Genomic DNA, 71691 nt, shown 5'->3' on the forward strand with positions numbered 1-71691 from the left:
TGCCAAGAGATTCTGGTGAAGACTTGTGATTCAGGATACAGGAAGGTACCCCAGTTCTGGAATGACGGATCATTTCTTTGGTTTACATTAGTAATATGTCTATTCGTTTCTGGTATTTTCCCATGGAAAAAAGAGGGGAGGGAGGAGATGGTTAACATGTGTTATGAAACAACAGGGGAAGGAAAAGAAGAACCCATCACAGCAGAATCAGCCATCAGATAAACATACCCCTGTAAGGGAGTCACCCAGGCCCAAGGGAGCTGCAAGTCAGGGAGGAAGGGAAGGGATGGATCCAAACAGGTGCACACTTCCCCACCCTCCTTCCTTCTATACTCAACATTCACACAAAGCTTTGGTTCCTGTCAATAAACATTACACACATGTGTACCATCTTTGGCTTAACAAGCCTCAGCTTCTGCGATATGTTTCTCACATCCACAGAACAGTTCCAATGCGAATGCCCCTTCCCTTTCTCAGTCTCCCACTCACTCCCTGTTTTTTTTTGTGGAAGGCTCCCTACTGCTTCTTTCCATCGTAGGAATAGAGTGGAGTGGAATGCCAGATTGTTAACCCAGTGGCGTGTGAGCAAGCAGAAGAGAACCAACAGTCATTAGGATCCGGTCGTGTCCTGCCTTTAAGGCTGTGAATGCCACCTGTTGGGACTGTGCTTAGGAGACAATGCGTCAGGAGGAGTCTGCAGATGTGGACGCAGAATCAGATTTCAGAGGAGCTACAAAGTCATGCCTGCTAAAACAAAGCACCTCAAATGTGAAGATTGAGGCAAGAATAGAACAAGTGGGTCAGGTTACGGAGCATAGAGAAATTGAGGTTCACTCCAAATGACTGACTTGTGTGGAGAGGGCAGACAAGGTCATTCTGGTCGAGACAAGAGACTCATTTCATATGATCACTGAACTGGTAGGTAAGGATTTCCAGCAGACTCGTGATCACCTCAGAGGTCATCAAGATATAGCTGTCTTCTCTTATTTCTAGCTAGGAGAAAGGAGAAGGACCCCCCCACCCCCTTTTTTTTAGATGGAGTTTCACTCTGTTGCCCAGACTGGTGTGATCTCGGCTCACTGCAAACTTTGCCTCCCAGGTTCAAGTGATTCTCCTGCCTCAGCCTCCCAAGTAGCTGGGATTAGGCACGTGTCACCACACCCAGCTAATTTTTGTATTTTTAGTAGAGACTGGATTTCACTATGTTGGCCAGGCTGGTCTTGAACTTCTGAGCTCAAGTGATCCGCCCACCTTGACCTCCCAAAGTGCTAGGATTACAGGTGTAAGCCACCGTGCCCGGCCATCTAGCTAGGAGAAGGACCTTGGTATCTGATATAGTATGATACACCAGACTTGACCCACCATGTTTAAAGTTTTATCAACTTAGGCAAAAGTGTAAAAAACAAGTTTAAAAGCTAGATCAATTGCCCAAAATACCTAAGAGCAAAGCAAACATGGATGAGCATGTCATTAATTTTTAAAACTTCAGTGTCCAACATAGAATGAAAATGAGACAAATAAATAGTTCAAATAAGAAAAAGCTTGAGATTGTAGCTGACCCCAGGGTATTAGTTTCCTAGAGCTTCTGTAATAAACTACCACAAATTGGGTGGTTTAAAACAATGGAAATGGCCGGGCCAGTGGCTCATGCCTGTAATCCCAACACTTTGGGAGGCCGAGGTGGGCAGATCACCTGAGGTCGGGAGTTCGAGACCAGCCTGGCCAACACGGTGAAATCCATCTCTACTAAAATAATACCAAAATTATCTGGGTGTGGTGGTGCATGCCTGCAATCCCAGCCACTTGGGAGGCTGAGGCAGGAGAATCGCTTGAACCCAGGAGACAGAGATTGCAGTGAGCCAAGATTGTGCCACTGCACTCCAGCCTGGATGACAGAGTGAGATTCTGTCTTAAAAAAAAAAGAAAAAAAGAAACGTGCTCTGTCACAGTTCTGGAGGCTACAGGTCCAGCATCAAGGTACCTGCAGGCACATTTCTTCTGAAGACTCGAGAAGAATCTCCCTTGCCTCTTTTAGTTTTTGGTGGTTGCTGGCAATCTTTGGCATTCCTTTGTTCATGGCAGTTGAATTCCAGTCTCTGCCTCTGTCTTCACGTGGCTGTCTTTCCTGTGTGTGTATGTCTCTGTATCCAAATTTCAGTCTTATTATAAGGCCTGGTCATTGGATTCGGGCTCCCTATAATCTAGTATGACCTCGTTTTAATTTGATCACAACAGCAAAGACCCTATTTCCGAACAGGGTCACATTCACAGGTACTGGGGGTAAGGACTTGAACATAACTTTGGGAGACACAGTTCAACCCACAACACCCAGTGTGGTCAACAACACAGTGCAGCTGCCACTACAGGATCAGCAATAGTGGTGAGGCTGCGTCACAACAGATGATCTTGGAGAAGGAGGAGGATCCTCCTAAGCCGCCTGGACCAGCTCCAGGGCTCCAGCAGGACTTGGCTCCTCCAGCTTCCCTTGGCTCCATGACCTCACACTCCCATCTTCCCTTTCTTTTCTTTTTTTTTTTTTTCTTCCCTTTCATCTTTCTGGCTGTTCCCCCTTGGTTTCCATTGCTGAGACCTCTTGCTCAACTCAACCATTAAATAATTGCGTTCCTCAGTGGCTTAAACTTCCTCTTCTCATTCTACATTTTTTTTTTTGAGTTGATAGCCTCTCCCATGGCTGTAGGTATTTATATACTGATGACTCCAGAATCTTGTGGAGACATCTCCTGAAATCCATTTAGACATCTCTACTTAGGTATCTTAGAGTAGCTCAGCTGAATACATTCCAAATTGGTTTTGTTCTTTTTCTGAGACGGAGCCTCGCTCTGTTGCCTAGGCTGGAATGCAATGGTGCAATCTCAGCTCACTGCAACCTCTGTCTTCTGGGTTCAAGCAAGCCTCCTGCCTCAGCCTCCCTAGTAACTGGGATTATAGGCAACCGTCACCACGCCTGGCTAACTTTTGTATTTTTAGTACAGACAGGGTTTCATCATGTTGGCTAGGCTGGTCTCAAACCCCTGACCTCAAGCAATCTACCTGCCTCGGCCTTCCAAAGTGCTGGGATTACAGGCATGAGGCACCGCACCTGGCCCAATTTTTGTTTTTAAAGACTAGTCAAGTGCAGTAGTGAGAAGCAGGGCAAGAGGAGAACAAGGAGTTTGTTCTGTACCTGACTGTGAACAATCAATCGAGATAGCGCACTGCCTTTGGGTCAGCCGATTCTCACCCCCTCTGCCCTCACACTTTTTTTATTTTTTAAACCTAAGTTTCTTTCAAGATTTCCAGCCTCAGTAGGTGGCACCACCATCTGTCCATTTGCCTGTGAAATCCTTGATTTCTTCCTTTCCTTCACTCCTCACATCCAACCAGTCACCCAGTCTAATTGACTTTACATTTGAACTAGCTCACAAATATGTCTACGTAAAGTCCAAGTTATTTTGACTACCACTACCTTGGTTTCTGGACACCGTCTGTTTTTTTCTTTTTTTTTTTTGGCTTGGATTACTGTGACAGGTTTTGAATTGGTTTCCCAGCTTCTGGTTTTATTCTCCTCAAATCCACTTTCCATACAGCAGGCCGAATGCAAATATGATCATATTATTTTCCTGCTTGAATCTCTCCAGTGGAATCCCACCCTCTTTAGGATATGAGTCAACCTCCCTAACATGGCCTGCTAGATGCTGCAAGCTCTGGTCCCTACTTACTTCCCGAGCCCCATTTCTCTTTTTTCCTTCGTCTGTCACTTCCCCTGCCCTCGGCTTTCTCCCCTACATTTTTCACATGCTGTTCCTTTAGCCCAGCACACTGTTCCTCCCTTGCTTTATGTAATTAACTGACACTCATAGTTCAGGTCCCAGCTTAAATGTCCTTTCTTCTAGGGAGGCCTTTCCTCATCCACAGTCGGCTTGCACCAAGTTGCACAACTCCAAGGGGTGAAGTTGCATTGTGTTCTGTGTGAACGGTGCCCCTGAAATGGTGCAATGCAGTGAGCCAGGACACTGTGTTCCTCACTGTCACCGTTTAATTGTCTTCCCCCTGGACTGCAAGCTCCAAGTCGGATTCTCTGATGTAAGTCTTGCATAAAGTCAGAACTCAATCAATATTTGTTGAATTGATAAATGAGATCTTAACAGAGAAATGGCTAATTAGAATGGGTACAAGAAATATGAAACAAATTTCTGGAACCCTCCTCTCTTACAGAATAGTTTAAGTAATTGAAGATATTTAGTTCGGATAAATGAAGATTTAGAACAGATATAACAGCTGCTTTCAGACGGAGTCTCACTCAGCCATCCAGGCTGGAGTGCAATGGCACATTTTTGGCTCACTGCAACCTCCGCCTCTCAGGTTCAAGTCATTCTCCGGCTTCAGCCTCCGGAGTAGCTGGGATTACAGGCGTGCGGCACCAAGTCTGGCTAATTTTTTTGTATTTTTAGTAGAGATGGGGTTTCACCCTGTTGGCCAGGGTGGTCTCAAACTCCTGACCTCAGATGATCTGTCCGCCTTAGCCTCCCAAAGTGATGGGATTACAGGCACAAGCCACTGGGCCCGGCCCATTTATTCTTTTTTTTTAATCCCAGAAAGATAAATAAAAGAGCTGAAGACTGGTTATAGGAAAGCAAATTGGGGCCTGAAAATAAAATTGAAATAAATCCCCAATCCTGAGGGTTGTCCAGAAATGAAACAGATGGCACCCAAAGTAATGAATTCTGTTTCACTGCAGAGATTGAAGTCTGTAGGATTGAAGCCCATCTGTAGGCCACTGAGGGCAGCGGGTGGACGAGAGAGCTTTTGAGACTCTAACTCAAAATGTCTGTGATTGTACGGCTGTGGGGAAAGTTTACTTTTTACTTGAACTCAAGCATGTATGTAATGGCTCTGTGTGCTTGGTGCCACTGGAAACACACAAAGGTCTGCACTCATTCCTGCACTCAAAGGTGTACAGTCAGGTTGGAGGGACAGTGTCAAGTTCACAATCTGAAGGCAGAACCTTGCAGAATATCAGTGTCTAAATGTTCAGTACAGAGGGTGGTCTGGAGTTATGCTGAAAGGCGTCCCAGAAGAGGAGGGGCTTGAAAAAGGTCCCAGCGGATGGGGAAGAGCTGGAGAGGAGGGTCCACTTCAGGAGGAAGGGGCCGATGGTGGAGCCTGTGAGAGAAGCAGACGTGGTCAGTGCACAGCCGACACTCCTCACACCTTTCATTTACAGCCTTGGAGTCTTCAGTGGGCTTCGTAGTGCTCTGGTTTCCTTAGCTGAAACCAATGAGGAAGGTGGGATGGGGCTGGCCTGAGACTTTGCTAAAATGCAGGAGTCATGTCCTGTGGTGAAAGGGAATGAACTCCTTGTCTATCTTGAACTCCTTTAAATATTTGGGGTTCACCGGGTGAGTCAGAGATGACTTACTGCTCAGAAGGAGGAAGGGAATAGGGGAAGCCCCTGGATCAAAGGTGCCCAACTGTTTATAGCCTCAGATTTCACGTCTATTTCGTACATATTTTGGCTGCAAGTAACTGAAAACCCAATTACCAGTGACTTAAAAGAAAAATTGTTATCTTATATATTGAAAATGCTGAGGTAGTTCTGATCTTAATTGGTTAATTCATGGGTTTAGCAAAAACATCAATGTCCTACTTCTTTCTGTTATTTTGTTTGCCGTTTTCTACATGTTGGTTTATCGTCTTTGGCTGAGTCTCCTTATGGTTCCCAGAAGACTTCGGCAATTCCAGGCTTCAAATGTGACATTTAGAGGCAGAAAAAAGGCCTAGTTTCCTTGCTTTTGAGAGTAAGAAAATATGCCCAGGCATGGTGGCTCACACCTGTAATCCCAGCACTTTGCGAGGCTGAGGTGAGTGGATCACCTAAGGTCAGGAGTTCGAGACTAGTCTGGCTAATATGGTGAAACCCTGTCTCTACTAAAAATACAAAAATTAGCCATGCGTGGTGGTGCCTGCCTGTAATGCCGGCTACTTGGGAGGCTGAGGCAGGAGAATCGCTTGAACCCAGGAGGCGGAGGTTGCAGTGAGCTGAGATCGCACCATTGCACTAAGAAAAAAAGTAAGAAAATATTTCCTGATCCTCCTTTGGTTCTGGAGAGACTCCGACCTCTCTCCCTGTTTTATTATCCAGGTTATATCACAAACCCATTCCTAAATCAGTCACTGGACAGGCGAATTACCATGGAGGGAGCCCATTTCCCCTGAAGCACGTAGATGCATGATACTTGAACAAAATCAGGGCTCGTTGTCATGAGAGAGAAGGAGGCCATGTTTTCTCCTTAGGATGCTAAGTTCTTCAGGTATAATGGAGAGATGACCTGGCCAGTACTGTTTGCCTTACCTTATCTGGGGGCCCTGGTCAGGATATGCTGGATGTGCTGGGGTAGCTGCAGTTGGTTCCATGGTGGGGACTGAGATTCTCACTGGAATAGCAGGTTGTGGGTTCAACCAGATACCCTTTAAGGCAACTTAACAATCCTTACCATGAGCCTGGTATTGTGCGAGGCCTATAGCACAGTATTTCTTCCAATCTTCATCTCAAATCTGCGAGTGAAGAATTATTATTCCTATCTTCAGGTAAAGGATTGAAATTATGTAATTTACCCGAGGTCAAAAGTGAGAGTGGGAACATGAAATCCGGTTAGACTGTGTATAACATAAGTGTTTGTCCAGTGTATGTCTCACTATGTCTTTCTCCCAACTTAAAGCTTCCATGTGTCTGGAACAAGCCTGGGAGTATGACTTGGACCTGTACTTATCAAACTGTCTTTGGCTAAGAGCCAGAAATTAAAAAATTGTAATCCATTATGGATCAATGGTTTTTTTTTTGTAAAATATAAAGAAAAGAAGTACCAGGGAAATTATAATAAAGATATACAAAAAACAAGCCCTGTTTTAAATTATTCAGTATAACACACACACGCGTGAGCATGCGTGCGTGCACAAATAATCTGTCAAATTGCTATAAGGTTTCCTAAACTCTTAATTTCTGTACTTACCTTGACACAAACTGGCAACAAACAGATCATGGAGCAGCACTGGTCTTCAGCCCACACTGAGCAGCACTGATTCAGACAGCTTTCTGCCTCTGTCCTCTTCCCTGGACTGCAACTAAGGGTATTCAATGATTGGATACCTCTGCTGAGGCGGCAGTGGGACAATTACTGGTTGCAATGTTAAGGCAAACATCGGAGGGAGAGATTCGATTTTGCACTGTTGTTAACAAGCCTATCCAATCCTTTCCATACATGTTCTCAAGGTAAACAATGACTAGTCCTCAAGTAGGAGGACTTGACTGCACCATTTGCGACACATCCTAGATTCACCCGGTAGCTGGGGTGACCATCTGTGTTTGCTAATTGGATTTATCCAAAGGAAAAATAATAAATTTTTCATATCTTTGTCATAAGAGGTAGTTTTGGAGAGAGGGACCTGCCCAAGTTATGCTCCTACTTTCTGAAAGACACGGGAAGTAGGGACCCTATCTTCCTTCATAACTGCATTTCAAAGAGATGGCTCCCAGGTACTTGAGGAAGACGTTCCTGAAGGGAAGAAAGCTGGCAAGAGGCTTATTTGCCTTTTTAAAAGATTTACATGATTTCAAACAGGTAGAGAAAGAACTTAAAACTTACAAGTTTTCTAAAGTAAATGCTCACAGGGAAAATTAACCCTCTTTTTTGAACTTTTAAGTTCGGAGGTACAAGTGCAGGTATGTTACATAGGTAAACCTGTGTCATGGGGGTCTGCTGTGCAGATTAGTTCATCACCCAGATGTGAAGCCTAGTGCCCATTGATTATTTTTCCTGATCCTCTCCCTCCTCCCAGCCTCCACTCTCCACCCTCCAGGACGTCTATTTTTATCAAGAGATTTATATTAGACCCGAGGAAACAATTTCCTTTTCTTATAGTTTTCCTTTCTTCCTTTTTTCTTTCCTTTTCCCTCCCTCCCTCCCTCCCTCCCTTCCTCTCTCTCTCTCCCTTCCTTCCTTCTTTTCCTTTTCCTTCTTTTTTTTAAGATTCATGAGATAAATATATTAAAGATAAAAATTAATTCAAGAGCACAGATACAATATGCATATTACCGAAATAAATACAATGTGATTTATAAATGAGAACAAGTTAACAATGAACAGCATTTCCCAAGTTGAAAAGGTGACACTAACAGTGCTAAATACACAGCCCTTTATTTTCTTCAGATTCAGTTTTTTTGTGAATTTAATATAAAGATGAGGAGTCCATTCTGCAACCTAAAAATTTTCCTTATTAAAACTATATCAATACTTTAATAAACTATACAAAAAGGTAGTGAGACAAACATGTGCATTTTTGGAACTGCACGTCAGTTAGGCCAGTTCCCTGCAAAGGGAATTCCCAGCATGATCTCATTCATCTGTGCGGACACACAGCAGTCCTTATTTAGACACACGCATTTATCTACTGCTCAGCACGGTCAGCCTTCCACTTCTGATGGTTTCCTTCTGCTATGAATGTGCATGTCCAGTTGTCTGCTTCTTAGAGCAGACATTTACCGTCCTCATCCACCAGCGTTGGAGGAGGACTGGGGCCTCGCAGATGATTGATTCTACCCGTTCTTCAGGGCGGTTTCCCTGTGGCTCTCTTCCATCAGCATATGGGGAATCAGATGGTTTCCATAGCTTCTTTTTTTTCACATCTTGCTGAAGCAGAGTTTTGAAAAACGAAACCACAAACTCAGCTATTCCCCAAAAGAAGTTTGTTATCAAAGATAATCTCCATGGAGACTGACTCCGGCTGTCCAACACTAGTCAGTGGGAGATGGAGACCATCTTGCCCCACTTCCCCACTTCGGAGCGGCGCCTGGCCCCTCTCGACTTCCGTATCTCCTTCCCTTTTTCTTTCCTTTTTTTCCAGGTCTGGGCTCTGTCACTCAGGCTGGAGTGCAGTGACATGATCACGACTCACTGCGATCTCAAACTCCTGGGCTCAAGACATCCTCCCGCTCTCAAGCAGTTGGGATTATAGGCATGCACCACCAGGCCTAGCTAATTTTTTTTTATTTTTTGGTAGAGATGGGGTTTTGCTATGTTGCTTGGGCTGGTCTCAAACTCCTGAACTCAAGCGATCCACCTGCCTTGGCCTCCCAAAGTGCTGGGACTACAGGCGTGAACCACCGTGCCCGGCCCCCTAGGAAACAGTTTCTTGATGGTGATTTTTCATCTTTTTGCTGTGTAGGAAAGAGATTGAGCTCCAAGGTAATATGTGAGACAGAAGAGACTCAAGGAACTGAGAACCTGTGCCCCGAAGGAAAGGTCTGTTTTGGAGAATTGCTGGAGGTTCCCCATTGGATGTGTCATTAAACGATGATTCATCCTGGCCAAAAATAAAAGCGTCTTGAGTGACTCTAAGGTTGTGTGTGGGTTATGCTTGGACATGTGTTACTTTTATGACATAAAAGTGACTTCAATCTGGTAAGATATATTTATAAACATAGAGGTCTTTTCATGTATTAGGAAATTCCAACTGTGCTAGAGAGTCTTCCCAAGAAATCTAGATCTATTCTCCTCTAAGATTTAGGAAATCTAAGCCGGGCATGGTGGCTCACTCCTATAGTGCAAGCACTTTGGGAGGCTGAGGCAGGTGGATCACTCGATGCCAGGAGTTTGAGGCCAGCCTGGCCAAATTGTGAAACCCCGTTTCTACGAAAAATAGAAAAATTAGTCAGGCATGGTGGCATGCACCTGTAATTCCAGCTACTTGGGAGGCTGAGGCATGAGAACTGCTTGAACCTGGGAGGCAGAGGTTGGAATGAGCCGCTACACTCCAGCCTGGGTGACAGAGTAAGACTGTCAAAAAAAAAAAAAAAGTTTTAGGAAATCTAGAATGATCATTCATCTAGTATATGAAACTCTGGGAATACTACACCTATGGAAACCAGAATCTATCAGAAACTCCAGGATGCTCAAGTATCTTCTCCCTCTCTTCTTCATTCACGAATGATTTGAACACTTATATTTTTCCTTCTACTGCCTTCTACTGACCTCCCTTCTACTGCCATGAGTCTGGTGGGCTTCAGTACCATTATGGATGACTTACCCAAATGTGACTTTTCAATTCTGTGACTTTTATATTTCCAATGACCTTTTCTTTGCCTCTACTCAGCCATTTACTCTAATGGTTAGAGCCTGGATTTTGTTATTCCTCAAAATGACACACTTCCAAAAATCCCTTCATTTGGGGATTCCATTCTCTTGCCACAGCCTCCTCTCCTTAGTGATTCAGATCCTTCCATTACAACTGTTCCTTGACCTCGTGGTCAACGTGCTTCTTTTTCTTTTTTTAGGTCTCTCCTGCCTTTATTTCCCACGTCATTCAACTTTGACCGCTTGGTTCATCTTTTCAATCAGTCTCTTAGCCATACAGACATACCTCAGAGATATGGTGGATTTGATTCCAGACCACTGCAAAAAAGTGAATATCACAGTAAAGCTAGTCCCACACATTTTTTGGTTTCCCAGTGCATGTAAAAGTTACATTTATACTAGATTGTAGTCTATTAAGTGTGCAGTAGCAGTATGTCTAAAAAATGTACATCAATGTACATACCTTATTTAAAAATACTTTACTGCTAAAACATGCTAGTGATTATATGAGCCTTCAGTGAGTTGTAATCTTTTTGCTGGTGGAGGATCTTACCTTGATGTTGATGGCTGCTGATTAAGGTGGTCGTTGCTGAAGTCTGAGGTGGTATAGCCATTTCTTAAAATAAGACAGCAGTGAAGTTTGCTGCATTTATTGACTCTTTCTTTCACAACAGATTTCTCTGCAGCACGTAATGCTGTTTGATAGCATTTTACCTACAGTGGAACTTCTAAAGTGGAGTCAGTTCTCTCAGGCCTGGCTACTGCTTTACTATTTTGTATTACATTTATGGAGTATTCTAAGTGTTCTGTTGTCATTCAAGCAATAGTCACAGCATCTTCCCCAGGAGTAGATTCCCTCTCAGAAACCACTCTCCTTGCTCATCCATAAGAAGCAACTCTTCATCTGTTTAAGTTTGATCACAAGACTGCAGCAACTCTTCAGTCTCCATTTCTAGTTCTCTTGCTATTTCCACCACATCTACTGTGATTTCCTCCACTGAAGTCTTGAACTCCTCAAAGTCATTCATGAGGGTTGAAATTAACTTCTTCCAAACTTCTGCTGAAGTTTATATTTTGACCTCCTCCCACGAATCACGAGTGTTCTTAATGGCATCTAGAATGATGAATCTTTTCCAGAATGGCTTCAATTTACCTTGCCCAGACCCATCAAAGGAATCATTATGGCAGCTATAGCCTCACACAATGCATTTCTTAAATAATAAGACTTGAAAGCCAAAATTACTCCCTGATCCAGGGGCTGCAGAGTAGATGTTGTGTTAGCAGGTAGGAAAACAACATTCACCTCTTTGTAAATCTCCATCAGAGCTCTTGGGTGACCAGGAGCATTGTCAATAAGCAGTAATCTTTTGAAAAACGTATTTTTTTCTGAGCAGTAGATCTCAACAGTGGGCTTAAAATATTAAGTAACCCATGCTGTAAAAAGATGTGTTGTCATCCTGGCTTTATTGTTCCCATTGATAGAGCACAGGCAGAGTAGATTTAGTATAACTCTTTTTTATTTTATTTATTTATTTTTTTGAGACCAGAGTCTCATTCTGTTGCCCAGGGTAGAGTGCAGTGGTGTGATCTCAGCTCACTGCAACCTCCTCCTCCCGGGTTCAGGTGATTCTCCTGCCTCGGCCTCCCGAGAAGCTGGGAGTACAGGTGTGCTCCACCATTGCCAGCTAATTTTTGCATTTTTAGTAGAGACAGGGTTTCACCATGTTGGTCAGGCTGGTCTCGACCTCCTGACCTTGTGATCCACCTGCCTCAGCCTCCCAAAGTGCTAGGATTACAGGCGTGAGCCACTGCGCCCAGCGATTTAGCTTAATTCTTAAGGGTCCTAGGGTTTTTAGAATGGTAAATGCACTTTGGCTTCCACTTAAGGTCACCAGCTGCATTAGCCCCTAACAAGAGAATAAACCTGTCCTTTGAAGATTTCAAGATAGGCATTGACTTCTTTCTAGCTATGAAAGCCCCAGATGACATCTTCTTCCAATATAAGAATGTTTTATCTACATTGAAAATCTATTCTTTAATGTAACCAATTTTATCCATGATCTTAGCTAGATCTTCCGGTTAATTTGCTGCAGATTCTAGGTTAGCACTTGCCGTTTCACGTTGCTTTTACATTAAGAAGATGCCTCTTTTTTCTTTCCTTAAACCTCATGAACCAACTACTCATAGCTTCCAACTTTTCTTCTGCAGCTTATTCTAATCCAGAGCAAGGACCTTGAATTGAAGAGAGCAAGGGCCTTACTCTAGATTATGCTTTGACTTAAGGGAGTGTTGTGGTTGGTTTGATCTATCCAGACCACTCAAACTTTCTCTAATCAGCAATAAGGCTGTTTCACTGACTTATCCTCTGTGTATTCAGTGGAATAGCACTTTTAATTTCCTTCAAAAACTTTTCCTTCACATTTACAGCTTGGCTGTTTGGTACGAAAGCCCTAGCTTTTGGTCTGTCTCAGCTTTCAACATGCCTTCCTTCACTAAGGTTAATCATCTCTGGCTTTTAATTTAAAGAGAGATGTGTGAGTCTTCCTTCTCCTTGAACACTTAGGGACCATTGTAGGGTTATTAATTGGCCTAATTTTAATATTGTTACATGTCAGATAACAGAGAGGTCTTAGGAGGAGAGAGATGGAGGAGCAGGCAATTGGTGGAGTAGTCAGAGCACACACAACATAAATGAAATGTGAAATTACTTGTCTAAACCCCATGGAGGGAAATAAACAATTCCCCTTTCCCCTAAAATAATGCTACAAAAGCAATTAGACTTAGTCTAGACAAGACAGAAGATGTATAAGTGAAACATTAGAAGAACGTTAAATGAAGAGTGAATTGTAATTGTTGGTGAAAAATAAGATTAATTTTATATTTGCTACCATAATGTTTTTATGTATAACTTACAGCAATAATCTTATCAAAAGCTTACAAAACCAAAAAGTAGATTCACTTTTTAAAAGATTAATTTTTTTAATTTTAGAGAAAATTGACTGTTTAAATTGAGTGAAACTACATGTGACGTATGAACAAAAGTGACAGTTTAATACAATATAAGAAAATCAGAGCAAGCAAAAGAACTCTGCATGACTTTGAAGGCAAAAATTCATGCACAAATAATCCTCAAACTAATTTCAATATAACCTATTTTCTGTTTGTTATAGAAGCCAAAATCTCGACTATAGAGAGATTTGAACAAATTGGTAACTTTAAAATAATTTAAGATGCGCTGTATGGTTCTACATATTCCTTTAAGAGATAAAGGTTACGATATAAGTGATAGCAATTTATAGGATGAAATTAAAACATTTTATATTTTTGGCAAGAAAAAAGCACACAGAAGACACCGATCAGTTACGTTCTCTGTCTTACGTGGGCACAGTTCGTGGTGCTCCCAAACAACTACAACGTTAGCATCAAAGATCACTGATCGCAGGACACCCCAACACATTTAGTAATCGTGAACACTTTGAAATATTCTGAGAATTACCAAAATGTGACACAGAGACACAAAGTGAGCACATGCTGTTGGAAAAATCGTGTCGAGAGACTTGCTCGTCATGGAATGCCACGAACCTTCAATTTATAAAAAAACCCTGCATTATCTACAAAGCACAACGGATAAAGTGAAGTGCAATAAAATGAGGTATGCCTGTGCTTTCAACTTCTCCTCCTGGTCCTTTTGTCATACTCACGGGGCAAAACGATTCTGCCTTCTGTGTGTCGCTCCCCAGGCTGCCAAAAGAATCCTGAAAAAAATGATACCGTCTGGTAGACCATTTCAATTCATCATCACCTACCTCAACTGGGCTCAACACTGCCTGGGAATCTACCACATTTCTCTAGAGTTGTTTATCTTTCCTATCTCTGCAAACATCATTTCAAATCTTTGTTTCTTTCCTCAAACCACTCTGCATTCTCTCCTCCTTATTCATTCTTTCAAGGGTAAATATAAGCCATCTGATGAAATCAACCTCAACTTCCTGCCAACGATTCTTCAAAGCAACCTGCTTCTGTACCCACCGTCTCTACTTTCTTCCTGTTATTATTCAGTGGAGGTGCCCTCCTGATTTCAAAGGTAGTTCTTTCTTCTGCCTGCATCCCACCCCATCCTGCTTTCTGAGTAACCTGATTTCATCAGTTCTCCCATCTCACTCTTCTGTCTTCAACTTCTCCTCTCCCAGCCCAGTATCTTGAAAGAGTTGTCCACGCTTGTCATCCTATTATTATTATTATTACTTGAGATGCAGTCTTGCTCTATCATCCAGGCTGGAGTGCAGTGGCACGATCCTGGCTCACTGCAACCTCCACCTCCCCGGTTCAAGCAATTCTCCTTCTTTAGCTTCCCGAGTAGCTGGGATTACAGGCATGCACCACCACGCCTGGCTAATTTTTGTATTTTTAGTAGAGATGGGGTTTCACCAGGTTGGCCAGGCTGGTCTTGAACTCCTGACCTCAGGTGATCTGCCCGCCTTGGCCTCCCAAAGTGCTGGGATTGTAGGCATGAGCCACCATGCCCATCCCCCATTTTTTCACCTCCCATTTCATGTGCAACCATCCATCTTCCATCTCTACCACTCCCTGCTCTTCTTGATAAAGTCAACAGCACTTCCATTTGCTCCATGCAGTAGGGGCTCTTATGTCTTGACTTTACTTGACCTTTTGATAGCATTTGATCCAGCTGACCAATCTCTTTCTCAAAATGGTTTCTTTCCTTGTCCTCAGGACGCCACTGTCTTCTGGTGTTTCCTTGTCTTGCTCAGGCCACTCTTCAGTGTGTTCCTTTGACAGCTTCTCCTGCTCTGACTTATGAATATCTGGGTTCTTCAGAGCTTGGTTCTGGGCCCTCTTCTCTTCCATGCTGCACTCTTTTCCCTGCGTAATCTTATCCACTCCCATGATTTTACTCATCATCTTTGTATCAATGACCCCCACATAGTGATCTCCACACTAGCTCTTGATGTCCATCTGACCACGTGTGTATTTTCACTTAAAGACTCAGAGGCACCTCCAACTCAGCAGGGCCAGTGTAGACCAGATCACCTTCTCCTTCAAACCTGCTACTTCTCCACTCAGGCCAGAGATGAGGGTTCATCTTGGCCGTCACCACTCTCACGATTCTGACCTAAATAATTGCAGACTGTTTGAAACCTTGTGCTTCTCTCAATTCCTGTTTATTACCACTTTAGTCCAGACCACAGTTTCTTCCTGTCTGGACTGGAAGCAAATGGCCCCTAAATGGTCGCATACAGAAGGTATATGATCTCCTTTCTGCTTAATAGATTTCAATGGCTTCCCTTTACTCTTAGTCTAATTTTTTTTTTTTTTACCATGGCCTACCATCCCTGAATGATCAGACCCCTGCCCGCTTCTTCAAGCTCATCTTAAGTCTCTTCCCATGAGATATAATATCCCTTACTTGCTGTGATTCATCTTTTAGTTTCTCAAACAGTTTAAGATTCTTCTTGCCTCAGGGCCTCAGAACATGAGATGGGATGGAGAAGTCAGAGGGCTGTGAAGAGAGCCCAGGGTCCAGCTGGGTTATGAATTGATACAAATCTATCTTTGCTCCAGAGATGAACCCTTCTTCCCCCATTCTTTGCTGTTCTACGGGGTCTTTAAATCTGCAAAACGCTCTGCTTCTTACCACGTCTCTCTTCATTGGGCCAACTCCTGCTCAGCCTTCATGTCTAGTTGAATGTCACCACCTCATGAAAGCCTCCCCTAGCCCTGAGTCTAGGTTAGTTGCTTTCTTAAATCTTTCACTTCTGATTAATAGAAATCATCACGATTATAATAAAATTATATAGTTAACTTTATAATGTCTGTTTCTTCAACTAGCTATTAAATCCATGTAGCTGGAGCCAGGCTCCAGGTGGGAGGCTAAAGCAGGAGGATCACTTGCACTCAGGAGTTTGAATCTGGCCTGGGCAACATAGTGAGACCCCCATCTCTATTTAAAAAATTAAATGAAATCCATAAGAGCAAAGATCACACCTGTCTTATTCACTACTTTTCTTCAACACCCAACATAAACTACAGCATAATAGGTTCTGAGTGAATAAGTGTGTATCTTGTAAAATCTCTGGCTTGGGGCAAAATTTATGGAGAAGCGATCTGCCTCTGTTTTGATTTGGGTGTCGTGATCATCAGACGTGAATGCGGAGATTATTATGTAGAGAGATTCAATTATTCATTTAATGCTGCATACTGACCAAAGGTACTCATTCAGCCTTGGTGACGGATGTATAATAGGATCAGTTTTGGAAATGACATCTGGGGCCTCTAAGTAATGCAGGAAGACTTCTTTAAATAGGCATAAGATTCTGGATTGTATACTGGACACAATGGCTTCATGACCTTGGAAAATATTTTTTCTCGAATAATAGTAAGGGGAGAAGCAGAATAGTGGGCTGAATTCTCATATTTCATATTGCTAGCAGATCGGTGGCGACGATGGCGAATGAGCATATTTAAGCAAAGTGCAGTGCTGTAATCAAATGAAGCCTTCTACATCGTTAATCTAATCCATACTTAATAGCATGTGCAGCTACTATTGCTCTAAAGGGCAGTTAGGCATCTATGTTAAGCTGTTTACTGGTTTTCTAGAACTCTAGGGGCTGTAATTAATAATATGTACTTTTTTACTTCACCAAGCCAAGCATTTCTACGATCACTTTCAGGAAATTGAAAGCAGGCACTCAAAAAACGTTGCTTCCTTTCTTTCCCTTCCAAGTGCAGGGACGAACCATTGACTCTTTCTGACCGGAAATGGTGGTAGGGAGGCAGAAGGCATTATAAGGAAAAGTCCAGGTCTACATTGGGTACAAGTGCAAGGTGTGTCCAGCTATTTTCCATGGTGTTGGCACCTATTGTTCCATCTGGTTGGATGGGAGCATTTTCCCAAATGTCTAAGATAGAGCTGCTTTTCTTAAGTATTTATTCTGAGCCAGGAGAGTTTTATGTATTCATGCCTTTATTTTTTATGACAACAATACCTTGAAAGAATAATTATTCTCTCCGTGTTACAGAGGAGAATACCAAGGTAGGTGATGTCTCAAGGTCATGTAGCTGAGAAGTAAGTGGCAGCCTGGGTCCAGGCTCCAGAAGCTGTGCACATCATTCTGTGCTATAGAGTCAGAGGTACGCTGTGTCACTTTTCTTAGGTTTTTTATGTCCCCCTTGTCCTCTCCAGCCAGGGTGTCAAGGAGGCCTCTGGAAGCTAAAGTCTCAATGTCAGCTCAATTCTGCTGGGGAGGGAGCGGTTGATGATACACAGATAAATGGGAACTGTCTGGAAAATTGGCAGTGCAGATGCTGCAGACATAGGAATGAGTCCTGGAGGAGGGGTCAGGTGGGATTAGGCTTGTGGGCTGGAGGAGTCAGTGACTGGAATTAGGAACTATGGGCTTGAACAGAATTCAGAGGTCATCTAGTTTAGTGGTTTTGAAGCTTTTAATTTAAGGACTGCTGCTATTAATTTTCTCCAGAGACTCTCTGTTTTAAAATGGTTTGACTGCTTACAAATTTTTGAAGAAATAATCCCATTTTCTGATTGCCTTAATCAAAGCTGTAATAGATGCCCTGGGCGTGGTAGCTCATACCTGTAATCCTAGCACTTTTGTGGGCCGAGGCAGGTGGACCAGTGAAGGCCAGGAGCCCGAAACCAGCCTGGCCAACATGGTGAAACCCTGTCTCTACTAAAAATATGAAAATTAGCCCAGCGTGGTGGTGGGTGCCTATAATCCCAGCTACTCAAGAGGCTGAGGCATGAGAATCCCTTGAACCTGGGAGACAGAGGTTGCAATGAGCTGAGATTGTGCCGCTGCTCTCCAGCCTGGCGACAGAGCAAGACTCCTTTCCCAAATGAATGAATGAATGAAAAAATAAGATGTAATAGATAACGGCCAAATAGAATTTCTGATTGGCATGAGGCATCCTGTCTTTCCACACAGTGGATGACTCCATCCAGACAGGGAGAAGCACTTTTTTTCTTCTCATTAAACTTTTTAAATGGGTCTCAAAATTCTGTGACAATTTTTGATCAAGTTGTTTCCGTGAAAAAGTACTGATTTTAAAAACTAATAACTTAAAACTGCCACACGCGAAAAAGAAAACCAAAGTGCTCCACAAAACATTCTCCTTTCCTTCTGAAGGTTTTACGACGCATTGTTATCATTAACCCGTCTTTTACCACTAAGCTTAAGTGACCAATTGAAACAAACAGTTCTGAGACCATTCTTCCACCACTGATTAAGACCAGGGTGGCAGGTCTTAGGGATAATCTTCATTTAGCCTTCCGAGCTTTCTGGGCAGACGTGGTGACCCTGCCAGCTCCCGCAGACTTCTTGTTCACTGCTTGGATGACACCCACGGCAACTGTCTGTCTCATATCACGAACAGCAGAGCAACCCAGGGGTGGATAGTTTGAGAAGTTCTCAACACACATGGGCTTGCCAGGAACCATATCAATGATGGCAGTATCACCTGACTTCAAGAATTTAGGGCCATCTTCCAGCTTTTTACCAGAATGGCGATCAATCTTTTCCTTTAGCTCAGCAAACCTTCATGCAATGTGAGCTGTGTGGCAATCCAGTACAGGGGCATAGCCAGTGCTGATTTGGCTTAGCTGGTCCAGGATAATCACCTGAGCAGTGAAGCCAGCTGCCTCCATTGGTGGGTTGTTTTTGCTGTCACCAGCAACATTACCATGACAAACATCCTTGACAGACATATTCTTGACATTGAAGCCCACATTGTCCCCAGGAAGAGCTTCACTAAAAGCTTCAAGGTGCATTTTGACAGATTTTACTTCGGTTGTAACATTGACTGAAGCAAAGGTGACCACCATCCCAGGTTTGAGAATACCAGTCTCCACTCGGCCAGTGGGAACAGTACCTACCAATACCACCAGTTTTATAGACATCCTGGAGAGGCAGGCGCAAGGGCTTGTCAGTTGGACGAGTTGGTGGTAGGATGCAGTCCAGAGCCTCAAGCAGTGTGTCATTCCACTGGCATTGCCATCCTTCCCTTGGACCAAGGCATGTTAGCACGTGGTTCCATCATGTTGTCACCATTTCAACCAGAAATTGGCACAAATGCTACTGTGTCAGGGTTGTAACCAATTTTCTTAATGTAAGTGCTGACTTCCTTAACGATTTCCTCATATCTCTTCTAGCTGTTGGGTGGCTCAGTGAGATTCATTTTGTTAACACCGACAATTAGTTGTTTCACACCCTGCGTGTAAGCCTGAGGGGCATTCTCTCCAGTCTGCACATTCTTGGAGATATCAGCTTCAAATTCACCAACACCAGCTGCAGCAATCGGGACAGCACAGTCAGCCTGAGATGTCCCTGTAATCATGTTTGTGATGAAATCTCTGTGTCCTGGGGCATCAATGACAGTCACGTAGTACTTGCTGGTCTCAAATTTCCACAAGGAGGTATCAATGGTGATACCACATTCACACTCAGCTTTCAGTTTATTTAAGACCCAGGCATATTGAAGGAGCCCTTTCCCACCTCAGCAGCCTCTTCCTCAAAGTTTTCAATGGTTCTTTTGTCGATGCCACCGCATTTGTAGATCAGATGGCCAGTAGTGGCGGACTTGCCTGAATCTACGTGTCCAATGATGATAATGTTAATATGAGTCTTTTCCTTTCCCATTTTGGCTTTTAGGGGTAGTTTTCACGACATCTGTGTTCTGGTGGCAAACCCATTGCAAAAAAGCGAGAAGTGCTTTTTAATGAGCTTGTGCAGACTTAAGAGAGGAGGTATTGGTAAACGTACAATTTCCATGAGGCTTTTTCAAATTTTGGAAATTGCTGAGACTACTCATCCCCTGCTATGAGTGCCATCACTCTAGTGGCCCCAGGGGCTATTGGCTCCACTCTAGTGGCCTCAAGGGTGAATGGCTTTCCCCAAGGGAAACCATCGACTCAGACCTATTTTCTTATTTATTGTTGAAACTGAGTTCCAGACAAGTTAAGTAAAATCTTTGCAGTCACCAAGTGAGTTAGTGCCTAAAAGGGGTATCGAATAATGGAACCCATGTGTCACCTGGGACCCACTGTCCCCTCAGAGATACAAAGGTGACTGATTCATTCTGTAGCCAGTTCTGTCACTTATCAAAGTTGAAAGATCTTCCTGTCATTTTAAATTCTGAGTTTATGTTCTTACGATCCAGTTCCCATTTCCTTGGAGTGTTATGTCTGCTTCTCCCTAAATTGCCCCAGGACTAAAGCTGATTCCTGCATTCCACGGTTAAAACTACTCATCCAAGTGTTTTGAGGGGGGACACATGTCAGAATGGGCAATTTTTGCCACTGAGCTATCTTGCCTCCTTCCTTCCTTCCTTCCTTTCTTCCTTCTTTTTTGATGAAGTTTTACTCTTGTTGCCCAGGCTGGAGTGCAATGGCGCAATATTAGTTCACTGCAACCTCTGCCTCCCAGGTTCTAGCGATTCTCTGTCTCAGCCTCCTGAGTAGCTGGGACTACAGGCTCATGCCACCACACCCAGCTAATTTTTTTGTATTTTTAGTAGAGATGGGGTTTCACCATGTTGGCCAGGCTGGTCTTGAACTCCTGACCTCAAGTGATCCACCCACCTCAGCCTCCCAAAGTGCTGGGATTACAGGTGTGAGCCACGGCACCCGGCCTCTTCTTTCTTTTCATTTCTGATCTCTTCCCTTTCCTTCTGCCTTGTGCTTCACTCCCAGGGTGGAAGAACCCATTTGCTTCTTCCCTAATTTCCTTCAGTGGCTCCATAGATAACCACATTGTCATCACAGATTTCAGGGGCTTCTCTCACTGTTTTCATCTTCCTTACCTCCAAAGCCAGGATCACAGACAAACAGAGATTCTTATTCTCCACTGTTTTCCAAACTCAGGTGTAAGGACACAGAGTAGACATGGAGGAGATGGGACGGCTGTTTTTCTTAGAGAATAAAGGCTTATTGCTTAAAAAGAAAAATCCCATCAAAACCTCATCTCTGTGCTCCCTGTTCAAAACACATACGTACCTTCATACCTGAGATTTTACTTGGCAGTTGTATCAAACCTGTTATATTAGTCAGCTCAGGATGCCATAGCAAAATACCACAGACTGGGTGGCTTAAACAACAGAAACTTATTTTCCACTATTCTGGAGGCTGGGAAGTCCAAAATCAAGGTGCTGGCAAGGCAGGTTTCATTCTGAGTCCTCTTCTCTTGGCTTGGAGGTGGCTGTCATCTCACTGTGTGCACACGAGACCTCTTCTTTGAATGCCCTTGGGAGTGGTGGGGGGAAGACAGAAAGCTCTCTAGTGTCTTTCTCATAAGGGCACTAATCTCATCCTGAGGGCCCCACCCTTATGACCTCATCTAACCTTAATCACCTCCAAAAGTTCTCTCCTTCAAGTACCATCACACTGGGGAAAGGGCTTTAAAGTAGACATTTTGGTGAGACACAAACATTCAGGCCATAGCACCTGGGAAGACGTTTTGCTAGTTTTCCAGATGAGAAACCAAGCCTTAGAGAAGTAAATCTATTAGACTGAGCCTATGAGAGAGGACTGAAGGTGAGAGTGTGCATGATGATGGCCTATCCAGGCACACTGAGGCCCTCCCAGCTCCTCCCCTTTTTCCTACCTGCTCAGGAGCACAAAACTATCTCTTCTAACTTCTTAGAAGGGCGTAATTGTTTTAAAATAGGTGCACAAATTCTTAGACACTCTTCCCTTCAATTCCCTTTCCCTTGAATGTGGGCTATACTTACTGGTTCACTTTTAACAAATAGAATATAGCGGAAGCGATGGTGTGAGATTTCTGGAGTTAGGTCATAAAAGATCCTGCAACTTCCTCCTTATTCTTTCTGGCATCTTTGGCTCTGGGGAGGACAGCTGCCATGTTGTGAGGACACTCAAGAAGCCCTGTGAAGGGGAACCAAGGCCACCTGCCAACAGCACAGTGAGTGTGCCATGTTACCCACGCATCTGCTAGCCCCATCAATCCACCAGGTAACTGCAACCCTGGGTGTCCTTCTGACAAAGCCTCAGTAGAAATCCTGAGATGGAATTCCTAGTTGTCACTCTGAGACTCCTGAGCTACAGAAGCTGTGAGATAACAAATGTGTGTTGTTTTAAGCAGCTAAATGTTGAAGACAGCAATAGATAACTAATACAAAGAGGAAACTATTTGACTCTATACTCAGTTCTCCATTCTCCATGTTATCCATGAGGCCAAGCCAGATTCACATTTCTCATGCTCCCAAACAGCCAGTGGGTCAAAGAAGAAATTAAAAGAGAAATTTAAAAATATCTTGAGACAAACAAAAGTGGATACACAACATACCGTAAAACCTGTATCTCAATTTTTCATAATACAAACAGAATTATATTAGGAAAGAAGGATGGTGCAGTAATTTACCTGTGGAAATGACTTTAGAAGTGTGGCATAATCATTAAAACCATGGACTGTCATTCAACAGCGGGATGACCAAAGGTAGATTATATAGCTTCTCTGGGTCTCATTTTTACTACATGAAAAAATGGAGATATTAATAGTGCTTCATGGTTTTACATGATAATTAATGAGCTAATATATATCAAGTACTTAGCAAAGTAGCCAGCAAATGACTTTAGTCAATGTTCATATTACCATTAACGTAAGTATCAGGGATACTGGAAGAATTACACACACAAACAGATGATGAATTGGAAGTGCAGAGCCTGTGTTTTCTCCCAGGTTAATCTGTGATCGACTCACGATTTAATGAGCTGGATTAGTACGGTTGTTCAAAAACTTCTACTGTCAAATATGATCTACAGAATGTTTGATTATTAAATCCCAATAGAGCAAATGTAAGAGAAAAAAAATGACTATCAGTTTCCTCTTAGAGAAAACAGCAATAATGCCACATTATTACTGTATACATACATACCAAGTGGCTTAAAATAAGTGATTAGCTTAATACATTGTAGTTCTTAATAAATGGTAGCTATTGTTAATATCTTATCAGCTGTAGAGCTTTTTTCAGGTGAGTTTCTGTTTCAGATGCCCACTTCCCTCAAAGTACCAGCCTCAAACTAAAGTCAGTATGCATTGCCTGGAAGGCTGACTGCCTAAACCTTCCAGGCCAGGGGACTTGTGAACCCTGAAAATCTGAGACACGTCTCAATTAATTTAGAAAGTTTATTTTGCCGAGGTTGGGGACACGTGGCTGTGACACGACCTCAGGAAGTTCTGACGACATGGGCCCAAGGTCGGGGCACAGTTTGGTTTTATGCATTTTAGGGAGACATGAGACATCAATCAATATATGCAAGAAGTACATTGGTTCCGTCCAGAAAGATGGGGACAACTCAAAACAGGGAGGGGACTTCCAGGTCACAGGTAGCTGAGAGACACATGGTGGCATTTTTTTGAGTTTCCGATTCTTTTCCAAAGGAGGCTATCAGGTATGCATCTATCGCATTGAACAGACGGATGACTTTGAATAGAAGGGGAGGCAGGTTTGCCCTGAGCAGTTCCCAGCTTGACCTCTCCCTTTAGCTCAGTGATTTTGGGGCCCCAATATTTTCCTCTCACAGACTCGGGATGTCTTCTGTAGTTCAATATGGATCGCCTCAGAGTAGAGAGCTTCAGGCTCCCTCTCCTTATCTTCTGCTAACCTCCATTTTTACTCCTACCCTTTCATCTCAGAATTTTAGCTTTGATGTTTCCCACTTCCTTCCTTTGGTTACTTTAACCGAAGTGAGTCAGGTCTTACTGAAAAACTGACCACAGCCTTTCAGCTCCCACCCTTCCCCAGACGAGGGCTGCCCAGGCAGAGCGTGAGGGAGACCAGTGTTTACGCAGCCCATTTTTTCCTCCTCTCTCCTCCAAGTCACGAGGCTTTGAGTAGGGCTTCCCCAGCCACCATGCCCCTCCCAGCAGACCGCAGTTCAGAAGCCAATCTCACATACGTCTGGTGGCTTAGAGAGGGGACAGAAAGAGCAGCAGCTTGTGTCCTCGGCTAATCTCTCAAGTGGGCTAATTTGCTTATTTTCAACTCTGTTGGGTCCAGCCCTGTTGCCACGAATCTCAGCTCAAAGAGGCTTTGGCGGGAGTTTTTAGTCGTGATGACCAATAACAACCAACTATAGGCACTGCGACCACCTCCTAGTGCCAGAAGTCCTGTTAGCTCATTATCTTAATCCTCAGGAAAACCCAGGCAAATTCGTATTCACACTAAAAAGTTCCCCTGGCTGGGCACGGTGGCTCACACCTATAATCCCAGCACTTTGGGAGGCTGAAGAGGGCGGATCACTTGAGGTCAGGAGTTCCTAACCAGCCTGGCCAGCATAATGAAACCCCGTCTCTACTGAAAATACAAAAAATTAGCCGGGCGTGGTGGCACGTGCCTGTAGTCCCAGAGTCCCAGAGTCCCAGCTTCTTGGGAGGCTGAGGCAGGAGAATCGCTTGAAACTGGGAGGCGGAGGTTGCAGTGAGCCGAGATTGTGCCATTGCACTCCAGCCTGGGAGACAGAGTGAGACTGTCTTAAAAAAAAAAAAAAGAGACAAAAAACCTTTCCTGTTTACTTTTCTAATTTTGGTACCTACAGAATCTCCTCATCTTTGGAAATCAGCATGATCTTTAGGGATTTAGGAGCAAATCTTTAAAGGATTGCGTTGTGGGAAGACCACGGTGTCTCTGCTGTTGGCTTTAAAGTGAGAATAGCTTTTTCTCTGATCAGGTTTGGAACCTTCCCTCTCTCCTGGGAGAGGGTAGCTGGCTTCCTTTCTCTGAAATGCAGAATTCACTCATCCACCTTGTTTGTCTTGGGAGCTTTGAGGGAACGATCATAGTCAGACAAGATTCAACTGACACCAGAACGTGATGTGAATAAGATACATTTATTTATTCAAAATAAAAATCTGCTATGAAGACAGACAAACAATGTAACATTCCCAGAGGAATTGAATCACTTCTTGTTAAAACTGAGTTCTATTAGAACCAAATTTACTATTATTATTATTATTTTGAGATGGAGTCTCACTCTGTTGCCCAGGCTGGAGTACAGTGGTGTGATCTCAGCTCACTGCAACCTGCGCCTCCCTGGTTCAAGTGATTCTCCTGCTTCAGCCTCCCAAAGAGCCGGGATTACAGGCACGCACCACCACGCCTGGCTAATTTTTGTATTTTTTAGTACAGAGGGGGTTTCACCATGTTGGCCAGGTTGGTTAGGAACTCCTGACCTCAAGTGATCTGCCCGCCTTGGCCTCCCAAAGTGCTGGGATTACAGGCATGAGCCACCACGCCCGGCCTAGAACCAAATTTAGGTCGTTATAAATAACAAGCTGGCCACAGCTTTCAAGAATGAAGTGGTTGGGGAATGAGGTTAGGGGAATCCCTCCGAACCACTGGAAGGTGAATTAATCATCAAAGGGGCTCCCTGGTTTCTCTTCCTAAGAGTCTTTGTAGCAGTTAGGAAACCCCAGGCCCAGAGACAAGAGAAATTAGAGGGAGGTCAGGGAGAACAGCTCAACAGCTAGAAAGCGTGGTCAGGCTTGGAATGAAAGCTTCCGTCGGCTCCCCAAGGAACGTATTTTTTTCTCTCCCTTACATAACTTACAATTTATCTTAAAACACTTGAATACCATAGTGTGTCACCCTATGGAAACAGCTTAAAAAAAGGTGAAAATAATAAATATTGAAAAAAAAATGATAATATTGGGCTTCTTTCTAAATTGTTCACAGAGAAGCTCAGTAAATAAATAGAAATGAGGGTTGAGGTATCAGAAGTAATAAATATGCCAGGAGAGAGGTACAACAAGGTTTCCCGAGGGGTCGGGTCAGCTATCCCAGAACCCTGGACCCAATTTTGGAGACCTCCAATTTATGTCCTAGAGTCTATGGAGTCGCTGCCCTGACGTTTCAGTTTTGCGTCTTCATTGTCATGTAGGCTTCTATGTAGTCGATGAAGATGTCAAACTCACTCATGGCTTTGTAGATGCCTTTCTCTTGGAGCTGCGTAGGGAGATAAACAGTCAGTTAAAATCCCTTCTGGGGACCAGATAGACTCCCCTCCTCCATGCTCATGGATGGGCATGACCTTGAGTGCAGAGGCTGCTTGTCCTCCCTCACGCTGGGAAGTAAACCGGAGGATAGGCCCAGCTGCCTTGGAAAAGGCTGAGCACTGACCTTCATCTCCTCCAAGCCTGAAGTACAGCTACTGGCTAGCAAGGGGAGCATTCACTTTGCAAAGCACCGTCTTCGAAATGGTGCCTATTCAACAATTTTAAGGGTCATGTGTTCACAGGATGATTATGCAGGGTCTGATGAAAAGACATTAGAGGAAGCACTTCGAAAGCAAGATGGTGGGAGAAGCAGAGAAGGGAGCCTTTTAAATGTCTGTGCTCTTCCACCAATGAGCGGACCCTGCCCTGCCGCTCTGGCCTACTGTGAGAGGTTCACATCCCCGATGTTGGCACTCTGTTCAGTGTCTGTTCCCAGCCCACAAGGAGGACATAGGCCACATGGTTTCTGGGAAATCAGATGTAAAAAGTTCATGCGCAGCTGGAAGTGTGAAACCCCATTTGGTTTGGGAGCTGACATTCTCAGGCACCTTAGGAGGTGCAAGGGGCAGAAGGAAAGTGGGCTTGAACCAACTCCAGGCAAGTGAGAATCTGACTTCCTGCTCATTCTGAGTTCTGGGGAGTCTGGGCTGAACCCCCAGGTGTATTTGTATGTGCGCATTTGTGTGCCGGCTTCCTGCACGTGTGGGTTCAGCCTAGATTCCCAACAAGCTACTTTCTGTACTTTCTGTTTCCTTTGTCACTCTCCCCAGCACACAGCTCGCTGTGTTCATAGGCTGGCCGGCCAGCCCAACCCGCAAGCCTGCAAAGGCGGTGAGCAGTCATTTAGAAACCCCCAGAGACGCTTAACAGAAAACAAACACAACCAAGGCGGCAGCTCCTCACTGGCTGAGCAGGTCATACCATCTGTCAGGTTCCCACACTCCCTCCAATGAAGGATGGGGCCTACTGAGTCCCCGCCACTTTCCACGCTTCGGGGTTGGGAGGTGGGCATGGGCTGTACTCTGCAGACCCTCTCTGCCACCGTCCAGGCTCACCTTACTGACGGCATTCTTCACCTGCGCCACTGCCTTGCTCTTGTTTTCACAGGGAAGAAATCGATGCTGTGGAAGAAAAGAGAAAGTGTTGGTGATCCTGGCTCCCAGCTCCATGTCCATCACACTTGGGGTTGGCATGAAGAGGGGGCCAGATTTATCCTAATGCCTCATCTCACAGCTCCCAGAGAGAAGTGAATCCTGCTTCACACTTACTCATTATCCAAGGGTCAGAGAAGAACCATGGCCCTGGGAGATAAAATGTATTTCTCCAGGACCTACCCTGAGATGTTTGCAAGGCTTGGATGACAACCCAGGTCTTGGGATTCCTTCCTCCCCCAGAACTCTACAGCATCGCCAGCCCTTTTCTGCCTCTCTATCCTGTCCCTCCCCATCAGTCACAGCCACCGAAGACCATTTCTAAGCACTCAAGGAGGGAAGCTACTTAAACCAAACCTTTCACATAGCGCTGTCCTACAAATAGACATCGACTGATTTTCCAATATTGGTGAGGGAACAAGGGAAACCATTGGTAGTGATAGCATCATTTCAGTTGGAGAAATAATTACCTGGAGGAATTACTAATAGACATTAGCCCAGTCATGAATAGCCCCCCGTCCCTTCTAAAATGCCAGGGAAAATCCTGTCAGTTAATTGGGCCCTTCTTAGAGCTTTGCTTTCAAAATGTTGAGATTAAAAGAGGTGAGTGATGTTTCCTCTGCTCGAGAGCCTTAGCTCCCAGCCCAGGGTCTAGTTACAAAGACGCAGTGGAGGCCTGACTGAAGCTCTGGGCTCCTTTCATGAAGAGAGAGGGGAGTAGTTAATAACCCACAAATGACTCACAAATAACAGGAAAGCTATTTGCAAATTTCACATGTAAATGCCTAGCAGCCACCCCCTACGCCTGCTTAGAGAGAAATGAGCAAGAAATCTGATTCTAGGAGTCTTTCCACATTTACAGCTAGCTCTGCCAGTCTGTGCCCTTGGTGTGTCTCTGGATGTGAGTATCCCTGCTGGTCTGTAGGAGATCGTGTTTTGGGGACAGCTGCAAGGGAAAGAACTGGTCTACTACTCACACAGCGTCGCAGCCTCAGCCTGAAGGTCTTCAGCTTTTCCCCCAGGGAATTCACGTGCTCCTTGACGTCTGGGTCATGGTTCTCTGCTTGGGGCATCACCTCCTCCAGGTAAAACTGGATCATCTCAGACAACGCTTGGCAACCCAGGTAACCCTAAGGTCAGGAGCCAAAGGTGAGTGAGAGATTGGTGGAGGTGGCTGGGAAGAGGGATGCTGCCACTAGCTGGAGAGGACAGCTTGGTTCCAGCGATCCTCCTTCACCAGAAGCCTCCCCGCAAGGACTGAGCCCTTTGTAAACCCTCTGACTGCTGGCTGTGCTGAGTCAAGCTCTTCCCACTTCTCCTTTTCAAAGTGAAGGAAACAGACCCAACTCCCTACACTCAGAAAGCAGAGCCTCCCTTCCCTTAATCACACTGCGCACTCCCCCAGCACCCTGCCCCTGCTCTCACCTTAAAGTCCTCCAGCAAGGACTCCTTTAACAGCATGCTGTCCAGCTGATCCTTCTTTTGCTGCATGAAGAACAAAAGGAGAATGAACTTGAGGTTTGGGGAAATAACTGAAATGCAGTCTTTTTGATGCCCTTTCATTTAGAGTTTTTTTTTTTTTAATTAAATTGGCTCTGGCCCAAAAATCAAAAGGGGAGTTTTAAAAACAGAGGATTCAACGGTGATGGAACCATCACTTAAATCAGGTCCTCCTCCTCAGAGTCAAGTTACTTAAAAACTCTGGCTGATTTTGAAGCGAAAGCAGAAGCTTGACTCAGTCCTGGTCTTCTTTCTGCAGAGCTACATTAGGCTTTAAGGGACACCTATGTCAACCCTTGGGTGCCTTGAGCCCCTCTCACATCCTGTTCTCTGGTTTTCTTTCTCCCTTCTGTAGACATCCTGTTCAGCTTGGAAAAATCCTAGGGAATAGAAATCTCCTTCTGATGCAGGTTTCCCTCATGTAGAGTGCTTCCCCAAACCACCAGTCTTTCAGGTCTGGAAAGGCTCTAAGCAGAGGCAATGTACGTTTCCCTGCTACAGGGCATGGGGAGCATCTTCACCTCCAATCAGACCCTTCTTTAATTCTCCTAATCGATAAAGTATAGAGCATCAGCAGGATCTTATAAGAAGTTTCTCAGCAAGGGAAAGAGTGCATTTACCTTTTAAGGCAGCTTTTCCTGCACATTTACTGCATCATCTGGGCTTAGCTTAACTCACTAAACCCATGGCTTGATCTAGGATTCTCTTAAAAATTTAAGTTTGGGGGAATGGGTGTGGGGAATGGAGGTGGAGGGGATGGAGGAGGAGAGTTCTTCTTATCGCTCCAGGAGAATGCCTAGTTCAGGCAGTCCTAGGAAGGGAGAAAGGACAGGAGGGAATCATACTCACAAAGAAAGTCTTCACTCTGCTGAAGGCAACTCGGAGCTCTCGAAGCATGTGAGGCAGGTTGCCTGGAAAGTGGGTGCAGCTGTTCTCAGACTGGGTGCCCTGGCCTGGGCTGGCCCTCACCCCAGTCAGGAAGACCAGGCAACAGAGCAGAGCTGAGCTGTGCATGCCTCTTCTGTGAGTCTGTCTTGTGGTTTGGTTTTGCAAGAGCAAGCCCCTGGTATGTAGACCTTCACCTCTCTGTCCCCCTTTTATATCGTGGGTTCAGGGAGGTCTTTTCATTCATAAAAAGCCGCAGTCACAGGTTTCCCGGCACAGGACTTTTTCTGCTTAGAGCTCCTCCTTCTCTAAACCTCTCTAATAGTTTTTAATTTTTGCATGGTAAGCAAAAAGGATGGTTGAACATGAACTTCTGCATTATGGCTATTTTTAGGATAGGCTACCTCTTTTAGAATAGTGTTTTAGCTTCTCAATTTAAAAAAAAGTTAATTTCCTGGGGAGAACAGCTGTCCTGTGCGCAGAGGCCCACGGCTGTGGGTTCCCATTCGCGTGTTCCTAGGTCACAGTGACGTGGACAACTTGGCCATTCCAGAATACAATGGGATTGAGAAATAATTGCATGCCCCCAACCTGGAGTGAGTACCCAAGACGTCTCCTTGCTAACTTGGGCAGTCACCTTAGGTATCTGGGGCTTAGTTTCCCCAAGTAAAAACGAGGGGCTGGGCTAAATATCCTCAAAGCTCCCCAGCAGCTCTTCCATTTTACATCCCAGAGACTGGCTTCCTACAGGACAGGCAGAGTCACAGGCTGTGCTCCGGGCTCCTTTACCCCTGATTTCACCTGGCTTCTCAGGTGCATGTTTCCACCTCCTCAGCTGTCCCAGCTGTCCCCCTCCCCACCTGTGCTTGAGGGAAGTGGGAAAGAGTAGTCTGCACTAGCTGAAAGATTGTTACGTGCCGGTCAGGTAGTGCTCACCATGACCCCTACCACCATCTCTATCTTATAGTGAGCAAACTGAGGCACAGAGATGTTACGTCACCTGTACAAGGGTACACCAGTGCCAGCTGAGAATTTGGTTCCCTCACCCTACTCTATGCCATCTCCAGTACATAGAATGAAAACTTGGATTAAATAGGCCTTGGGGTTTCTTTTAGTTGTAAGCTTCTGTGGCTGGAGTCTAAAGTTTAAAAGATGGGGAGGAAGAAGTAGAAATAACAAGGAAAAGAAGTCAGGATTCCGTGGAGGCTGGATAGGAGGTCCCTTACTGTCCTCTTTCCCATCCCTGCTTCCCCTTCCCAAAGTAGCCTTAGTAGTGTTGTCTGTATTTGTGTGTGTGTGTGTGTGTGTACAAGGTAAGGGGAGCCAGTTGTGTTGCAGCGAGGAGTGTTGTTCTACCTGGGGAAGGATTGGGGCAGTGACATCAGGACGTCTTCAGATACCTGGAAAGCCTCTGGGGATCCTTTGATTGTGCCTTCACCTTCCCCTTTCACCGGGGCTTTGCCTGCTGTTCCAGTTTAGGCAGTAACTGGGAGGAGCACTGGCCCAGGTGCAGGAGGCCTGGGCTCTGCCCTGGCCCTGTCACTCTATACCCAGGGCAAGTCACTCATCCTCCCTGTGTCTGTTTTTCATCTGTCCCAGCAGGGCAACAGCACGTGTCCTCCTGCCTGCCTGGGATCGTTGAGCTTAAGTAGCCACAGACCCAATGGAGGGCGTTCCCAGTGTTCTGCTAGTTCCTCACCTTCCTGCATCACCAATGGGACATCTCCAATGGCAGTAGGTTCTGAGCCTGCTCCACTGGAGAAGGTCGCTCACTGCAAGGGGTGCAGACACCTTGGGGCCCAGCCAGCCTGGAGCGAGTGGGAGGGAGGGATGAGAGGGCCCAGGCCCACCCTGTGGATGTCCCTGTGTGGTGACCTGTGGATCAGGGTCAGGGGGCTGTGGCCTCTCTTCCCAACTCTTTAGGGAGTATCAGTGTAGAAACCTAAGAATCAGGAAGTGAGAAAGAGTCTTCTAGAAACTAGTATGGAGCTAACTCAGGACTTACTGCTCCTGCCAGACTTATACTGCTTTGAGAGTTCTGTCTGACTTCTGCTGCCAGGAAGCAGAGAGAAAGGAACTTGGAGCTGGATTTCCCCTGCTTCCATCTGTCTCCTTTCCTCTTGGCTCCTGGGTTTTCTGGACTGTGTCTGTGTTAGCCTGCCAGGCTGACCTTCTCTCTGAGCTGGGTGTTCCAGAAGCAGACTCAGCATGGACGCCAGGCAGGGCAGGGGGTCTGAACTCTGGGTGAGGTTGTGAACCCTTCTTTTGTTTTTCATCATGCCCTGTGCTCACCTCACTAGGAAATCCGCACCTCTCCGCGGTTGCCATTCACGTACACACCATGCCTCGCCCAATCAGCTCTGAGCTCCCTAAAGCAGGACATTGTTTTATTAATCTTTGCATACTTGGTACCTAGCAATGAGTCTGGCCCATGGAAGGTACCAACTCTATTTGGGATGGGCAAAGAAGCGTGCCTTGTGAGCCTGGAGGGTGCGAGGCTAAGGAGGTGGTCTGGGCACAGGTGGGCACTCAGATGGAGGAGAGTGACTCAGGGAGGCAGGCAGCCTCCCTTCAATTTTGTTATTATTTGAGATGTGTATGTAAACACACACACGCACACACACGCACAAAATGACAGAAAGAAGGGAGGTGTGTAAAAGCCATCTATAATCTATTAAACAGGGTTGAGGTTGGGATCTGACTTCCTTTGTTTTGAAACGTGTAGCCAATTATCTCAAGCCGTTTGCTCAAGAGTTGATTCTTTCCCCATTGATTTGAAATTACTCTCCGCTCTCATTTCAGAGTTTCAGAATTTGAGTGGTTAGAGAGAACCATAGGCAAGTTCCTTGATGTAAGTTCTCATCTCACGAATGGAGATAACAGCTTCTCTATCGATATGTCTCGTAGTATTGCTGTCAAGAGATGGATATGAACATTTGCGTAAAGACCTTGTGCCCTTATGTTGACAAAGCAACAAGAGCAACAAATAGGGCTCCAGTTTCTCAAGTGTTTGAAGATATCTGTTCATCTGAAAAGTCACTGGGGTCCACAGGGAAAAGTCCCAAACCTGTAGGTCACGTTTGAGACATAAATGCCACCACTCACATGTGAGATTTGGGTTTTGATTTTGGTACACGTCAGGAGCCCATGCAGGGAAGGAAGTGAGAAGGCAGGCACTTGTGGATGGTTAGAGCGTCAGCCTGGGCGCAGTTGAGTCCTGTGAATTTCAAGGATACAAATACTTTTTTCAGACTGTGAGCTTCTGGAGGTCAAAAGGCCTGAGTCCAGTTTGCCCTCAAGCCCAGATGCATAGCAGGCATCTAATCGATGGTTATTACACTGATTTTAAATGAATTTTTTTCCAGGACAGGGACACACTGGGAAATCAGAAGGTTGTGGGATGGGGAATACCTCTCTTCTTCCATCCCTGCTCCAAACTCTTCTCTCATTTCTGTATTTAGCTGCTGATAAGGGAAAACCTGACTAAGCATGGCTTTTAAAAAAGGGGATTTTATTTTGTTTTCTGTCTCACTCATCAAGAAGCCCAAAGTAGGCATTCAGATGCCATCTTTTTTTTTTTTTTTTTTTTTTTTTTTGCATTTCTGTTTTCCTAGCCTTTGTTGCAAGGAGATAGGAGAGACAGGGGGTGGTAAAGTCCAAAAGTCTAAAGGCACACCAATCCAGGAGACCCTAATAATCTTTTTAGGAAGCTCTACCCAGTAAATTTCACCACTTTAGCTGCAGAGGAGTCCTGGCAGACAAGAACTGCTGGTGTGCGTGCGTGTGTGTGTGTGTGTGTGTGTGTGTGTGTGTACGTTTATGCAAATAGATTTTGGAGAACAAGGTAAGGAGAGCCAGTTGGGTTGCAGCGAGGAGTATTCTCTACAGTTCATACTGTTTATAAGGAATCTGCCTCCCAGCTACTCTCACGCTAAGCAAAATGGCAGCCTTCTTGGTGTAGTTACGTTGTGCCTTACTGCAATTCTGCAGCTGGAACCCAAGAGTGGGGTGCAGGCTAGAAGCCCTATGAGGGTGGCTGTGGAGCTGCAGAGGGAAGGTTCAGGGATCTGGGCTTGCTGGACTCTGGGTTTAGACAGCTTGTTGGGCAATAGGGTCAGCCGGCAGAGAGCAGGCAGGGTTGATGACGCAGGCAGAGAAGGTGAGATTGTGCCCATCTTGGGGATGGGAGACAACTGTCCTGATGGAGAAGTCCCTTGGAGCTTGACTCCTTGTCATTAGTAGTTATTTTTTTAAGGCTGATAACAGGAGTTTCATTTCTTCTTATTCAGGACATTTAGTGTGTAAAATAGCTTCACCAGCTTGAAATTTCTAGTATTCCCTTGAATAACCCTACTCAGCTCCTTGGACAGAGGCTTGCTGGGAGGTTGTGCTGCAATAGACCCCATGTGCATCACACATCCAAAGTGTGGCCGACTTGAGGTGTAAGGGGACAGGGGTCTGTGAGCACTGTATTCCTCTGGGCTGTCCTGACATTGGCTTTGACAGTGTCTGGGGTACTTCAGAATAAAGCCCTGATGGGCCAGAAGTTTAGGAGGAGCCTGGGCTGGGGCTGGCCCTTAGGTCGAATGGAGCAAGGGTTATGCAAACTGGATTGAATGCTCTTCCGAGGATCATGGCCGGCAGACACTGCAAACCACAGATCAGCGGAAGGGCTGATCTTCAGGCAGCCAATGTGGAATTCCCCTTTGTGCAACTGTGGTGCCAAATCAGGCAATTTGGATTTTCCTCAGGGGATGGACACTGTGCTCTGTGACTTCTCAGATGAGAAATTTGGCTTATCAGGGACCAGGACACCAGGTGTCGGAGCCCTGGCCACCCAGAGGACCATAGCTGTTTCTGCTCTGTCTGCATGACTACCTAGGATAACTATGGGCTCCTGAGTGTGGGACACAAATGGATTCTCTCAGCTCCAGGACTGTCCCTCTGGTGGGCTTTACTTTGCCTCAGTCTCCATGGGATGACTGGCACCTCCAACCCCACATGTCCAAGCAGGGCTGGCTTTGTAGGTCAGTGACTTCTGCAGTCACACAGGGTCCCATGACTGAAGTCCTCCCCTTGCTCTGCTATCGCTGTCTTGAAAGTCTCAGAACTGTCGAGCAGGGGGTTCTACACTTTTCTTTTGCACTGTCCTCCTCTGCCAATTTATGTAGTTGATTTTGTATCTGAGAGTAAAATCATCTCTCTCTGGTTTCACCTCCATCCAGTGCACCCTAGCTCTGTAAATGGAACTACCAATTAACTCGGGAAATGATGTGTTGGTCCCTCCCTCTTTCTTGCCAATCTATGTCCAATCTGTCACCAGAATTTTCAGATTTTTCTTCCCGGACATTTCTCTAATCTTCTCATTTGTCTCCATTTCCATCATCACCAGCAATGACTGGTTCAAACTACTATTTTATCTCTCCTGGACTCCAAAATAAATGCCAAATTGATATTCTAATATCCATTCTTTAAACCGTTCTCCACGTTGTAACAACGGTAATCATTTCCAAGCACCAATCCGATCATGACTCTGTTGCTGCTGAAACCCTTCCATGGGTTCCCACTTTCCCTCTCTTGGTCAAATAAGGACTCATGCTCTTAATGTTTTCTACAACTTCCTTTATCATCTGACCCTGCCTATCTCTTCTGCTTCAGCTCACAGCAGTCTCCACTTTCTACTTCCTTCTGCACTCTAGCCTCATTGACTTTCTTCTTTTTTTTTCAAATGATTCATGTGCTCTCTTTTTTTAAAAAAGAGACAGGGTCTTGCTTTGTTGCCCAGGCTGTTTTTCAACTCCTAGGCTCAAGTGATCCTCTTGCCTCTATCTCCAAGTGGCTGGGCTTACAGGCAACAGCCACTATGCTCAGTGATTTATGCCCTCTCTCTCCAGTCACAGGGCCTTTACACATGTAGTTTTTCCTTCCTGCTTTCCTCATGTCTTCATCCTTCAGCTGTCAGCACAGATGTTCCTTCCTCAAATGAGTTCATCATTCCCCAGTCTAGGTCAGCCCCTGGGCGTATCTTAGAACACCTTGCTCCTGCCCCTCTAGAGTATGGATGTCAGTTTGTAATTAGGCATGTGGCTATGTGACCATTTGATTGGCCTCTGTCTCTCCCATTAGATTGTGACCACCTCGAGGGCAGGGCCTGTGTCTGTTTTGGATTAATGTTGTTTGCTCAGTTCTCAGCACGGTTCTGGGCACATCTAAGGTTCTCACTAAATATTTGTTGGCTGACTGAGCGGCTGAGCATGTGCTTCCTAAATTTTTTGTAGTGCTACATGGCTATATGTCTGTTGTTCTTCCATCTCACGTAAAGTAGAAGTGGAGGATGGATTCATCTGAAGAAGCTTCTATCCTCACAAGCTACGTGCCTAGAGCCGTTATAGCTTTTCCAGTTTTTAAAAGAATTGATCTGATTACTAATTAGTGGTCCACTAAGCAGATGTCAACTCCCCCACGGCTGTTGGGATGTTAAAATCCTGTAGGATGTCAGAAGAGGAGGGGCTCTTAGACATTATAGAATGTCTTATTTTACAAATGGGCAAACTGAGGACTAGAGAAGAAAACTTTCCCAGGTCCTACAGGTCGTTAATCACAAAGGTGGAATCTGAACCCAACTCTTATTCAAATCCGTACCTAATTCATTTACTCACATAAGTATCAAATCACTCTGATTTCACTGGGCCTGCAGCAACAGTTAGGGGAGGTTGTCTAAGATGTGTGCGGCGTGCAAGCCTGTGATGGTAAGAAGCTGAAATAGTTATGACTCTATTATGTACTCCTTGGGTACCTTAGGTTTAGGAATTGGGGATGATAGTGAGGGTGGCTTAGATTTTTTTGTCTTAGGGAAAGATTTCAAGCTTTGGAATATTTTCAGACAGAAGAGTGTTTCTATTGTACTTCATCTCTGATTCATGAGTGTGGCGGTGCTAAAAAGCGTAGCCTGGCCTGCCTTCTCACCGCAGTACCCCTAAAGCAGCAACACCTTCCAGAAACCTTATAAAAGAGAGGAGAAAGTTGAGCACTTCCCTTCATCTTGCCCATTCTGGTCCTTACCTGTAAAACGTGCCACCGACTCTTAATCCTCCCTTTTACTCCACAGGTTTTGTGCACTTTGGATGCACAGCTGCGTCACACCCTGGATTCATGCTGCTTCCACTATGACTGTCGTTTATATGTGCCCCTCTTAGCTCACAGACTAAGGAAGAAGGGAGAGGGAGTGGGTGCGTGCAACTGCGTCCAGCCTTCCCTCGAGTCCCTAAGTCAGCTGTTGGTGAACTATTTGGATCCAGGACCCCTTTATACTCTTCAAAGTTATTGAAGACCCCCAAAGAGTTTTTACTTATGTGGGATATATGTATCTATCTCAACATTTATTATATTAGAAAGTAAAACGGAGAAATTTAAAAAATGCCTCCTGTGACATCATTTGAAAGTCATAAACAATAATAAACCCTTACATGTTAACATGGCATTTTTAAATGGAGATGTAACTATTTTTCAAACCAAAACACATTTAGTGAGAAGAATGGCATTGTTTTGCATTTTTTCCCCAAGCCTCTTTAACTCTCTGACTTGATAGAACTGGGATCCTCACACCTGCTCCTACATCCGGTCTGTTGTGATATGTCATTTTAGTTGAAGCGTAAGAATTTTCCCTTGGGAAAGGGAAGACCCCTTAGGGTTCCTCAGACCCCCCTTATAGGATGAATGCTGTAGTGTTTCACAGAAATCTCTGGGTGAGGACGAGTGGGAGGAGAATGATCAAAGTGTGTCCTCAGAGGCAGATGTAGGGGATGTACCCACAGGGCACCTGGTCTGGGTAGATGAGGGAGAAGCCCACTGCCGTGTTCTTTATTCAGAGTTTCCAAATAGCCTGCGTGGCCCTTCAGTTCAGCAGCTCCTGCGAGCCTCTCATATGTCACGGAAGCTATGGTGCCTCACAAGCAGTGTTTGTGGTTTCAAGTCAAAACCCATGGGAGTTTTGGGGTTGCTTTGCCAGTGACCTGTCATTACTGTAAACCCCTTCTCCAAGGGGCCCCAGGCCTAGGAGCGGGTTCTAGGGACTGGGTGTGGTCAAGGGCACAGAGCTGTCTGAAGGGCTCTGCTGCGGGCTTATTTTGGGCTCTGCTTTCTACTTCTGCCTTTTACTCTCCTCTTTCCCTCCTCTTTAATTCTAAGGGGCATTAAAAACCCTGCTTAGCCTTTGGTAAGACTTGTGCTGTCTCATATTTTAGAATAACCGCGAAAATAAAAACAGACATTTCCTAGCCCCCCTGGCCAGAATTTATCCAATTAAATCAATATCATTGGCTTGTCACACTCTTCTCATCCCACGCAGCGTTGCCTGGAACACACAGTAGGTGCGCGCTAAGTGATCTGGCGAATTTAGAAATCATTTTATAAGGATGGCACCCTTTTAGGAACTGGGTCAGACATTGTGTGGTCGATTAAAGCTTGATCCCTGGTTGCCCACCTGACTGTGGGAGACCATCTGTAGAATTAGAGGAAACAGAAACGCTTTTCCCCTCAGTGCTGGACTAAGAACTCAAGAGGTCCTAAGATGCTTCGACCTTCAGATGTAGTTCAAAATAGTTTAAGGAGGCCCAACAAGTTTCTGACACTCTTGATGATTTTAAAAAGTGTTCCTTTTAAGATTAAAACACTTACTTAAAATACAAGGAATACTTTTTAAAAAGTATTATACTTTCAGGTAATTAAGGAGAATCTGTTGTCCCCTGGATTTTGGATGATCTGAGACTGTTCCCAGCAAACGCCTTGGATTCAGGTGCCTTAAGCAGTGGGTTGGATATAAATTGATATCAGGTAGTTGATTGGTTTCATGAAAGTGGCTAAGGGTTGTGCACTCGAGCCTCTCTTACGTGGTAGACGTTATATACCTCTGACAGCGAAGGCTGGAACTGCCTTCTCCACTTTGCTTAACCCCCAGCCCTACCCTGGGTCCAAGTGTTCTGTTACTGGAAACCCCAAAATGTACTCTGTCTCTGGGTTTGTCTTTGAAGCACAGAATGGTGGTTAAGTGTGCGAGCCCTGGAGTCAGACTGGATTTGCACCCCAGCTCTGCCCCTTCCCATCTGTGTGACCTTGGGCAAGTTTCTGAGCTTCCTTGTATACACAATTGGAGATGGTAATTGGCACAGTCACAGGGTTGCAAGGATGGGGTGAGTGACTGTACACAAGAGCCTGGGTGAGTGCTTGACAAACAGCAAACAGCCCATCTGAGGTGTAGTGGTCAATGTTTTTCTTTGGGAACACTCAGCTGCTAAAAGCTAAGTGTGTCTCTTTATGGATCTGAAGACTTGGATGTATTTTCCTCTCGGTAGGGAGACAGAGAAGTCAATCTCATAGTAAGAAAGATTGACTGGCTCAGGCATTTGGGAGAGTCAGTTTCCAGCCCCAGACCTTCTACTATGAGATCCCAAACAAGGGATTCCTTTTCATCAGTAAGCCAAGGGCTTGCCAAAGTTCTTTTTCTAAGATGATTTTCAAAGCTAATGCCCTTGAATTCTGTGATTCCCCTATCTTCCCTCCCAGCCTGCCCCTGCTGTTCCCCTTGGCAGAAGTGAATGGGCACGAGTGGTTCTGATGCATATTTTCCTTCCTTTCCAAATCCACCAGGTCAGCACGAGACCATGCCCCTTCAGCCCCTTCCAGCTCATAGCTTCTGCCCAGCTCTGGAAGTGCCATTCTGTAAGAGAAACAAAACCTTTTCCTCTGGCAGCTTTTGCGTGTGTTCACCTGTATTTCCTTCTCGCAATCCTGGCCCCCAGCACTTTGAGGTTGCAGTTTCGTTGTGAGTCAGGCCTGCTGAGAGCAGTGGAAATCAAAAGGGCCTCCACTTGGTAGGGGAGGACGTGATGCTGCGTTTTCCTCAAGAGCACGGCCTTGGGGGCGGAGGGGGTGTGGAAGGGAGGTGATCGCCTTCCGGAAGTGGATTTCTCACACTGACTGTTTCAGGGAGAAAATAATATTACTGGAAAGCCCTAGAAAGCGCTTCACATCTCTTTCAGAAAGGACTTTGTGTTCTCAAGCAATTATCTGCACCACGCAGTAAAATGTCTGTGTTGTTTTAATGCCTGTGCAATGCAGGCCTGTGCTGAGGAGGAAGTGTTCTTGGTGTAGTTGGCTCCTGACATGGGACTCAGATAATAAATCCCCTTGAAGGAGGTGACCATGGGGTGCTGGATTCCCATGGCAGAGCACGGGGAGGCCAGTCTGGGTGCTGGTTCAGTCCCAAGAATTGCCAGCTGCTATGGACTTTGAAGCGTTAAAGTCTCCCAATGCCTCCATTGTATCCCATGGGAAAAGGCAAGCAGGCAGGGAAACAGGATATATGACCACTGTGAAAACCACCATGACTGAACACTGAGGTCATGCGGGCTCTGGATCAGCAGATTCTTGGAGCCTTGAAGGAAGTTCCATGTGGGTAGACTTCAGGTAGACTGAAGGCCCATGGAACACAAACATACAGATAGTGAAAAGAATACGTAGGCCACCCCCAGTTTAGAAGTGCCTGTTTTCTATGGACTTGAGTGGCAACCATTGTTTCTTCCTTAACCTGGCATGTGAGAAATCCTTTATGGAATCACCAGTAACTTCTAGAGAGCCAGGAGGTCAAATACAGTGGTGGGGAAGAAGCCATGAAAATGATGCTGAAACCCCTGGGTGGTTCCAACCCCAGAGGCTGAGTTCCTGTGGGGCTGATTTGTGAGCTGGGACAGGTGGAGAGGAGAGTAGATCGTCTGGGCGTGCATGGTTAAGCAGGGCGGAAGGTGAGCATTTCAATGGAGGGCCTAGAGCCCCTCAGAGGGGTAAGTGCCGAGGGACCTCCAGAGAGGACAGCCAGGGAGAAGGGGTAGAGTGCAACAGAAGTTGATCCAAGACGACCTTGCCTATTTCAAATATTGCCTGAGGCTATTCATATGTCCAGTAGGAGAAAGAAGCTGTCCTTTGCAAATCTCATAGACCCCCAGCTCCCAAAAACCTGAACTAAGTTTGGTGCTAATTAAAGTGTAACCCGATTGCTTTGTAGGCTGGGAATGAATCAACATTTATAAGTAGAGTTTCTACAGAGATGAGTGAAGGTTGCTGGGGACTAAAAGGCAAGGTCCTTCTGGTCACCATGACCACAGCTGGGGCTTCTGTTTTCATTTCAGGTAAAATCAGAGGGCTTTAGAGTAAACAGGAGGGGAGGAGGAGAGATTGAGTTTCAGCAAGCCATATTGAGTCAGCCATATTGAGCCAGGTTCCAAAAAAGTGACTTATAGACATCTGTGCAAAATTGGAAATCTACCTGCACCAAAGTGTATAAACACGTATCTGGTCTAAGGGGTTGCAAGATGTAAACTGTGTGTTAGGGAAGGGTGGTGATGCGGACTTGGGGTAGGCAAGTGAAAGGGGAGGGATATAGGACATCGTTAGAGGATGTCATGAGCAAGCTGGCCTCATCAAAGTTCTGCCATTGGAATCCAGAATCTATCTACATTGTCACCAAGGGTACCCTATCATATCTGTAAGATGGAAAACATAATGGTATTTACCTGCTGGTTATGAGAAAAAAATGGGATAAATGCTTGCCACGGTGCTTGGCACGTAGCCAGCACTCAGTGACTCTTAGCAGACAAGCCATTGCTTACTCTACAATGACTGTAACTATACTGAGACTACTACAGCTGCTACGGCAGTACTATCAGGACAGCTATGACTGTTGATACCACCACAATTTCTCTTTCTCTTCTGGCCTCCTGAAATGACTTTGAACATCCAAAGATGGTGCAAGTGGAAGGACAGTTAATGTCCCCACTGAGTCCTTTCTGTGTGAGGACTGCTGGGGACTAAAAGACAAGGTCCTTGGTGGAGTGGGATGCAGCAGCTTCTGGTCACCATGACCACAGCTGGGGCTTCTGTTTCATTTCAAGTAAAATCAGAGGGCTTTAGAGTAAACCGGAGGGAGGAGGAGAGACTGAGTTGCAGCAGGCCACATTGAGCTAGAACTCGCTTCTGTATAGGCTGCAGTGGTGGGAAAATTGGGGTTGAGGCTGCTGGGGCCACTGTAACCAAGACTTGGGCCTGTGGAAATGGGGTGAGGGATGCTGAGCTCTTCACATGGACCCCACCCTTCTCCCCAGTACCTTCCCACCCTAGCTGAGCTAAAGGCCACATGGAGGTTCAGCTATAGTTACTGCCATCAACATTCTGAGAACAACCGAATTAACATGTTAAATTCTGTTCTCCAGCCCCCAAGCCACTAGAGAACAGAACGCACTCTTAACGTCTTAGTTTTTCCAAACCACTTAGCCAGGTTCACTTTTCAAAGCACTCATTTTTATCACCAAAACTCTACTCTCACAAACCATCAATGGCAGCCCAGGGCCTTGAGAACACAGCCCAACCTGGCTTGACATTGCCACTCCCAAACGCCTTCGCAGCCTTCGTTCCCACAGGTTCTCTGTACAAGGTCTCTGACCAGAGCAAGGGGGCGCTCACTATTGTCAGAATATGCCCTGTATTCTCTCACCTCCTTGCTTCCACTCATGGCTTCACTGGCCTGCAATGATCACCCCTCTTTTTCGCCAACAGAATCCTTTCAATTCAGCACTACCTCTTCTGTGAGCCTTCCTTTAACAATCTGACTCCGCTGAGATTTCATTAAAAAAAAAAATCCTCCAGTGCTTGTGAGCATCCTTGGCAGGACTTTGTGTATGCTGCCTTAGAGTTGTGAAGTGTCGTTGCCTGCGTGGATGCATGTGTGCACATATGTGGGTGTATCGTGTGGATTTTGTCCCTGTCGCCTGGACCTATGTTTTCTATATGCCAGGGATAGAGAGGAGATACAGTCTAGCTTGGTGTGAATATTTTGCTCGTTCGATTCAGGCACAGGTTTACGCTTCTCAAATGGTAAAGACTGAGTCCCGGGAAGAGGAGGCCTGGGTTTTGGTCCTTCTTCTGGGTGACTGTGAAGATGTCTTCCACCTTCAATGAGTCTCGATTTCTGTCTCTGTGAAATGGAGAGACTCCTCAGTTCTTTCTCTTGCTTTGCAGAGGATCAAAGAGGTTTGCAAATAGATTGAAATACTTTAAAGCCACAAAATAGCTAAATGCATGAAAGCGTTAGCCCCTCTGTGGTCTTGTCCTTGATTCAAGAAGGGAGGCTCTGGTGGCTTTTCTCAGAACCAGCAGCAGGACTAGGATCCAAGAGTTTCTCCTCCCCAGCCACGCCACAAACCACCAAGCCACACAATCTTTTCTTGGGCTGCATTACCCTTTCCACTGCACCATGTGTTGCAACCCTGTCTGGCCTGGCTTTCCTTTCCACCAGCCACATTCATAGCCATGGGAGTCCGTATTTTTCAGCAAGCTTCCTTCTAAAATCCCCCTCTGCCCAGGGTTTCTGGGGACCCTGTGGACCTTCCTTCTTTATGACAGGATTGGGGAAACACACTGATCTGCAGATCTCTTATTCATCTTCACGATCCCGGAGGTGGCTTGAGCAATCTTATGTTGTTGTGCTCACATGTGTGTGCGTGTGTGACTTTATGACTAACTGATGCCAGCTATCTGATACTGTATGCTGTGTGCCCACCACATGCTGTAGACTAAGATATATCCTGACCCAAGCCCTAGACTCCAGGCGAGGCCAATGGCAAACGACCACATGTCTCGGCTGGTTTCCCCTATTGCTCTGTGATGTCTTATTATGTACAAGACACTTCATATTGTTTCATTTCAAGTTTTACAAAAACCTCAAGACTTTATCCAATCATTGATTCTATTTTACAGTAGCATAAAATAAGGCTCAAGTCTCCTGATAATGAGTTCATTCCTTTACCCATATCTCCATGCAGAGACAGATAATGTGCCTCCAAGAATTAAATTTTTTTTTTGAAATTTCAGCAGCTTTAGAGGTACAAGTGATTTTTGGTTACCTGATGACCTGCACAGTAGTGAAGTCTAGGATTCTAGTATACCTCACCCAGGCCTCTGACACCCCATCCCCTCCTCCTTTTGCCTCCCACTGCCCCAGGACTAGATTAGCTGAGGCAGAAGCAGTTGGAGGTGCTGGGAAAGAGGGTTTTCACCATCTCCAGAATCCACTCAGCACATGCTTCAGCCTAGGGCGGTGCAGGCAGGATGGAAGGCACGGGCCTTGATTCCATAGGAGATTCTCTTAGCACAGATTCCAGAAAGTTGAGGATAATAAATGACCTTTGATATCTTTCTTCATTCCTTTTTGCTAAGTTATTCTCCATTTTGCGGTGCCGGTGTGTGTAAGGCATTTCTAGGCAGAAGGGCTTTCCCGGGTCTGGTCAGTTTTACCATCTCATTGGCTGATCAAGATACAAAAGATGGACAGTGTCTGCCATATCCACCAATAATCGGATACCAATCAGAATGCCAGAGTGACCTTTTCCTTTTCCTCCTTGGAAAGAAAGAGATTGTTTCAAGGAACAGCTGTAGAGTTAGAGAGGACTGACTGGAAAGTGATTTGGTGATCTGAAGTCCTGGCATTCATGAAGGCTAGCTCTGGGCTTGTACAGTACGAGAGATCTTCGTTGAACTGAAGAAGATGCTCTGACCATTAGGCTCACTAGACACTATGGAACCTTCTCACTGAACTTCCCTTTTTGGAAACTGCTAGCCATTGTACCCAATAGGTAGTTTTTAATTCCTTATCCCCTCCCCTCTCAGTCTCCAATGACCATTATGCCACCCTGTATGCCTTTGTGAACCCATAGCTTAGCTCCCACTTACAGGTGAGAACATGGGTATTTAGTTTTTGATTCCTGAGTTACATCACTTAGAATAATGGCCTCCAGTTCCATCCAAGTTGCTGCAAAAGATGTTATTTTATACTTTTTTTATGGCTGAGTAGTATTCCATGGTGTATATATACCATATTTTCTTTTTTTGTTTCAGTATCTTTTTTTAACTTTTAAGCTCAGGAATACATGTGCAGATTTGTTACACAGGTAACCTTGTGTCATGGGGGTTTGTTGTACAGATTATTTCATCACCCAAGTACGAAGCCTAGTACCCATTAGTTATTTTCCCTGATCCTTTTCCTCCTCCCACCCTCTGATAGGCCTGGTGTGTGTTGCTCCCCTCTACATGTCCGTGTGTTCCTATCATTTAGCCCCCACGTACAAGTGAGAACATGCGGCATTTGTTCCTGTGTTAGTTTGCTAAGGATAATGGCCTCCAGCTCCTTCCATGTCTCTGAAAAGGATATGATCTTGTGCTCTTTTTACTCATTGGTTGATGGGCACTTAGGTTGGTTCCATATTTTTGCAATTGTGAATTGCACTGCAGTAAATAACACGTGCAGTTAGTGTCTTTTTGTTGTATATAGTGACTTCTTTTCCTTTAAGTAGATACCCAGTAGTGGGATTGCTGGATGGAGTGGTAAATCTTCTTTTAGTTTTTTGAGAAATCTCCATACTGTTTTCCATAAAGGTACTAACATACTTCCCATCAGTAGTTATAAGCGTTCCCTTTTTACCACATCCTCACCAACATCTACTGTTTCTTGACTTTTTAATAATGGCCATTCTGGATGGGGTAAGGTGGTATCTCACTGAGGTTCTTTCAGTAATTTTTAAAAGGTTAAAAAAATGTCATCAGGGCATGGTTCTCCCCTTATGCCATCCTCTCAGTATCCCAGAGAAAAAACTGAGCCCCATGACATCTGTTTTTGTCTCTGATTGTGGCCTGCTTACGGTCAGGAAACAGCAGCCCCTCTACTGCAGGGAAAGGAAAATACCCAGTACCTCCCAGGTAGAAAAAGAGGGAAAAAAGTGTAAAAACCCAAGCTCGGCAACCATAGAAGATAAACAACTTTGAGTCTCAATATGGTTCATTGGCAGAATTTTCCCCAGAGCCAACGGCCTGTGTCAGAGCTATATTTTCCATTCCGGCTACTGCGATTTGGTTATGGCACCCTTAGTTTCTTTCCTTTTGATGGAGACAGACTCTGACGCAGGTTTAAGGCTCTGGCAGGTGTCTGGGGGTTTACAATCTCATCCGGGCCTCTGACACCTCATCCTCTCCCCGCATTGCCCCCCGCCACCCCAGGGTCAGATTAGCCGAGGCAGAAGCAGTTGGAGGTGCTGGAAAGGTGTTAGGGTTTTCACCATCTCCAGAATCAGTTTAGCATATGCCTCAACCTAAGTGAGTGCAGGCAGGATGGAAGGCACGGGCCTTGATTCCATAGGGGATTCTCTTAGCACAGATTCCAGAAAGTTGAAGATAACAGATGACCTTTGATATCTTTCTTCATTCATTTTTGCCAAGTTATTCTCTGTGGTGCGGTGCCTGTGTGTGTAAGGCATTTCTAGGCAGAAGGGCTTTCCCAGAACTGGTCAGTTTTACCACCTCATCTACTGATCAAGATATGAAGATGGACAGTGTCTGTTGTATCCATAAATAATCAGATACCAATCAGAATGCCAGAGTGACCTTTTCCTTTTCCTCCTTGGTAAGAAAGAGATTATTTCAAGGGACAGCTGTAGAGTTAGACAGAAAGGACTAATTGGAAAGTGGTTTATTCATTATCAGGACAGAGCTGGGCAAATTCCCAGCAGCTCTACTGCTGGGTGAGACCAGGAGGTCCCTAGATTTTTTTTGTTTTTTGAGACGGAGTTTCCCTCTTGTTGCCAAGGCTGGAGTGCAATGGCATGATCTCGGCTCACTGCAACCTCTGCCTCCCGGGTTCAAGCGATTCTTCTGCCTCAGCTTTCTGAGTAGCTGGGATTACAGGCACTCGCCACCAAGCGCAGCTAATTTGTGCATTTTTAGTAGAGATAGGGTTTCACCTTGTTGGCCAAGCTGGTCTTGAACTCCTGGCCTCAAGTAATCCGCCCACCTTGGCCTCCCAAAGTGCTGGGATTATAGACGTGAGCCACTGTGCCCGGCCCCTAGGTTTTAACTTTGCTTCTCTGTATACTGTGCCCCATGCCCAGCCCTCTAGTGCCCTCTCACTAGTGTTTTGGCTTTCAAAGCCTCAGTGTGGTTTCCTTCACCAAGAACTTCACCTTCACCAGAGGCTCCTTTCTCCTCCCCCTGTAAAAGCCCCATTTTCTTAAAGGTAACTGGCCAACTGAACACTTGTGAAAATAGGTTGTAACTGCAATCTCTCACCCTCCCAGAAAAACACCTGTAGTTTTCACTGTTAATATCCTAGACTGAGTGTCTAAGTAAACTGGAACATTCCTGGCCGTGTGTGTGTGTGTGTGTGTGTGTGTGTCTGTGTGTGTGTGTGCATTTGAGTGGGGATGGGGAGGCCCTGGGTCTTCCCAGGCTGGTTGGATTTATCATCTCATCTGCCTTTCCCAACATGAAGGATGAACAGTGCCACTCACGGGCAGACGCCCACGTCTCTGGAATTACCCCATCCTGGTAATATTTGTGGCTTCTGAAGGCTGACTCCCCTGATGCCTTCTCTTGGTTCCAAGCTTCTAAGAAAGCCTGGGGAACAGCATAAAGTCTACCCTGGAAATAGTTTACAAGCAAACCAACTGCCCATCCACTTCCTGAGTGAACATTGCTGAGCACTCCTGAGTCAGGGGGCAGAACTAAATTCCTTAACAGTCTTTTTCTTTCCTTTCCCAACCTGAGCATGTCCTCACACCCCTCCACCCCCACATTAAACGCTGTATTTGTAAGCAGTGATGGATGCTCCCTGACAGGGTACCCTAGAAATAATTGGGTAATGTCGAAAACATGCTGCTCTGGCTGGCCGTTTGTGGTTTAGCACATTCACATTCCCTTCATTTTATTTTTTTTTTGTTTTTGAGATGGAGTCTTGCTCTGTTGCCAGGCTGGAGTGCAGTGGTGCCATCTTGGCTCACTGCAATCTCCACCTCCTGGGTTCAAGTGATTCTCCTCCCTCAGCCTCCCGAGTAGCTGGGACTACAGGCGCGTGCCACCACGCACAGCAAATTTTTGTATTTTTAGTAGAGACGGGGTTTCACCACATTGGCCAGGATGGTCTCCATCTCTTGACCTCGTGATCCACCTGCCTCGGCCTCCCAAAGTGCTGGGATTACAGGCGTGAGCCACCATGCCTGGCCATATTCCCTTCATTTTCAAGAGGTGTTTCCAGCACCAAGCCTGTTAAAAGTATCATATATTCTCTAGATTAAACAATAAAATCAAAACAAAGGCTAACCCTTGGAATGTAGGCACCATTCTAAATTGTATATGTGTATTAATTCCTTAAACCCTCATAACAATCTTAATATATATTTGTGTAATGGATTCTCTCTCTCTCTCTTTTTATTTTAAGAGACAAGGTCTTATGCTGTCATTCAAGCTGGAGTGCAGCAGCACAATCTCAGCTCATTGCAGTCTCAACCTCCCAGGCTCAAGTGATCCTCCTACCTCAGTCTCCCAAGAAGCTGGGACTACGGGTGTGTGTCACCATGCCCAGTTCATTTTTTCTTTTTGTAGAGACAGGGTCTCACTATGTTGCCCAGGCTGGTGTCAAACTGCTGGGCTCAAGCGATCCTCCTGCCTTGGCCTCCCAAAGAGCTGGGATTATAGGTGTGAGCCACTATGCTTGGCTAGATGTAGGTACCTCTCATAAGCCCATCAGACAGGCGAGGAAACTGAGTTCAGAGAGGTGATGTGCCCAGTCCAAGCCCACACAGCTGGTTAAGTGTCAGAACCAGGATTTGAACCCTCGGCGGTGTGGGTGCAGAGGCCACACTCTACTGTCCCTTAGCAGAGTTATGGAACTAAATGGCATATTATTAGCTGAAATCAAGTACTTCATGGTACCTGGCACAAAGGTACCACAATAAATGTTAGTTCCCTTGCCCCAGGAGTGGTTTGCATTTTAATACAGCAGAATGAAGGGCTTTCAGGATCCATTAGAGGTAGAAGGATTTGCATCTGAGTGCACGAGTGTGCTTGTGGGACACCCACGCAAGCCGTTGACAATCATCTGTGTCGGTCAGTCCTGTCCTTGGGGTTTATACCTGGAGCTAAATCCCGATGGGGCCTTCTGCTGATGACTTTCATAGCTTCTGACATTTCAGTCTCTTCATCTCAGGGAGTTGGTTCTCTGAGGACTCTGGGGGTGACAGTTTTAAAAATAATGTAAGGCAGCTGGTGATGGCTGCTTTAGGGGCAGCATGTGAGCTGGGCCCCAGGAGGGGAAAGCCATGAATCAGGGGTCATGTAGCAAGACAGGGCTTTCCTACGGGCCGGATTTGGTCAGCGTGGGTCCCTGGTTCCCTTGAGGGATTCCCCGACTGTGTGGCCTGGAAGTCGCTCTCTGGTCGAATGCCTTTGATTCCCCCAGCCGGCCTGACTCACCCCACATTGCTCAGACCTCCGTCAAGGTGCCGCTCGGAGAGTTAAAGGGGCTGCAGCAGGTAATCCCCTCGCCCACTGCAAGGCTGGGTGGGAGGCTGAACAAAACGGCACATCCTCTCAACTCTGGAAAGGTTGGGCCTTCCTTTCACCCTCCATCTCATGCCTGAAACCTCAAACAACAGAAAAAACTCAAGGCAGAAAAAAATAATTATAATAATTATTAATACTTTCTGAATCCCTAACACCACTCGATTAGTCATAGTCATAGTTCGGGTGGTTGTTATGATAACACCTTGTTGGCTTCCTTAACAGTTGGTAGTGATTAATGACATCATCTGGTCGAAGGGTTAAGGAGGAGGAGTGTGGCTGTTGACAAGAAAGAGGGGCTGAGTAGCAGGGGAAGGAGAGTGGGGACAGGGAGGTGTGGGTGGAAGCCCGGGCTAAGGCTAGTGTTGGTGCACCTGAGTCAAGAGGGCAGATCCCCAAGTCAGAGACCACCGCTTAGTGTTCCAAAGACATCTAGGGGCTCCTGGGTCATGACTCTTCAGGTGGTGGATGGGCAATGTCCTCCTGTACCTTGGATACCACGGCCATGCCAATCTCATTCCTTCATCGTCACCATCACCATCAAGTTATTTCCCAGTTTGGTTACTGGGAGAGACTTCTCATTGGCCACCAGAACAACTCTAAATTCATATGAACCTTTCAGTTTCCCCACCTGCAACTTGGAAAAAAGATACTCCACTCTCTTTGGGAGGATAAAATGAAATAGCAGATGGAAAGTGCCTGGCGTGGGATACAGTAGGCACTCAATAGCTGGTGGTTTATTTCACTCTAATTTGTCTATGGTCCATCACATCCGATACTCCATCGTCTGTTGCCTGTTCCATGACCCCTGCCCCGCCTCCCACACATTCACTGATTCCCATGACCCTCTTCTCACTGTTCCAGCTCATGTTGACACCCGCTCTCTGAGCCTCAAACACTATGGTTGGCCCAGATCCTCCTGGTGGGTCCTCCCTAATTGTAGCATGGGTGTAAGTTTCATCTTCTCACATAGACTTTAGCTTCTCAAGTTCAGGAACTGGGCTCATTGCTTCTTTTGATTCTCATGCCTGACAAGTCACAAAGTGAGCAATAGGATCTTTAGAGACCTAGAGGGTGGGTAGGGGGTGGATGTGTGGCAATGGAAAGTTACCCAAAGTAATGGGGAAACCATCTGGGGCACATCTGTTTGGGGATTTCCCTGAACCATGTTTCATGACCTGTACTACCAAGCCTGGTGCTGTGTCAAGCTGGAATCCTGCCAACCTCCCCACTTTCCATACCTATTTCTACCCATGGCACTCATTTCAATTGGCAAAAGTGCTGTGGGATGGAAAATACTGGAATCTCAGGGCAAAGGCTCAGTGAGTGCATCCTTCAGGGCAGGATGTGGGGTCCCAAAACTGCTTTGTGCCCAAACCCTTCCTCCATCTCCCCATGCCAGTTAAAGCAACCCTGGCTGCTATTCTCTGGCCCAGATGTCTCTCAGGGGCTTTCATGCTCCACACGAAAAGCTTAGGCACAGGGCTAAAGCACACGGGCATAAAGCATAAGGCACGGGCACAAAATGCTAAGTCTAGATCCAGACACGAGGGCCAGCTGGAGAATTGAGAAGTGGAGTAACGCCTGGCCACCAAGCCTGGTACGGTTCAGCCTGACCACAGTCTGCGGGCAGTGGTCTGTTGTGAAAGGGGACGGACATGTCACCTTGAAGCTGCAGCACTTTTCTAGTCCTAGCCCACCTTCTTTAACATTTCAGCCTCTTTGCATCCAGCTGGGTGTATTCTGCCATAGACACAAATTGCCTTCTGCTCTAAGGCTGCTTTACAAGAACTAGTTCTGGATGGGGTTTGGTCAGGGATGAGGTTTGAGTTTGCTCAGCCCCAGCAGACATGCTTAAATTACTCTCAGATTGGATGACTCAAGAGCCTGGCCTACTCCCCTCCTACTGACCACCAGTTTTCTACTCAACTCACCGTTTGACTCCTTCCCACACTTCTAGGATTGTAAACTGTGGAGTGCTGGAGTTGGAAGGCGCTGTACAGACTAGCTAGTCTACCTTCTTCCTCATTCGTAGGATGGACAGAGAGACCCAAGACTTGGGAGTGACTTGCTATGAGCTCTTAGAGCCTCTACATTCTACGCATGGATAGCTGTGTACCTCCCTGCTCCTGGATCAGAGTCTGCCCTCAAGTTATCCGCCATAGGTGGTGGGGGTAGCCCACTCTTGTCCTGTCAGTTGTGTCTGAATCAATGACTCCCTTCTCTTTATTCCTTCTATTAACAGCCTTAATATTCACCCTCTCCAAGAAACCTTCTTTGATTAATTCAGTTCATTCTTGTATGAGGATTTTCTAGAGAAACAGAACATATATATATACACATATATATGTGTGTGTGTGTGTGTGTGAGTGTGTGTGTATATATATATACACACACATATATGATTTATTATAAGGTATAAGGTATGGCTCAGATGATTATGGAGGTTGAGAAGCCCCATGATCACCTGTCTGCAACAGGAGACCCAGGAAAGCCGGTGGTATAGTTCAAAGGCTTGGGAGTTGGAGAGTCCATGGTCTAGATTCTAAGTCATGTCTGAAGGCCTGAGAACCAGGAGTTCCCAGGCAGAAGATGGATGCTTCAGTCCAAGAAGTCAGGTAGAGAGAGGGAATTCTCTCTCCCACCATTTTTTTGTTCTACTGGGACCACTCACAGATCAGACCATGCCCACTCACACTAAGAAGGACAATCTGCTTCACTCAGTCCACAAATTCAAATGCTAATCTCTTCCAGAAACATTCTCACAGGCACACCCAGAAGTCATGCTTAATCAGATATCTGGAGAACCTGTGATTCAGTCAGGTTGATCACTAATTAGCCATCACAGTCCTCCATTCCTTATTAGGTGGGTGATTTGTGCTACGTTAATTTTTACTTACCATTGTTTTCCCCCATGAGCTCCAGTAGGATTACAGCCATACATCACATAACGGTGTTTCAGTCAATAATGGACCACATATATGATGGTGGTCTCATGAGATTATGATGCTGTATTTTTGCTATACCTTTTCTATGTTTAGATATGTTTAGATATACAAATAACCTACCATCGTGTTACAATTGCCTGCAATATTCAGTACGGCATCATGCTGTATAAGTTTACAGCCTAGGAGCAAAAGACCATACTATACAGTCTATCTTGGTTTTGTGCAAGTATATGCTATGATGTTTGCACAATGACAGAGTCACGTAATAAGACATCTCTCAGAACATATCACCACCATCAAGTGACACATGACTGTATTTTAATGTGTTCTCTATCACCTTCATTAGTCTGGTAGCTTCCTCTATCATTCTAGGAGGCCCTGAAGGCAATGGCTGTCACGATCTTTGTCTGGATTTTCACTCTTTGTCCAGCTCGGGGCTACAGACTCAGGAATGTTCACAGCCCAGGAAATGGGAAGTATTGTCCGATAACCAGGTCGCAAAGTCTCCTTGTGCTGAGGCTGGGTTAAGACTTGGAGGAAGAAGAACCTTCCCTGACTCCCTCACTGGGGTCAGCCTCTGAGTGTCGGGGCTCACTCCCTGCAGTGTAGAGACTTAGCTGCTGGACAGGATGTGAACATCCTTGACTTTTGCATGGTCAAGTTATGTCACTTGTCCGGGGTCACAGTGACACAATCATTGCCAAACCTGTTCATTTCACCAGGGCCCCGTGAGATTTTGCCAAGTCAGTCCTCCTTTGTACTTTCTTGCTCAACTAGTGTAGAATTCTAGAATTCTCAGGCAGGAAGGGAATTCATGGCGGAGGGTGGGGTGAAGTGGAGGTCATGTCATACATCCTCCTATGCAGACACATGGACGTCAGAGGCACCAGAGGGTTTCCACACTGACCTGCAGTCACCCATTTCCATATCCCCACTTCCGAGAGTTCAGGTATTCTTACAAACGTCTCAGTTTCTGCTACTGTAACTTATCTTGAGCCCTTTACTATTTTTTCCCGGAAAGCAAGAAAATGTTTGAGAATTTGTATATTGGGAATGGACTGGTGTCTATGTTTATTTGCCTAAAAAAATTACTTGAAAAATTGCCCTTTAAATGGAAAAATCATTTTCCTGATTTTTTTTTCTCAAGCATGTTTCCTGCTGCCTCCTCCAGACCCACTCTTATCACTCATAAACACTAGCGGTTCCGTGGCCAAAGGAGGATGGCAGCTGGTCATCTCAGGCTATGTCCCCACATGGATCAGGACTCCTTGGGACATGATGGGAGTCCGGAGAAGGTATCGTGGTTGACACGAAGTGCCACATTCAGGGATATTGGCTTCCAGTGCTTTCTCCATGTGGCTATGAGATGGAGCAATTTCTGAAGCAACCTTAGATGTCATCCAGCCTAATCGCTGATTTTACAGACAGAAGAAGTGGATTTCAGAGCTAGCTAGTGGCAGAGCTGGGAATCACAGGCCACAGGCCTCCTGACAGGCAGTCCTTGCTCAGAGAGCCCAGTACCTTCTGTGTTTGGTTGTGCTGAGGTGGAGTTGAAGGAGGCAGCAGTCATCTTCCACCTACTGAAGGTTGTGGGGACAAATGACTTTCCCCAGACTTCTTGCTGCCTACTTCCCCTTTTAATTTTTTTTTTGAGTTGGGGTCTCACTATGTTGCCCAGGCTGGAGTACAATGGCTGTTCATTCATAGGTGCGATCATAGTGCACTGCAGCCTCGAACTCCTGGGCTCAAGCAATCCTCCCCGCTCAGCCTCCTGAGTCACTGGGACTACAGGGTGAGCCTCTGTGCCCAGCTCATTAACAGAGTCCCAGGAAGACTGGTGGTGTTCCGCCGGGCAGCCCCACCTCCTTCCCTGTCCAGAGAATACTACAGAGGGGCCATGAGGCTTCGGCTCCACTTGGAGACAGGCCTTTTCTTTTCTCTGAGGCTTTGGGCCCACCCCTGACAGCTCTGGGCCTTATTTTGCCTGGCTGTAACATGGAGAGAATCGCCCCAAGTTCCTTGTCTTCTGCTCCAAGGCAGTATATCTTAGAAACTATTTGAGTTCCTCAGAGAGAGGGTTGAGGAAAGAGACTTGTCCAACAAGAGGGCACGATCCTCACGCGGTTGAGAGGCCAGAGTGTTAAAATCCCACAGCTGCGGCTGTTGAGTTATGACCCATAAGAATCAACCTTGTGAGCCCTACTGTGTTAGACACTTTTCCTCAATTATTTTCACATAACCCTGTGAGACAGGGCCTAACTTTATTTCAGTTTTACAGAGGGGAAACGGAAAGAGAGAACGCTGAAATAACTTGCCCAAGGTCATCCAGCTAAGTGGCAGAGCTGGACTCCATGCCCAGAAAGCCTGGCTCCAAGCTCCCATTCTTAGCTACATTGCCTCCCAGACCTAGAGGCTGTACTACAGAATAATGGTACATCTTCCTCCTGCCTCCACCTGCCCCGCCAGCCCCCACCAAAGGAAGGGATTGTGTGACTCGGGGGATCCAGAGAGGGAGGATGATCTGTGAGATGTAAAAATAAAAGGATCAAGATCAAGTTTGGGAATTGCCAGGTCAGAGGAGTGACTCATTTCTCTCTCTCCAAGCTGCATGGTTCACGTTTTTCACCTGGCCCATGTTCCATTTAGTCTCGTCCTCACTAGCCTGTAGGGGGTGTGCGCAAGCCCACACTGCAGCCCAGGCATCCCCTCTGCAAGGGAAGTGGTGCTGTGGAGGAGCTGCAGTCCTTGGGGGCTTCAATTTGTATAGAAACGACAAGATCAGAGCAAAGGAAAGTGGCATTTCATTTCAAGCTCCCACCTGCCCACTTCCAAGTCGATTTCCTACGAAGCTAATAAAAGCCTTAGGGTCTTTTACTTGCGTTGGTACTTAACGGCCAAAGTAATTGTATATACACGTTGTTTTTTTTTTCTTAAAAGATAGTTCTCCTTCCCATTAAATATGCCTCAGAGCCCCATAAAATCTGGCCGCCCTCTTCCCCGACCCAATTTATCAAATGTCAGAGTCCCACAACACCCTGAGAAACATAACTCTCCTCCTGGAGCTCTCCCACACAGTACAAGCCTTGATTGAGGGTGTGATTCGGTTCAGAGTAGCTGGGTTGAATTTTTGTAAAGAGGTTGCCGTGTGTGCACTTTTGCCGACCTCAAAGCCACCAGAAGGAGGGAGCTGAGTGCACCTTTTTGTCATGATGACTCTATGATTTTCTCCATAGAGCAGTGCTTGTACACACTGACAGGAGTCCAAGAAGGCACACTGAGGGAGCATTTCCACACAGATCTGCACGCTCCTTACCTCCCACATGTGTGCACACCAAATCCATGTGTGTGTGCCAGCGCTTTGGGGCTCTGTTCCTTGGGGTGAGTCCTTCTGCTCTAGGGACCCTGGATGTGAAACTGTTCTCTGGGAACAGAGACACCCAGTTTATTTCAAGAGTCTGGAAGATTGGGCTTCCAGACACCTAAGAATTGTCAAGACTGCCTTTGTCTGTCATAAGGTTCCTTACTGCCAGACTGCTGGCCTTTAGGGGAGGTAGAGGGGTCTCCAGACTGGAGATGCTGAGGGTGAGTGAGGGACAAATAAACCATATTGGCGTACCCCTTCCCCATCAGCTCCCATATTGGTCATGGCCCATTTCTTCACACCAACAAGAGTCTTCACCAAGGCTGCTAGCTGCAATGATACAGTCCAGCTAGCTGCAGCAAAAAGAGGGAATTTACTGCAAGGAGCCTGGGGTTTCTCTGACTAGCCACAGGATGGAAGCTGCTGCAGGACACAGAGGGGTTGGAATCAGGAGCAGAATTCATCAGAAAGCCAGGCCTCAGCTTCTCGCTCTCTCAGGTCACGTGATCACTCCTTTATGGTTTTCTTGCCTCCACGCCAACCCTCGAATCCAAGGCTCTCCCCAGACCAGCTTTCTCTGCATCTCTGAGCAGTTTACAGAGGATTGCAACTACACAGCTCTAGAGACTACCAGACTTTCATTCAAGGGACCAGCCAAGACTGACCAGTGCTCTAAAGTCCCAAGACCAAATTGCTGGGAGACAGAGACTAATAGCTCAGCTTAGGTCAGGGGCTTACTTTCCAACCAGCTGTAGCCACAAGGTCACATGGCTGCCAGTGGACCAAGGTCAGGGTGGAAAACATCATAAATGGTGTCCCAAGTCAAATGGCCTGTTCTCTGTGAAGACTCCCTGATCAATCCTATGGAAGAAGTCCCCTCTCTCCTGAATCCCCACAGCACTTTCTCTTCTTGGCACATGTGACTTTCTATCTTGTGTTAGTATTATTTTTATAAACATCTCATCCTCTCTCCCATCTATCTATAAGCTAGTTTGTTTATCTTCATATATTTCACAGCTTGCACAAAGAAAGACATAATAAATATCCAAAGTCATAGATAATCTCCAGATAAATAAATTTTCATGAACTTAAGCAACTTGGCCAAGTGTTTTATTTTACTGAATTGTCTGGCTTGATTAAATTCAATTACTTCAGCCAGTTTTTATTGAGTGCCTTCTACATACCAGACTGCCGAGGACACAATGCTGAACAAGACAAAGTCCATACCCCATTGAGCTTCCAATGTAGTGGTGAGGACCATCAGTCAGTCAACAGCGTTTCCTCTAAACGAGGATTTCAGCTGGGTGCTGAGGATAGAGATGTGTAAGTCTCCAGCACTGCCCTGGAGGAGCTGTTTCCCTGCGGCAGGGCGGTGGGGTGGGCAGTCACAGATGGATGGTCAGATATGTTGCTGCTCAACATGACAGTATTATTAGTTAAGAGTTGGGGAAGAAGTGATGTAAGACCCTAAAGAGAGGGTGATTTACCACCTGGGGGAGGAGGGTGTGGCCAGAGGTGGTCTTGCTAAGAACAGTGATGCATGACTGAACTTGAAGGGTGAATAGGAGTTTGCCAGGGAGAGTGTGAGTTGAGTATGTGAGTGTGCGTGTGTTTCGGGAACTGGGATCGGGGAAAGAAGATAGGAATGATGGTGATCAGGCTTCTCCAGATAAAGTCATTTATCTGGAAAAAGATTTTAGGCATTGTGAAAGAGCTGCTGTGTCTAGGGGAAGGTAAGACACTTAGTCTATTTGGAACACAAAAAATATGGGGAAAAGAATGGGGAGATTGCCCCTGGCCCCTCCTGGCCTTGTGTGCTAAGTTCAGGAGGCAGTGGGTAAGTAGCCACTGCCAGCTGCCCTTGGGTCTGGAAGGCAATGATGTTGGCTGGGCATGAGAACCAGGCACAGCTTGGAGACCAGTCACTTCTGGCCAGAAACATATTCCAGAATGCTCCTGCCTGTGGTCATTGACCTCTGGCTCATGGAGGGAGATGCTAGATGCTGAGATTCTGATGAAATTTGTCACTCCCAAATTGCAACCTTCCTCAGAAAGCACTGGATCTTTTAACTTTCACTCCCTCCTTAGTGAAGTGGGATTTTCTAAATTTTGCAATTGAATTTAAGAAATAAAAAAAAGTTGTCCATTTGTAGTTTTTTTTTTTTTTTTTAAAAAGCAAGCAGAAGTCTGCCTCCACACTCCTGTGCCCTTTGAATTACAAGCCTGTAGCCCATGGCCTTCTAGCCAATGATATGAGGGGAACTAGAGATGAGGGATTTCCATGAACTGCTCCTGCTCTGGAATGTTCCTCGGGGATGACAGGTCTGCTCTCCACTGTCCCCATGTGCCTGGGTAGGGGTGGAATGGAGGCAACTTCCTGGACCTTTCCCTGGCCAGACTCAAGGCCATTGGCACCTGGTCCTCCTCTCTTTCCAGCTCTGTCTCTGTGCCCTCCCCATTCCTGGTCAGCCTCCAGCACTGTTGGCCCACCTGCCTACCTCAGATCTCCACGGCTCTGGGTCAGTCTTAGACAAACTACTCCACCTTCTCTGCCTGTCCAGCATCACTCATTCTTCCAGTCAAATGTCTGTGTCTCTGTGAAGACTTCTCCGTCCCACCTGAGTCAGACCCAAGAGCTCCCTCTTCTGTGCCATCCCTGAACTTTTGAGTCACTTCTATTATTACCCCCACTTCCTTGGAGGACTGTTATTTGTTCTTGTGTTCATGTTGTTCTTATAAGTAGACTGAATTTTTTGAGTTTGGGGACTAGACCTTAATAATCTCTGTATCCCTGGTCATGAACGACAGTGCCTGACACATCACAGACTTTCAATATATACTCTGTCAATGAAGGGTGGTTTATCTGGGTATCTTGACTGTTGGGGTTGAGGTGGGATGAAGGTAACTTTGGGAAGAACTCCAATGAACAGAAAAAGGGAAGGGACATTCCTGGTAGAAGAAGCCATTTGAACAAAGGCACTGCCGTGGAAAGGCATGGACAAACACAGGAGCCTGCAGGGAAGGAGGGGAAGGGGAGGCTGTAGCACGCGGGGCTCTGAGCACGGTCCTGGGCTCCTTGTGTGCACCAGTGAATGCACCAGGCCTTTGCAGAAATTTGATGTGTTGTCACTGGCCCATGGAGAAGGGAACTGAGGCCCAGGAAGGTCACACAGCTCATGAGTTGGTGATGGAGATGGGATTAGACCAATTCCATTAGACTGTAAAACCCATGGCTTATTGGGGCCCTAGCGAACCCATGGATTATTGGGACCCTAGTAATTCGGGTTGCCTTGTGCCTAGAGTAAGTGAATAGATCGTGAGAGGAGGTTAAGTGTGGAAAGGTGTACATGACAGAATTATATTATTAATAATATCTAGGGTGGCTTTTTTCTGCCTTCCATGTGCCAAAACCTGAGCTAAGCATTTTTATATGTCGTCTCATCAAAACGAACAGCACCCTTATCAAGCGATTACCTCTGTTTTACAGATAAGGAAACTAAATGTCAGAGAGTTCAGTAGTTTGGCCGAGGTCACAAAGCCATTAAGTGATGGAGCCATGACTTAAATTCAGGTCTTTTGATGACACAACCAGACTAATTGGGAAAGAGCTTCATGGGTAAGTTGTGAGTCATAACTTAATTTCAATTCCTGGTGACATAATGGGGATACGGATTTTCCATTTTTAATTTGTTTTGCCATGGGCAAATTCCAAACCTGGGCTTCTCTTCCAACATTGGCCCTCCCTTCCCTGTACAGTTCGGCTCACTTGCTCTGTCCCCTTGCTCTGTCCTCTCTGCCCACAAGTATAGAACTGGATCCCCAAGCAAGGCTAACTGCTAATCTTAAAGAAAGACCAATCTTCTGGCAGATAAGAAGGCCTGTTAAGGAAGATGAGGGGGAATAGGAAAGGAAGGGGAATGTCAAATAAACAAGGCACCTGCCCATTATCCCAAGAACAGATGCAGCAGTGGCTCTGGAAGGGGTTGGGGGACATCATTTCCTTTTCCAGATTCTTTTTTTCCTTTGAGGTTCTGTCCCAAATGGGTAAAATTCAAATACCAGCCTTATTCAGAATTCCCTAGTCCTGCTTGCTCAAAAGGTGGATGTCCTGGCCTCACTCCAATCTTCAAAACAGCTTTTTGTGGGGCTTGAGAGTCTGCCTTTTAGAAGCAGCACCCCAGAGAGTCTGCACATTGAGGGCCTTGCCTTCTGTAATACAGTTACACCCATGGGCTTTCGCTGTTGCTGCTGAGATAACTTGGTGTGCCAGGAACTTGGGGTTGGATGCCTTCCAGTTCCCTGCCCTAATCAGAGGCATTGACCTGGGGCCTTGTGTAGGAGTCCCCATCTTTCGGAATTAGTGATGTGGTTAGAGTAGCAACGTGACTCTCTGTGGACGGAAGAAGGTAGGTCGGATGTGAGAGTCTCCCTCCGTGAACGTGTGTGCGTCATCTGAGTCAAAGCTTGTATCTTTACTCTCAAAAACAAGTCATTTTTTCTTCCTGTCAGCATCTTGGCCTGCCCACAACAGAGTACAAGCTGGATGCTGTGCTGCAATAAAGAGGCTCAGACACAGGCCTCAGGTGATCCTGTAGGGCACGGCTCGGTTTGCAGAGAACAGGAAAGGATGATTCCCCCAGGGGCTGATCCAGCTGCCTTCAGCAACACAAACACATGCACACAGAAAACTTGCTGGAGAACATAGAAGTGATCGGCTTGCATGAGGTTTTTCAATCAGCAGGAATGGGGTGACCTAGTCCAGAGCCCTCTAATAAAGAGACTTGCAATCTGACTGTACTTCAAAATAATCTGAAACTTTAACAGAGATGCCCAGGCCTCATCCCAGATGTACCAAATTCAACTGTCAGGGATTGGGGCTGGAAATCTGTACAAACCCCCCTGGGAATTCTGGAACAACGAATCTGGCATTGCTCCAGGAGACAGCACTTGGAAAGCACTCCAGTAAGGTGGGAGGGGAAATTATTCCAGCTTGAACGCTACGGTATCAAGTCATCTTTTCTCTCTTTGCCCTGTCTCTTCCCTTCCCTTTCCTGCTCTCTATTACATGGCAGGAGGCTCAGAAGAGCTTCTCTCATGCCTCTTATAGGACAGTACAAGGACATATGTAGCTATGTACATTCCAGGAGGGCTTCAAGTATATTTAAATATGGGTTGCTTGCCACATTCACCTACCTATCAAGTTTGGAGATGACAACTGTAGAATGTGGCACCCAGGCCTTGAAAGTCATGAAGCAGAACTGGATGACATCTGTCTGAATCATGAAAAGGGGGTTCCTGTACTGGGAGCGGGGGCTAATGAACCCAGAAAGGTCAACACAGACAATCCCTGATAATGATGTTAACCTTTTCAAATGATTGTTTTCTTGATTTTTACCTGTTTCTGGAACCTCCTTCGATTTCCTACATGAAGATAACCTCAGGTTGAATGCATTGAAATAATTTAGGTAGTGAGAAGCTGGAAGTTACCGGAGATGGAAGCAATTAGGGTGTATCAAGTGTGCATTTGTGAGTCATAGGCTGTGTCTTTAAGCAACAAGCTTTTATTGGTGTCAACGTCTTTCTAGGCATAATGCAAACCCAATAAGGATGAGATTTGGGACTTAAAAGTATTTCTGACTAGAGATGCCTGAGAGAATGACCCAGGGATCAAACAGAGACGCAAGAGAGCAAAACTCCTACGAAACTCAGCTCAGCCAGTTTCCTCAACTGCTTTCCGCACCTTTAGGGGTGAAGGAATAGAAGCTGGGCTTGGATTTCTCAATCTAAAATTCTCTGTTCAAGCCTGAAATTCCTTTACCTTATAGGAAAAGTAGCTGTACCTTTTAGGGATAGAATGGATGCTAACTGCATGGGTGGAATGATCTGAATCTCAGAAAAACGCTCTTTGGAAGAATCTACCAGACCTCTTCCTAAGTCATACCCTTCTTCAAAGTTACTTTCAATCCTCAGATCTTCTGTGGACACTGTTCTGATCATTCAAGCACTAAATGATCTCCTCCTGTCTGCATACCTGGCTCTGATTCTAGAGTACACATCTGTATCGGCACAATTTATTTGGCTATTAATCATGTATGTATTTCTGATAGCTCTCAGTTAGCTGTCTGGGATGGTTATTTATCTTTTTGTACTGGTTTTACATTCTTAAAGGGACTTTGAGCAAATTAAGGTTGAAAATACGTCTGTACCAGTCCATTTACATGCCCAATAAATAGGCCATTGATTTAGGTCCTGATACAGATATACACCAGGTGGTAGAGGCTATAAAAACAAAGCAGGCTAAGGGGAGTTAAGTGATAGAATCAGGAAAATCGTTGATCTGAAAATAAGTAATAACCTCATTTACTTTTTTTCTGTATTTATCAAAGAATACCATATGCTAGAGGCTAAAACAATTTACATCTGTGTGACTAGATCAAGCCATTATAAAAAGGAAACAATCCAAATGGAAACATATTTTAGCAGCTGGAAAGCACGGTTATTGAAGAAAGCTCCAAAACGAAGCCATAGCTCACAAATGGACACTGCAGAAAACGAAATTAATGAGTAAAAGGCAAACTGAAGATAGATTTCCTAGAACACAAAAGCAAAAGATAAAGAAATGAAAAATGAAAGAATAGAGTAAATGTGAAGTACAGATATCAAATAGCTAACCCACACATAGCAGGAGTTCCTAAAAATAAAGAACAGAATCTTTTGGAGCAGAAGCCATATGTAGAAAATGTAATGGCTTTAAGTAAAATCTTGTTATTTAAAAATGTGCTTACTGTATTCATCAGGAGTCTGGGTTGTGTCAGGGTCAGTTTAAACTGGCTTAAACAAAAAAGGAGTTTTGCTGGCTCGCTTAATGAAGTCCATGGGTTACTAGGAATCCATCCCTGCAGTTCTTGCTTTTCTCTGGGTTGGCATTATTCTTGGGAGGGTTGTTCCTGTAGGGTGACATTCAGTATCTCCAGACTTACATTCTCCCAGTTTACCAATCCCAGTGGAAAAGAGAGTTCTAATACATGTGCCATTAACCTTGGGTTAATCCTCATTGATTTTGATTCACTTGGCTCGGGTCGTGTACTCACCCTTGAATCAGTCTGTGCACCTGAGAAGGGTTGTTGCTTTAATCTCACCAGCAGCATACACCCAGTCCTGGAGAGACAGTTTCCCAGAGGAAAATGGGGTTGCTACTTCCAGAAGAGAGGGGAATGAATGCTAGGTAGGCTAAATAACATCACGTTGTGCAAACAGAAAAGAGCCACTACTTTCAAGTCTATCCAGGTAGAACTTTTACATCTAAAATATTACACAAACTATATGAATAAGTAGGCAGGGAGAAAAAAGTCAAGCATTCTTCAGATTTATTTTCCATAACTCTAAATGTGAGAAGACAATAAAACAAAGTTCAATCTGTGAAGGAAAGAAGTTGTGTGACCTGAGAATTCTATGCCTAGGTAAATTGTCACTCATAACATATGCACTCAGAAAATACAATTCCCAGGACTCTCCTGAGCAAACTAGTAAAAAATGTATTGCAAAAGGGATAAATTATAGTTGGTACACATTATCGCCCAGTTCTATCATTCTACCTCTGAAATATACTACAGATTGGCCACCTTTCCCCATCACTCTGATTATCATGTTAGTCCAAGTCAATATCATATTTCTTCTAGACCGTTGCCACAGCCTATGAACTTGCCTCTTCCACTCTCAACCCTTCTAAGCCATTCTGTCTAGAGTAAACCAGATCAATGGTCTAGTAAACCAGACCATGTCACTTCCTTGCTCAAAATAATTTTATGGCTTCTTATGGGTATTAATTTGTTCTCCCACTGCTATAAAAACAAACCCAAGACTGGATAATTTATAGGGAAAAGAGGTTTAATTGGCAGAAATGGAAGCATACCTGTCCTTCTTCACGTGGTGGCGGGAAGGAGAAGTGCTGAGCAAAGGGGAAAAGCCCCTTATAAAACCATCAGATCTCGTGATAACTCACTCCCTACTATGAGAACAGAAGCATGGGGGTAACTGCTCCCATGATTCAATTACCTCCCAACAGGTCCCTCCCATGACATGGGGGGATTATGGCAACTACAATTCAAGATGAGATTTGGGTGGAGATAGCCAAACCATATCATATGGACTGTAGAGTCAATTCAAGTTTCTTACTATGAACTTCAAGACCTTGCCTGATTCTGCTTCTGCAGTTATTCCCAGCCCAGCCACACTATCTTCTACTCACCATGCTATAGGCACATAACCACTGATCGGTCCTTACTGTGCACATGCTAAGTTCCTTCTTCTCTCAGGTCTTCACACATGCTGTTCCTTTGACCTGGAACTCTCTTCCCTCAACCCTTTCTTTTGCTGGCTCCTTCTTTCTCATTACATCTCAGCTTACTTATATTACCTCTTCAGATGTTCTCTGGTATCACAATCTGATAATACACTTCCTTTTATTTATTTTTTTGGCACCCTTATCTCAAACCACTAATCACAAATTGTAGCTATATATTTATGTTTGTTTACTTGTGTTAGATTTGTATTCTCTTAGAGTATGAACCCCCCAAAGGCAGGGACCAAGTTTATTTTATTTGCTACTGAATTCCCAAGTCTTAGCACTGTGTGTGACACAGAAATGGTGTGCAATTTATATTTGTAGGAGGAAGGCAGGAAGGAACATTGAAATGGAGTAACTATATATAGAAGTAAATATATATAGGAAGAAGTTATGGGAATTGATTTAACTATAATCTCTAAGGTGATGGCAAACATTTTTTTTTCTATTAAAGAGGTGAACTATGATGTTAAAAATGGATTAGGAAGCATATTTAAAAGAGCAAATGAACACATTCAATATATAGTGCTTTGGTTCCTAATTTGGTGCCACAAAAATTGATATAGGTTGGGTGCAGTGGCTCACACCTGTAATCCCAGCACTTTGGGAAGTTGAGGCAGGCAAGATCACTTGAGGCCAGGAGTTTGAGACCAGCCTGGCCAACATGGCGTAACGCTGTCTCTACTAAAAATACAAAAATTAGCTGGGTGTGGTGACGCATGCCTGTAATCCCAGCTACTCTGGTGGCTGAGGCATGAAAATCACTTAAACCCTGGAGGCGGAGGTTGCAGTGAGCCAAGATCACACTACTGCACTCCAGCCTGAGAAACAGAGTGAGACTCCATCTCAAAACAAACAAACAAACAAACAAAAACCCAGAAAACGAAAACCAAACCATACCAAACAGAATATATTGACTGATGTGATATGAGGCTCTGAGAGTAGAATTAACTGTGCATGTAGAGTGACTGTGGCCTTCAAGGAAGGATAGAATTCAGAAGATTAGGGAGAGAGATGAAGGGAGTTGTGTGTATGTGTGTGTGTGTGCGTGTGCATGTGCATGCATGGTGGGGTGAGGTAGAAAAAGACTGGATGAGCAGAGATCTGGCACTGAGACAGAGTAAATGGAGTGAGGTGGGAGGGTGAGGAGCACCTAAGACTTCCAGGTACAAGAGAACTCACGGTAGGTTAAACTCACAGAGGGTAATATATAAAGGGTTGCCATGAGGACAAAGCATCCACCTTGGAAGGGCTTGGTGCTGTGTATGTGTGCCTGTGGCTGATACAAGTCTTAGCACGAGTTCTAAGAAAAGGCTCCCAGCCCATTCAGTCTGTGAACAGTAAGGACCCCTTGTGGTGCAACAAAGAAGGTGAGAGACGGATATAGTGAAGAGGCTGCAGGGGCTAGAGATGCTAGCCAGGAAAGGAAAGCTTGGTGGGGCATCATGAGTGAAGGGGATGCATGAAGATCTTGTATGACAAAGAAGGATGGCAGAAGGTTCTGGAAACAAACTTGTACTACTCGCCATGAACCCAAGAGCAGGTGTTGTTTGGAGGAGAGAGCAAAGCTGCTTTCTAGGCTTGATAAACAGTCTTTGTGTATGTTGATCATGATGTCCCTCAAGGTAGTCCCTATGGGCATTGCTGCCTGCAGACAGGAGTACCTAGGAACAGTGAAGAGTGGTAGATATAGCATCCCTAGGCAGAAAATCTGGGCTGGAATACCTTTCTCTGCTGTTTACTATCTGTGTAAACCCAAGCTGGTTTATTATCTTAAGACTGTGCTCTCATCTGAAAGGAAGGGATAATAATACATGATTCCCACACCCCTGTGTGAGATCCCCATATGTGATAGGCTTGGTAGTCTGTACTGTTAGTTGTACTTGGGGTGGGGTGGGTGGGCATGAGCTTCGGAAGATACTGTTTGTGGGCTTGACCTCCACTGGCTTTTCCTGCAGGTCTTCACTTTAGCTCAGCCACAAAAGAAGACTCTCTTGGCCAACTGGGTAGAATATTCCTCTGCCCAGCCTGCAGCTCTGGTAGGGACCTTAAAAGATGATTTTATACTGCACCATTACAGATTGAAAAAGTACCATACCTATCTAATTTTAGGAAAATCACCAGAAAAGGTGAATCTGCCCTCTGGATCTACTGTAAGTACCATGTAAACTATAAGGCAGGTTGTGTAATTGGCACTAGATGGCACCACAGCAGCCTCGGTGCATTAGATGAGACCTACTTTAGACAAGAAATATAGTAGCTGGGAGGTGGGGTTGGGCCTGGGATAATGATAAGGACAAATTTCCACGAAATGACTTGCAAGATACTGTTCTTTATTTATAATGAGTCTGACAGAAACTTCCCCAGATTCATCAGTAGATTGCATGTTGTAGCTCAGCCATTACCACCAGGTGTGGAATCAAACATCCCATCCGCGTTTGTGAAAACCTTATAACAACTTCACTTGGAGCAGTTTCCTTTAAGGGAATGAATTCTCCTTCTTCTCAAGACCCATCCCAATCTCTCTCTGTTGCCACTGGTCTCACCATTAGGGTTGGATCTCATCTTTCTTTGGGGGTCGGAGGGCATGGACAAAGTCTGACTCAGAATAGTTTATTCACTAAAAGAAGTGAAAGATATTACTAATAAATACAGGCAGAATCCTGGAAATATGTGTGAGAGTGGATTCTAAGTGTGTTAGACCAAGGAGGATAGAATACAGCACTGGATCAGATTGAATTTATTGGGTGCATTTATGAGACATTCTGGGTTTACTGTGCTAGCTCTTGCAACTGGAAGTGGCTCTAAAATTTCTTGGTTGGCTGACTGAACCTCGGACTCAATGGTGGCATAGGTTCAATAAGGCTGGAATGCCAGAACCTCCCTGACACAGTGTAAAGGAAGGGATCCAAGACTTAGGGAGGAAGGAATGATGGAGTGACTTTATCACATCAAATCTGTACATCTACCCCTCCTCAAATCCATTCCCCAGAATGCCTAGAAGGCAAGGGCAATCGCTTCATACACTGAGAAATACTGAAGGTAGCACTCGCGTCTTTGAAAAACTCTGTGGTGGCTGTCTTCTGTAAGCCAGGTATGATGGTGAAAGTCACCTCCATTGAGTTGGATCTCTGATTTTAATAGAAATGATGGGATTCCCATATAGCAGAGGCCACATGCTATAATTTAACCATTAGAGACAAGGGAAATACAAATACCGACATAGTTTAAATGTCTGTCCCCTCCAAATCTCATGCTGAAATGTGATCCCCAATGCTGGAGATGGAGGTGGGGCCTAGTGGGAAGCGTTTGGGTCATGGGGATGGATCCTTCATGAATGGCTTGGTGCCCTCCTCACAGTAACGAATGAGTTCTCACTCAATTTGTTCACGTGAAAGCTGGTTGTTTAAAAGAGCATGGCATTACTCTTGCTTCTTATCTTACCATGTAACATGCCCCCTTTGCTTTCCACCGTGATTGGATGCTTCCTGGAGCCCTCACCAGAAGCAGATGGCAATACAATGCTTCTTGCAGTCTGCAGAACTGTGAGCCAAAATAAACCTCTTTTCTTTATAAATTACCCAGCCTCAGGTATTCCCATATAACAATGAAAGATAGACTAAGACAAATACCGTAAAAAACAGAAGGGATATAGTGATAATCAAACGGTTTTGAAACCTAGAGATTCTTACTAAGGCGAATTGATCATGGTGCATCTAGAAATAAAAAAGGTGGCCAGCTCATTAAAATGTCATCTGATCTATACAAAAAGTTTGGTGACCAAAACCTTGACTTGAGTTGCCTTTCATTCCATTTCCAGACCTAAGCCAGTTCCAGACTTAGAATCTTTTGGCTGAAGGTAGACAAATGACGTATCCTGTGGATTTCAGTTAGTATCTTTCTCCAGCTATTCTCATGCTTTCCCAATGGCCCTGAGCATAGAGTGGCCATAATGTCAGGGATGGGGACTATGCATGGATTCAACAATATGGACTTACCCTAGTCAAGGCTTTTTTGAATACCAATACTGCTGAATGCCAAGCTTGCCAACTAAACTAAGCCCCTGCTATGGTGAGTAAAAGACCTCGCCAACCCCCAGGGGCATGTTGATTACAGTGCAACCCTTCCATCATGGAGGAAAGCAAACATGTTTCCCTACTGCAGGAGATATGAATTCTGATTACAAATTTGCTTTCCTGCCCAAAAATCTTCTGTCAGCTGTGACTGCAAAATATGGTGTACTGCATACAACATTTCTTCTGATCAAGAAAGTAATTTCAAAAGAACTGCAGTAATGGGTTTATGCCCATGGAATTAACTGATATAACCAAATATTCCAATCCCCAGAAGCAGATAGCTTAATAGAAAGGTTCAAAGGCCTACTGAAGATTCAGTTATGGTACCAGTTGGGAGATTACAGTCTGAAAGGATGGAGTTCTACATTGAAGGATGCAGATTATACTTTGAATCATAGACTACTATATGGTTCCATATTTCCCATAGTCACACTACACAGGTCTGGGAATCAGGAGTGGAAGGGGGACTAGCTCTTCTCACTATTATATCTCATAGCCTACTCACAGAATTTTTGCTTCCCATCCCTGTGTCTTTGAACTCTGTTGGTTTAGAGTCTTGGTTCCTAAGGAGCAAATGTCTCTACTGGGAAATACGTCAATATCTCATTGGTTTGGAAGATGAGACTACCATTTAGCCATTTGGAGATCCTCACAATGCCAAACCAACAGGCTAAGAAGAAGGTTACTCTATGACTGGGGTGATTGATCCTGACTACCAAACTGAAATTGAATTACTGCCACTCTATGGGCCCAGAAAGGACTGTATCTGGAACCCAGGGGGATTTTCTGGGTTACCTTTTAGGATTTTCATGTCCAATAGTAAAAGTTAATGGAAGACGACAACTTCCCAAACCCCTGGCTAAAGGCATAACCATTGATGATTCAGATCCTTCAGGCCAGATGGATTACCCCACCACATAAAAAACCCCAATCATCTAAGGGGCTGGATGAAGGCAAAGGAAACATAAAATAGGTAGTGGAAGAAGGAAATTATAAATATCAATTACGGCCTCATTACTAGTTACTTGCTTACCGTGTGTGTATTTGTATATATTAATGATTTTATTCTTTCTTATTCATAGTATTTTATACAAGTCTTGTTTGAAGTTAACTTTACAATTTGGTTTTTAGAAAACATATTCAGATGGGACTGTGATTAAATTTGACAAGTAATTAACATTGGTCAGAGATGGATACAGTGACTTGAGACTTATGATCCTGAATTTGGGGAGAAAGTGATGCTCTCCTGTTTTAGATGCCAAATGGTTGCATTTTGTTGGAAGGAAATGAATTTTTTTGTGGTTGTATCAAAGTTCAAATTTTTGTGGAGCAGTGTAATGGATGCTAAATAAACAAAGGGGTGGACTGTATCAGTTATTGCCTCTCAGTTCTAAACTCACCCTTCTGTATTCTGCTTTGTGATCCTGGAGCCCAGACCCTAAAAACCACATTACATTTCTGCATTGCCAAATAGGAGTGCTAATAGGGGCACTAGATGGAGGTTTCAAAGCTGGAGGCAGAACAAGGGCTTTTCTCCTTTCTGTATGCTTCCTGAGGGTTTCCTGTCTGCTTGTGGTTCCTTTGAGTGCTACCCCAGAAAAGCTTCTTCATCATAACATAAGCATTTTTTATAAGCATTTTTTTTCTTGTAGCAGCAGCTGCATCTATTTTCAGTTTTTCTAACACTTGCAGAATCAGCTTCATCATGCACCCCTTGGGAACACGAGTTATAGACAGCCAGTGTCCCTTCTGCAGAGGTTTGGGTCCTAATCCCCTGGATCCCTCCCTGTGAACTCAGACAAGCACTGGCCAAGCAATGCCTGTTACTCACAGATCTGAGTTTCAGTTCCTTGGGGCTTCTCTGCTAAGTTTCTAATTTTTAATAATTTCGATCTTTTCTCTTTGCCTCTTGGCTTTCAGCAGTTGCAACCTTCATGATATTTTAGAGTTCTCTTTGAACTTTTTTAGTTACTGTGGTTGTTAGTTTTATATATCAGTTTGGCTTGACTGTAGTACCTAGTTATTTAAGTAAGCACTAATCAGGTATTGTTGTGAGGGTACGTTGCAGAGCTACTCTAAATTGACTTTGTGGGCCTCATTTAATACAGTTGAACGATCCGAACGATCTGAAGAGCAAAAACTGAGGTTTCCCAGAGGAAGAAGAAATTCTCAAGACTGTAAATTAGCTGCTCTTGCCTGAGAGTTTCCAGCCTGCCAACATGTCCTGCAGGCTTCAGGCTTGCTAGCCCCCACAATTGTACCAGTTAATTTCTTGAAATAAATCTATTTGTATATAGTAAGAGATGCTGTTTCTGTTTATCTGGAGATCCCTGACTGATGTAGTTATCTAGTTAGTATCTTTGTAACGATTTACATATATTTAAACAACTGATGTGGTTTCCATCTCCTGACTGAACTCTGATTCGGCAACACACAATTGGAAGTTTTCAATAAAGATTCCTATACTAAGTGTAAGTTTGAACAACTATTATGAGCAGAGATTGCAGCCAGTGAATATTAATAGAACATTGCTTAGGCAGAAAATATGCCAAGCCTGAGTATGTAGGTTAGAAGAGCAGCAAGAGACAACGGTTAACACATAGAACAGGTAAGCAGCATTCTGCAGAGGATCATGGAAGGAATCACAATGCTTTGGGCCTGGCGCGGTGGCTCACACCTGAAATCCCAGCACTTTGGGAGGCCAAGGTGGGCAGATCACATGAGGCCAGGCATTTAAGACCAGCCTTGCCAACATGGCAAAACCCCACCTCTACTAAAAACATACAAAAAATTAGCTAGGCATAGCGGTGGGCACCTGTAATCCCAGCTATTTGAGGGGCTGAGGCATGAGAATTGCTTGAACCTAGGAGGTGGAGGTTGTAGCTTGCCAAGACTATGCCACTGCACTCCAGCCTAGGTAACAGAATGAGACTCTGTCACACACACACACACACACACACACACACACACTTCACTTTGAACATATGCAGAGTTGAAGTACAACTACTTTATATGAATAGCAGTATGAGTCCTACTAGGACAGGACTATGTCAACGCAGAAGAAAAAGAGCATGGAACACCTTGGGTCAAATAGAAGATTAGAAGTTAGAAGAGATGAAAGCACCCTGGATCACAGCAGAAGCTACTTACTTAAGACAGTTCTGTGTAACTCATCATCTGAATCCTTACAGACCTAAAACAACAATAATCATTCATTTTGATCTCAAATATACAATCTGGGCAGGGCTCAGTACAGATAGATTATTTCTGTTCCATGCAATGTTAGCTGAAACAGCTCAACTAGGACTCCCAGATCCACTCTCAAGATGTATCGTTCATATGGCTAAGGTTGGCTCTCTGGGAGCTCTGCCAGGGCAGTGGGCTATGAACTTCCTTCCCATGTGAGTTTATCTCCAGGATGTTCAGGATCATTTATGGCTGGGTTCCAAGAACAAACAGCCTGAGAGAGAACATGAGAAACTGACAGAGTCTTAATGTCTAGACCAAAAAAACTTGGTTCTGCTGCATTCTGTCAGTCAAGTGGTCACATAACCCAAATTCAAGGGTGGGAGATATAGACCTCATCTCTCAGTGGGAAGAATGTCAAAGAATTTTGGGGCCATGTTTTAAAATGGCCACAGAGGAATATTAGAATAGACAAGCAAAATTTTACTCTTGAGAATTTCTAACTGACCAAGTTAACTGCTAAAGTCTATCTGGTTCTCTTTGGATTGGGTAGATTTAGTCACACGGTCCTTTTAAAATCCTGAGTTAAAATATTCCTTTCTTTACTATTATTTATGACTCTCTTAGTAAAGTCAA

General features: G+C 45.1%; 1 protein-coding gene and 2 pseudogenes across 1 annotated transcript; all 3 read right to left on the minus strand.

The window, feature by feature from the left end:
• Window positions 1-5023: 5023 nt before the first annotated feature.
• LOC105721915 (selenoprotein K-like) lies at window positions 5024-8816 on the minus strand (annotated as a pseudogene).
• A 9607-nt stretch (window positions 8817-18423) lies between these two features.
• LOC105722095 (elongation factor 1-alpha 1-like) lies at window positions 18424-19801 on the minus strand (annotated as a pseudogene).
• A 5189-nt stretch (window positions 19802-24990) lies between these two features.
• Window positions 24991-29991, minus strand: IL10 (interleukin 10). The gene is made up of 5 exons (XM_012459203.2): window positions 29674-29991; window positions 28750-28809; window positions 28302-28454; window positions 27229-27294; window positions 24991-26123 (listed from the first exon to the last, which is right to left on the minus strand). The coding sequence occupies exons 1-5, from the start codon at window positions 29836-29838 to the stop codon at window positions 26031-26033; spliced, it is 537 nt and encodes a 178-aa protein (XP_012314626.1). The 5' UTR covers window positions 29839-29991; the 3' UTR covers window positions 24991-26030.
• Between the last annotated feature and the right edge of the window lie 41700 nt (window positions 29992-71691).

This window comes from Aotus nancymaae, unplaced genomic scaffold (assembly GCF_030222135.1).
Source record: "Aotus nancymaae isolate 86718 unplaced genomic scaffold, 86718_ANA_hifiasm-v0.15.2.pri h1tg000039l, whole genome shotgun sequence".
NCBI classification, from domain to species: Eukaryota; Metazoa; Chordata; class Mammalia; order Primates; family Aotidae; genus Aotus; species Aotus nancymaae.

Bases quoted from the DNA above. Each gene is read 5' to 3' on its own strand.
- IL10 (XM_012459203.2), bottom strand. From the start codon at position 29,838: ATGCACAGCTCAGCTCTGCTCTGTTGCCTGGTCTTCCTGACTGGGGTG. The intron at 27,295-28,301 runs GTGAGTAGTAGA...TTTCTTCCACAG, and splicing joins GGCTGAGGCTGCGACGCTGT to CATCGATTTCTTCCCTGTGA. The intron at 26,124-27,228 runs GTGAGCCTGGAC...CTCCCTACGCAG, and splicing joins TGAAGAATGCCGTCAGTAAG to CTCCAAGAGAAAGGCATCTA.